Here is a 63,429-nt window from a genome sequence, read left to right as displayed (position 1 = left end):
CCCTCGGAAAGGCGTCCATGTCTCCCTCCTGTCGGCTGCCGACCGTAGCGCCCGTACCGCGGTTTCCGGCCCTGGCGATAGCAAGAGGGGCTCGGAGGCGGCAACGCCGGGTTGCGCTGCTCTAGTTACGTTCTGACACACCCACCGAGACGAACCATACCGGCGGAAACCCTCGGAAAGGCGTCCATGTCTCCCTCCTGTCGGCTGCCGACCGTAGCGCCCGTACCGCGGTTTCCGGCCCTGGCGATAGCAAGACGGGCTCGGAGGCGGCAACGCCGGGTTGCACTGCTCTAGTTACGTTCTGACACACCCACCGAGACGAACCATACCGGTGGAAACCCTCGGAAAGGCCTCCATGTCTCCCTCCTGTCGGCTGCCGACCGTAGCGCCCGTACCGCGGTTTCCGGCCCTGGCGATAGCAAGACGGGCTCGGAGGCGGCAACGCCGGGTTGCACTGCTCTAGTTACGTTCTGACACACCCACCGAGACGAACCATACCGGCGGAAACCCTCGGAAAGGCGTCCATGTCTCCCTCCTGTCGGCTGCCGACCGTAGCGCCCGTACCGCGGTTTCCGGCCCTGGCGATAGCAAGACGGGCTCGGAGGCGGCAACGCCGGGTTGCACTGCTCTAGTTACGTTCTGACACACCCACCGAGACGAACCATACCGGCGGAAACCCTCGGAAAGGCGTCCATGTCTCCCTCCTGTCGGCTGCCGACCGTAGCGCCCGTACCGCGGTTTCCGGCCCTGGCGATAGCAAGACGGGCTCGGAGGCGGCAACGCCGGGTTGCACTGCTCTAGTTACGTTCTGACACACCCACCGAGACGAACCATACCGGCGGAAACCCTCGGAAAGGCGTCCATGTCTCCCTCCTGTCGGCTGCCGACCGTAGCGCCCGTACCGCGGTTTCCGGCCCTGGCGATAGCAAGACGGGCTCGGAGACGGCAACGCCGGGTTGCACTGCTCTAGTTACGTTCTGACACACCCACCGAGACGAACCATACCGGCGGAAACCCTCGGAAAGGCGTCCATGTCTCCCTCCTGTCGGCTGCCGACCGTAGCGCCCGTACCGCGGTTTCCGGCCCTGGCGATAGCAAGACGGGCTCGGAGACGGCAACGCCGGGTTGCACTGCTCTAGTTACGTTCTGACACACCCACCGAGACGAACCATACCGGTGGAAACCTTCGGAAAGGCGTCCATGTCTCTCTCCTGTCGGCTGCCGACCGTAGCGCCCGTACCGCGGTTTCCGGCCCTGGCGATAGCAAGACGGGCTCGGAGGCGGCAACGCCGGGTTGCACTGCTCTAGTTACGTTCTGACACACCCACCGAGACGAACCATACCGGCGGAAACCCTCGGAAAGGCGTCCATGTCTCCCTCCTGTCGGCTGCCGACCGTAGCGCCCGTACCGCGGTTTCCGGCCCTGGCGATAGCAAGACGGGCTCGGAGACGGCAACGCCGGGTTGCACTGCTCTAGTTACGTTCTGACACACCCACCGAGACGAACCATACCGGTGGAAACCCTCGGAAAGGCGTCCATGTCTCCCTCCTGTCGGCTGCCGACCGTAGCGCCCGTACCGCGGTTTCCGGCCCTGGCGATAGCAAGAGGGGCTCGGAGGCGGCAACGCCGGGTTGCACTGCTCTAGTTACGTTCTGACACACCCACCGAGACGAACCATACCGGTGGAAACCCTCGGAAAGGCGTCCATGTCTCCCTCCTGTCGGCTGCCGACCGTAGCGCCCGTACCGCGGTTTCCGGCCCTGGCGATAGCAAGACGGGCTCGGAGGCGGCAACGCCGGGTTGCGCTGCTCTAGTTACGTTCTGACACACCCACCGAGACGAACCATACCAGCGGAAACCCTCGGAAAGGCGTCCATGTCTCCCTCCTGTCGGCTGCCGACCGTAGCGCCCGTACCGCGGTTTCCGGCCCTGGCGATAGCAAGACGGGCTCGGAGGCGGCAACGCCGGGTTGCGCTGCTCTAGTTACGTTCTGACACACCCACCGAGACGAACCATACCGGCGGAAACCCTCGGAAAGGCGTCCATGTCTCCCTCCTGTCGGCTGCCGACCGTAGCGCCCGTACCGCGGTTTCCGGCCCTGGCGATAGCAAGACGGGCTCGGAGGCGGCAACGCCGGGTTGCGCTGCTCTAGTTACGTTCTGACACACCCACCGAGACGAACCATACCGGTGGAAACCCTCGGAAAGGCGTCCATGTCTCCCTCCTGTCGGCTGCCGACCGTAGCGCCCGTACCGCGGTTTCCGGCCCTGGCGATAGCAAGACGGCCTCGGAGGCGGCAACGCCGGGTTGCACTGCTCTAGTTACGTTCTGACACACCCACCGGCGGAAACCCTCGGAAAGGCGTCCATGTCTCCCTCCTGTCGGCTGCCGACCGTAGCGCCCGTACCGCGGTTTCCGGCCCTGGCGATAGCAAGACGGGCTCGGAGGCGGCAACGCCGGGTTGCGCTGCTCTAGTTACGTTCTGACACACCCACCGAGACGAACCATACCGGCGGAAACCCTCGGAAAGGCGTCCATGTCTCCCTCCTGTCGGCTGCCGACCGTAGCGCCCGTACCGCGGTTTCCGGCCCTGGCGATAGCAAGACGGGCTCGGAGGCGGCAACGCCGGGTTGCGCTGCTCTAGTTACGTTCTGACACACCCACCGAGACGAACCATACCGGCGGAAACCCTCGGAAAGGCGTCCATGTCTCCCTCCTGTCGGCTGGCGACCGTAGCGCCCGTACCGCGGTTTCCGGCCCTGGCGATAGCAAGACGGGCTCGGAGGCGGCAACGCCGGGTTGCGCTGCTCTAGTTACGTTCTGACACACCCACCGAGACGAACCATACCGGTGGAAACCCTCGGAAAGGCGTCCATGTCTCCCTCCTGTCGGCTGCCGACCGTAGCGCCCGTACCGCGGTTTCCGGCCCTGGCGATAGCAAGACGGGCTCGGAGGCGGCAACGCCGGGTTGCGCTGCTCTAGTTACGTTCTGAACACCCACCGAGACGAACCATACCGGCGGAAACCCTCGGAAAGGCGTCCATGTCTCCCTCCTGTCGGCTGCCGACCGTAGCGCCCGTACCGCGGTTTCCGGCCCTGGCGATAGCAAGACGGGCTCGGAGGCGGCAACGCCGGGTTGCGCTGCTCTAGTTTCGTTCTGAACACCCACCGAGACGAACCATACCGGCGGAAACCCTCGGAAAGGCGTCCATGTCTCCCTCCTGTCGGCTGCCGACCGTAGCGCCCGTACCGCGGTTTCCGGCCCTGGCGATAGCAAGACGGGCTCGGAGGCGGCAACGCCGGGTTGCGCTGCTCTAGTTACGTTCTGACACACCCACCGAGACGAACCATACCGGCGGAAACCCTCGGAAAGGCGTCCATGTCTCCCTCCTGTCGGCTGCCGACCGTAGCGCCCGTACCGCGGTTTCCGGCCCTGGCGATAACAAGACGGGCTCGGAGGCGGCAACGCCGGGTTGCGCTGCTCTAGTTACGTTCTGACACACCCACCGAGACGAACCATACCGGCGGAAACCCTCGGAAAGGCGTCCATGTCTCCCTCCTGTCGGCTGCCGACCGTAGCGCCCGTACCGCGGTTTCCGGCCCTGGCGATAGCAAGACGGGCTCGGAGGCGGCAACGCCGGGTTGCTCTGCTCTAGTTACGTTCTGACACACCCACCGAGACGAACCATACCGGTGGAAACCCTCGGAAAGGCGTCCATGTCTCCCTCCTGTCGGCTGCCGACCGTAGCGCCCGTACCGCGGTTTCCGGCCCTGGCGATAGCAAGACGGGCTCGGAGGCGGCAACGCCGGGTTGCGCTGCTCTAGTTACATTCTGACACACCCACCGAGACGAACCATACCGGCGGAAACCCTCGGAAAGGCGTCCATGTCTCCCTCCTGTCGGCTGGCGACCGTAGCGCCCGTACCGCGGTTTCCGGCCCTGGCGATAGCAAGACGGGCTCGGAGGCGGCAACGCCGGGTTGCACTGCTCTAGTTACGTTCTGACACACCCACCGAGACGAACCATACCGGCGGAAACCCTCGGAAAGGCGTCCATGTCTCCCTCCTGTCGGCTGCCGACCGTAGCGCCCGTACCGCGGTTTCCGGCCCTGGCGATAGCAAGAGGGGCTCGGAGGCGGCAACGCCGGGTTGCGCTGCTCTAGTTACGTTCTGACACACCCACCGAGACGAACCATACCGGCGGAAACCCTCGGAAAGGCGTCCATGTCTCCCTCCTGTCGGCTGCCGACCGTAGCGCCCGTACCGCGGTTTCCGGCCCTGGCGATAGCAAGACGGGCTCGGAGGCGGCAACGCCGGGTTGCACTGCTCTAGTTACGTTCTGACACACCCACCGAGACGAACCATACCGGCGGAAACCCTCGGAAAGGCGTCCATGTCTCCCTCCTGTCGGCTGCCGACCGTAGCGCCCGTACCGCGGTTTCCGGCCCTGGCGATAGCAAGACGGGCTCGGAGGCGGCAACGCCGGGTTGCACTGCTCTAGTTACGTTCTGACACACCCACCGAGACGAACCATACCGGCGGAAACCCTCGGAAAGGCGTCCATGTCTCCCTCCTGTCGGCTGCCGACCGTAGCGCCCGTACCGCGGTTTCCGGCCCTGGCGATAGCAAGACGGGCTCGGAGGCGGCAACGCCGGGTTGCACTGCTCTAGTTACGTTCTGACACACCCACCGAGACGAACCATACCGGCGGAAACCCTCGGAAAGGCGTCCATGTCTCCCTCCTGTCGGCTGCCGACCGTAGCGCCCGTACCGCGGTTTCCGGCCCTGGCGATAGCAAGACGGGCTCGGAGACGGCAACGCCGGGTTGCACTGCTCTAGTTACGTTCTGACACACCCACCGAGACGAACCATACCGGCGGAAACCCTAGGAAAGGCGTCCATGTCTCTCTCCTGTCGGCTGCCGACCGTAGCGCCCGTACCGCGGTTTCCGGCCCTGGCGATAGCAAGACGGGCTCGGAGACGGCAACGCCGGGTTGCGCTGCTCTAGTTACGTTCTGACACACCCACCGAGACGAACCATACCGGCGGAAACCCTCGGAAAGGCGTCCATGTCTCCCTCCTGTCGGCTGCCGACCGTAGCGCCCGTACCGCGGTTTCCGGCCCTAGCGATAGCAAGACGGGCTCGGAGGCGGCAACGCCGGGTTGCACTGCTCTAGTTACGTTCTGACACACCCACCGAGACGAACCATACCGGCGGAAACCCTCGGAAAGGCGTCCATGTCTCCCTCCTGTCGGCTGCCGACCGTAGCGCCCGTACCGCGGTTTCCGGCCCTGGCGATAGCAAGACGGGCTCGGAGACGGCAACGCCGGGTTGCGCTGCTCTAGTTACGTTCTGACACACCCACCGAGACGAACCATACCGGCGGAAACCCTCGGAAAGGCGTCCATGTCTCCCTCCTGTCGGCTGCCGACCGTAGCGCCCGTACCGCGGTTTCCGGCCCTGGCGATAGCAAGACGGGCTCGGAGGCGGCAACGCCGGGTTGCACTGCTCTAGTTACGTTCTGACACACCCACCGAGACGAACCATACCGGCGGAAACCCTCGGAAAGGCGTCCATGTCTCCCTCCTGTCGGCTGCCGACCGTAGCGCCCGTACCGCGGTTTCCGGCCCTGGCGATAGCAAGACGGGCTCGGAGGCGGCAACGCCGGGTTGCGCTGCTCTAGTTACGTTCTGACACACCCACCGAGACGAACCATACCGGCGGAAACCCTCGGAAAGGCGTCCATGTCTCCCTCCTGTCGGCTGCCGACCGTAGCGCCCGTACCGCGGTTTCCGGCCCTGGCGATAGCAAGACGGGCTCGGAGGCGGCAACGCCGGGTTGCACTGCTCTAGTTACGTTCTGACACACCCACCGAGACGAACCATACCGGCGGAAACCCTCAGAAAGGCGTCCATGTCTCCCTCCTGTCGGCTGCCGACCGTAGCGCCCGTACCGCGGTTTCCGGCCCTGGCGATAGCAAGACGGGCTCGGAGGCGGCAACGCCGGGTTGCGCTGCTCTAGTTACGTTCTGACACACCCACCGAGACGAACCATACCGGCGGAAACCCTCGGAAAGGCGTCCATGTCTCCCTCCTGTCGGCTGCCGACCGTAGCGCCCGTACCGCGGTTTCCGGCCCTGGCGATAGCAAGACGGGCTCGGAGGCGGCAACGCCGGGTTGCGCTGCTCTAGTTACGTTCTGACACACCCACCGAGACGAACCATACCGGCGGAAACCCTCAGAAAGGCGTCCATGTCTCCCTCCTGTCGGCTGCCGACCGTAGCGCCCGTACCGCGGTTTCCGGCCCTGGCGATAACAAGACGGCCTCGGAGGCGGCAACGCCGGGTTGCGCTGCTCTAGTTACGTTCTGACACACCCACCGAGACGAACCATACCGGCGGAAACCCTCGGAAAGGCGTCCATGTCTCCCTCCTGTCGGCTGCCGACCGTAGCGCCCGTACCGCGGTTTCCGGCCCTGGCGATAGCAAGACGGGCTCGGAGGCGGCAACGCCGGGTTGCGCTGCTCTAGTTACGTTCTGACACACCCACCGAGACGAACCATACCGGTGGAAACCCTCGGAAAGGCGTCCATGTCTCCCTCCTGTCGGCTGCCGACCGTAGCGCCCGTACCGCGGTTTCCGGCCCTGGCGATAACAAGACGGGCTCGGAGGCGGCAACGCCGGGTTGCGCTGCTCTAGTTACGTTCTGACACACCCACCGAGACGAACCATACCGGCGGAAACCCTCGGAAAGGCGTCCATGTCTCCCTCCTGTCGGCTGCCGACCGTAGCGCCCGTACCGCGGTTTCCGGCCCTGGCGATAGCAAGACGGGCTCGGAGGCGGCAACGCCGGGTTGCGCTGCTCTAGTTACGTTCTGACACACCCACCGAGACGAACCATACCGGTGGAAACCCTCGGAAAGGCGTCCATGTCTCCCTCCTGTCGGCTGCCGACCGTAGCGCCCGTACCGCGGTTTCCGGCCCTGGCGATAGCAAGACGGGCTCGGAGGCGGCAACGCCGGGTTGCACTGCTCTAGTTACGTTCTGACACACCCACCGAGACGAACCATACCGGCGGAAACCCTCGGAAAGGCGTCCATGTCTCCCTCCTGTCGGCTGCCGACCGTAGCGCCCGTACCGCGGTTTCCGGCCCTGGCGATAGCAAGACGGGCTCGGAGGCGGCAACGCCGGGTTGCGCTGCTCTAGTTACGTTCTGACACACCCACCGAGACGAACCATACCGGCGGAAACCCTCGGAAAGGCGTCCATGTCTCCCTCCTGTCGGCTGCCGACCGTAGCGCCCGTACCGCGGTTTCCGGCCCTGGCGATAGCAAGACGGGCTCGGAGGCGGCAACGCCGGGTTGCGCTGCTCTAGTTACGTTCTGACACACCCACCGAGACGAACCATACCGGCGGAAACCCTCGGAAAGGCGTCCATGTCTCCCTCCTGTCGGCTGCCGACCGTAGTGCCCGTACCGCGGTTTCCGGCCCTGGCGATAGCAAGACGGGCTCGGAGGCGGCAACGCCGGGTTGCGCTGCTCTAGTTACGTTCTGACACACCCACCGAGACGAACCATACCGGCGGAAACCCTCGGAAAGGCGTCCATGTCTCCCTCCTGTCGGCTGCCGACCGTAGCGCCCGTACCGCGGTTTCCGGCCCTGGCGATAGCAAGACGGGCTCGGAGGCGGCAACGCCGGGTTGCACTGCTCTAGTTACGTTCTGACACACCCACCGAGACGAACCATACCGGCGGAAACCCTCGGAAAGGCGTCCATGTCTCCCTCCTGTCGGCTGCCGACCGTAGCGCCCGTACCGCGGTTTCCGGCCCTGGCGATAACAAGACGGGCTCGGAGGCGGCAACGCCGGGTTGCGCTGCTCTAGTTACGTTCTGACACACCCACCGAGACGAACCATACCGGCGGAAACCCTCGGAAAGGCGTCCATGTCTCCCTCCTGTCGGCTGCCGACCGTAGCGCCCGTACCGCGGTTTCCGGCCCTGGCGATAGCAAGACGGGCTCGGAGGCGGCAACGCCGGGTTGCACTGCTCTAGTTACGTTCTGACACACCCACCGAGACGAACCATACCGGCGGAAACCCTCGGAAAGGCGTCCATGTCTCCCTCCTGTCGGCTGCCGACCGTAGCGCCCGTACCGCGGTTTCCGGCCCTGGCGATAGCAAGACGGGCTCGGAGGCGGCAACGCCGGGTTGCACTGCTCTAGTTACGTTCTGACACACCCACCGAGACGAACCATACCGGCGGAAACCCTCGGAAAGGCGTCCATGTCTCCCTCCTGTCGGCTGCCGACCGTAGCGCCCGTACCGCGGTTTCCGGCCCTGGCGATAGCAAGACGGGCTCGGAGGCGGCAACGCCGGGTTGCACTGCTCTAGTTACGTTCTGACACACCCACCGAGACGAACCATACCGGCGGAAACCCTCGGAAAGGCGTCCATGTCTCCCTCCTGTCGGCTGCCGACCGTAGCGCCCGTACCGCGGTTTCCGGCCCTGGCGATAGCAAGACGGGCTCGGAGGCGGCAACGCCGGGTTGCACTGCTCTAGTTACGTTCTGACACACCCACCGAGACGAACCATACCGGCGGAAACCCTCGGAAAGGCGTCCATGTCTCCCTCCTGTCGGCTGCCGACCGTAGCGCCCGTACCGCGGTTTCCGGCCCTGGCGATAGCAAGACGGGCTCGGAGGCGGCAACGCCGGGTTGCACTGCTCTAGTTACGTTCTGACACACCCACCGAGACGAACCATACCGGCGGAAACCCTCGGAAAGGCGTCCATGTCTCCCTCCTGTCGGCTGCCGACCGTAGCGCCCGTACCGCGGTTTCCGGCCCTGGCGATAGCAAGAGGGGCTCGGAGGCGGCAACGCCGGGTTGCACTGCTCTAGTTACGTTCTGACACACCCACCGAGACGAACCATACCGGCGGAGACCCTCGGAAAGGCGTCCATGTCTCCCTCCTGTCGGCTGCCGACCGTAGCGCCCGTACCGCGGTTTCCGGCCCTGGCGATAGCAAGAGGGGCTCGGAGGCGGCAACGCCGGGTTGCACTGCTCTAGTTACGTTCTGACACACCCACCGAGACGAACCATACCGGCGGAAACCCTCGGAAAGGCGTCCATGTCTCCCTCCTGTCGGCTGCCGACCGTAGCGCCCGTACCGCGGTTTCCGGCCCTGGCGATAGCAAGAGGGGCTCGGAGGCGGCAACGCCGGGTTGCACTGCTCTAGTTACGTTCTGACACACCCACCGAGACGAACCATACCGGCGGAAACCCTCGGAAAGGCGTCCATGTCTCCCTCCTGTCGGCTGCCGACCGTAGCGCCCGTACCGCGGTTTCCGGCCCTGGCGATAGCAAGAGGGGCTCGGAGGCGGCAACGCCGGGTTGCACTGCTCTAGTTACGTTCTGACACACCCACCGAGACGAACCATACCGGCGGAAACCCTCGGAAAGGCGTCCATGTCTCCCTCCTGTCGGCTGCCGACCGTAGCGCCCGTACCGCGGTTTCCGGCCCTGGCGATAGCAAGAGGGGCTCGGAGGCGGCAACGCCGGGTTGCGCTGCTCTAGTTACGTTCTGACACACCCACCGAGACGAACCATACCGGCGGAGACCCTCGGAAAGGCGTCCATGTCTCCCTCCTGTCGGCTGCCGACCGTAGCGCCCGTACCGCGGTTTCCGGCCCTGGCGATAGCAAGAGGGGCTCGGAGGCGGCAACGCCGGGTTGCACTGCTCTAGTTACGTTCTGACACACCCACCGAGACGAACCATACCGGCGGAAACCCTCGGAAAGGCGTCCATGTCTCCCTCCTGTCGGCTGCCGACCGTAGCGCCCGTACCGCGGTTTCCGGCCCTGGCGATAGCAAGACGGGCTCGGAGGCGGCAACGCCGGGTTGCACTGCTCTAGTTACGTTCTGACACACCCACCGAGACGAACCATACCGGCGGAAACCCTCGGAAAGGCGTCCATGTCTCCCTCCTGTCGGCTGCCGACCGTAGCGCCCGTACCGCGGTTTCCGGCCCTGGCGATAGCAAGAGGGGCTCGGAGGCGGCAACGCCGGGTTGCACTGCTCTAGTTACGTTCTGACACACCCACCGAGACGAACCATACCGGCGGAAACCCTCAGAAAGGCGTCCATGTCTCCCTCCTGTCGGCTGCCGACCGTAGCGCCCGTACCGCGGTTTCCGGCCCTAGCGATAGCAAGACGGGCTCGGAGGCGGCAACGCCGGGTTGCGCTGCTCTAGTTACGTTCTGACACACCCACCGAGACGAACCATACCGGTGGAAACCCTCGGAAAGGCGTCCATGTCTCCCTCCTGTCGGCTGCCGACCGTAGCGCCCGTACCGCGGTTTCCGGCCCTGGCGATAGCAAGACGGGCTCGGAGGCGGCAACGCCGGGTTGCACTGCTCTAGTTACGTTCTGACACACCCACCGAGACGAACCATACCGGCGGAAACCCTCGGAAAGGCGTCCATGTCTCCCTCCTGTCGGCTGCCGACCGTAGCGCCCGTACCGCGGTTTCCGGCCCTAGCGATAGCAGGACGGGCTCGGAGGCGGTAACGCCGGGTTGCACTGCTCTAGTTACGTTCTGACACACCCACCGAGACGAACCATACCGGTGGAAACCCTCGGAAAGGCGTCCATGTCTCCCTCCTGTCGGCTGCCGACCGTAGCGCCCGTACCGCGGTTTCCGGCCCTGGCGATAGCAAGACGGGCTCGGAGGCGGCAACGCCGGGTTGCACTGCTCTAGTTACGTTCTGACACACCCACCGAGACGAACCATACCGGTGGAAACCCTCGGAAAGGCGTCCATGTCTCCCTCCTGTCGGCTGCCGACCGTAGCGCCCGTACCGCGGTTTCCGGCCCTGGCGATAGCAAGACGGGCTCGGAGGCGGCAACGCCGGGTTGCACTGCTCTAGTTACGTTCTGACACACCCACCGAGACGAACCATACCGGCGGAAACCCTCGGAAAGGCGTCCATGTCTCCCTCCTGTCGGCTGCCGACCGTAGCGCCCGTACCGCGGTTTCCGGCCCTGGCGATAGCAAGACGGGCTCGGAGGCGGCAACGCCGGGTTGCACTGCTCTAGTTACGTTCTGACACACCCACCGAGACGAACCATACCGGCGGAAACCCTCGGAAAGGCGTCCATGTCTCCCTCCTGTCGGCTGCCGACCGTAGCGCCCGTACCGCGGTTTCCGGCCCTGGCGATAGCAAGACGGGCTCGGAGGCGGCAACGCCGGGTTGCACTGCTCTAGTTACGTTCTGACACACCCACCGAGACGAACCATACCGGCGGAAACCCTCGGAAAGGCGTCCATGTCTCCCTCCTGTCGGCTGCCGACCGTAGCGCCCGTACCGCGGTTTCCGGCCCTGGCGATAGCAAGACGGGCTCGGAGGCGGCAACGCCGGGTTGCACTGCTCTAGTTACGTTCTGACACACCCACCGAGACGAACCATACCGGCGGAAACCCTCGGAAAGGCGTCCATGTCTCCCTCCTGTCGGCTGCCGACCGTAGCGCCCGTACCGCGGTTTCCGGCCCTGGCGATAGCAAGACGGGCTCGGAGGCGGCAACGCCGGGTTGCACTGCTCTAGTTACGTTCTGACACACCCACCGAGACGAACCATACCGGCGGAAACCCTCGGAAAGGCGTCCATGTCTCCCTCCTGTCGGCTGCCGACCGTAGCGCCCGTACCGCGGTTTCCGGCCCTGGCGATAGCAAGACGGGCTCGGAGGCGGCAACGCCGGGTTGCACTGCTCTAGTTACGTTCTGACACACCCACCGAGACGAACCATACCGGTGGAAACCCTCGGAAAGGCGTCCATGTCTCCCTCCTGTCGGCTGCCGACCGTAGCGCCCGTACCGCGGTTTCCGGCCCTGGCGATAGCAAGACGGGCTCGGAGGCGGCAACGCCGGGTTGCACTGCTCTAGTTACGTTCTGACACACCCACCGAGACGAACCATACCGGTGGAAACCCTCGGAAAGGCGTCCATGTCTCCCTCCTGTCGGCTGCCGACCGTAGCGCCCGTACCGCGGTTTCCGGCCCTGGCGATAGCAAGAGGGGCTCGGAGGCGGCAACGCCGGGTTGCACTGCTCTAGTTACGTTCTGACACACCCACCGAGACGAACCATACCGGCGGAAACCCTCGGAAAGGCGTCCATGTCTCCCTCCTGTCGGCTGCCGACCGTAGCGCCCGTACCGCGGTTTCCGGCCCTGGCGATAGCAAGACGGGCTCGGAGGCGGCAACGCCGGGTTGCACTGCTCTAGTTACGTTCTGACACACCCACCGAGACGAACCATACCGGCGGAAACCCTCGGAAAGGCGTCCATGTCTCCCTCCTGTCGGCTGCCGACCGTAGCGCCCGTACCGCGGTTTCCGGCCCTAGCGATAGCAAGACGGGCTCGGAGACGGCAACGCCGGGTTGCACTGCTCTAGTTACGTTCTGACACACCCACCGAGACGAACCATACCGGTGGAAACCCTCGGAAAGGCGTCCATGTCTCCCTCCTGTCGGCTGCCGACCGTAGCGCCCGTACCGCGGTTTCCGGCCCTGGCGATAGCAAGACGGGCTCGGAGACGGCAACGCCGGGTTGCACTGCTCTAGTTACGTTCTGACACACCCACCGAGACGAACCATACCGGCGGAAACCCTCGGAAAGGCGTCCATGTCTCCCTCCTGTCGGCTGCCGACCGTAGCGCCCGTACCGCGGTTTCCGGCCCTAGCGATAGCAAGACGGGCTCGGAGGCGGCAACGCCGGGTTGCACTGCTCTAGTTACGTTCTGACACACCCACCGAGACGAACCATACCGGCGGAAACCCTCGGAAAGGCCTCCATGTCTCCCTCCTGTCGGCTGCCGACCGTAGCGCCCGTACCGCGGTTTCCGGCCCTGGCGATAGCAAGAGGGGCTCGGAGACAGCAACGCCGGGTTGCACTGCTCTAGTTACGTTCTGACACACCCACCGAGACGAACCATACCGGCGGAAACCCTCGGAAAGGCGTCCATGTCTCCCTCCTGTCGGCTGCCGACCGTAGCGCCCGTACCGCGGTTTCCGGCCCTGGCGATAGCAAGAGGGGCTCGGAGGCGGCAACGCCGGGTTGCGCTGCTCTAGTTACGTTCTGACACACCCACCGAGACGAACCATACCGGCGGAAACCCTCGGAAAGGCGTCCATGTCTCCCTCCTGTCGGCTGCCGACCGTAGCGCCCGTACCGCGGTTTCCGGCCCTGGCGATAGCAAGACGGGCTCGGAGGCGGCAACGCCGGGTTGCACTGCTCTAGTTACGTTCTGACACACCCACCGAGACGAACCATACCGGCGGAAACCCTCGGAAAGGCGTCCATGTCTCCCTCCTGTCGGCTGCCGACCGTAGCGCCCGTACCGCGGTTTCCGGCCCTGGCGATAGCAAGACGGGCTCGGAGGCGGCAACGCCGGGTTGCACTGCTCTAGTTACGTTCTGACACACCCACCGAGACGAACCATACCGGCGGAAACCCTCGGAAAGGCGTCCATGTCTCCCTCCTGTCGGCTGCCGACCGTAGCGCCCGTACCGCGGTTTCCGGCCCTGGCGATAGCAAGACGGGCTCGGAGACGGCAACGCCGGGTTGCACTGCTCTAGTTACGTTCTGACACACCCACCGAGACGAACCATACCGGTGGAAACCCTCGGAAAGGCGTCCATGTCTCCCTCCTGTCGGCTGCCGACCGTAGCGCCCGTACCGCGGTTTCCGGCCCTGGCGATAGCAAGAGGGGCTCGGAGGCGGCAACGCCGGGTTGCACTGCTCTAGTTACGTTCTGACACACCCACCGAGACGAACCATACCGGTGGAAACCCTCGGAAAGGCGTCCATGTCTCCCTCCTGTCGGCTGCCGACCGTAGCGCCCGTACCGCGGTTTCCGGCCCTGGCGATAGCAAGACGGGCTCGGAGGCGGCAACGCCGGGTTGCGCTGCTCTAGTTACGTTCTGACACACCCACCGAGACGAACCATACCGGCGGAAACCCTCGGAAAGGCGTCCATGTCTCCCTCCTGTCGGCTGCCGACCGTAGCGCCCGTACCGCGGTTTCCGGCCCTGGCGATAGCAAGAGGGGCTCGGAGGCGGCAACGCCGGGTTGCGCTGCTCTAGTTACGTTCTGACACACCCACCGAGACGAACCATACCGGCGGAAACCCTCGGAAAGGCGTCCATGTCTCCCTCCTGTCGGCTGCCGACCGTAGCGCCCGTACCGCGGTTTCCGGCCCTGGCGATAGCAAGAGGGGCTCGGAGGCGGCAACGCCGGGTTGCGCTGCTCTAGTTACGTTCTGACACACCCACCGAGACGAACCATACCGGCGGAAACCCTCGGAAAGGCGTCCATGTCTCCCTCCTGTCGGCTGCCGACCGTAGCGCCCGTACCGCGGTTTCCGGCCCTGGCGATAGCAAGACGGGCTCGGAGGCGGCAACGCCGGGTTGCGCTGCTCTAGTTACGTTCTGACACACCCACCGAGACGAACCATACCGGCGGAAACCCTCGGAAAGGCGTCCATGTCTCCCTCCTGTCGGCTGCCGACCGTAGCGCCCGTACCGCGGTTTCCGGCCCTGGCGATAGCAAGAGGGGCTCGGAGGCGGCAACGCCGGGTTGCGCTGCTCTAGTTACGTTCTGACACACCCACCGAGACGAACCATACCGGCGGAAACCCTCGGAAAGGCGTCCATGTCTCCCTCCTGTCGGCTGCCGACCGTAGCGCCCGTACCGCGGTTTCCGGCCCTGGCGATAGCAAGAGGGGCTCGGAGGCGGCAATGCCGGGTTGCGCTGCTCTAGTTACGTTCTGACACACCCACCGAGACGAACCATACCGGCGGAAACCCTCGGAAAGGCGTCCATGTCTCCCTCCTGTCGGCTGCCGACCGTAGCGCCCGTACCGCGGTTTCCGGCCCTGGCGATAGCAAGACGGGCTCGGAGGCGGCAACGCCGGGTTGCGCTGCTCTAGTTTCGTTCTGAACACCCACCGAGACGAACCATACCGGCGGAAACCCTCGGAAAGGCGTCCATGTCTCCCTCCTGTCGGCTGGCGACCGTAGCGCCCGTACCGCGGTTTCCGGCCCTGGCGATAGCAAGACGGGCTCGGAGGCGGCAACGCCGGGTTGCGCTGCTCTAGTTACGTTCTGACACACCCACCGAGACGAACCATACCGGTGGAAACCCTCGGAAAGGCCTCCATGTCTCCCTCCTGTCGGCTGCCGACCGTAGCGCCCGTACCGCGGTTTCCGGCCCTGGCGATAGCAAGACGGGCTCGGAGGCGGCAACGCCGGGTTGCGCTGCTCTAGTTACGTTCTGAACACCCACCGAGACGAACCATACCGGTGGAAACCCTCGGAAAGGCGTCCATGTCTCCCTCCTGTCGGCTGCCGACCGTAGCGCCCGTACCGCGGTTTCCGGCCCTGGCGATAGCAAGACGGGCTCGGAGGCGGCAACGCCGGGTTGCGCTGCTCTAGTTTCGTTCTGAACACCCACCGAGACGAACCATACCGGCGGAAACCCTCGGAAAGGCGTCCATGTCTCCCTCCTGTCGGCTGGCGACCGTAGCGCCCGTACCGCGGTTTCCGGCCCTGGCGATAGCAAGACGGGCTCGGAGGCGGCAACGCCGGGTTGCGCTGCTCTAGTTACGTTCTGACACACCCACCGAGACGAACCATACCGGTGGAAACCCTCGGAAAGGCGTCCATGTCTCCCTCCTGTCGGCTGCCGACCGTAGCGCCCGTACCGCGGTTTCCGGCCCTGGCGATAACAAGACGGGCTCGGAGGCGGCAACGCCGGGTTGCGCTGCTCTAGTTACGTTCTGACACACCCACCGAGACGAACCATACCGGCGGAAACCCTCGGAAAGGCGTCCATGTCTCCCTCCTGTCGGCTGCCGACCGTAGCGCCCGTACCGCGGTTTCCGGCCCTGGCGATAGCAAGACGGGCTCGGAGGCGGCAACGCCGGGTTGCTCTGCTCTAGTTACGTTCTGACACACCCACCGAGACGAACCATACCGGTGGAAACCCTCGGAAAGGCGTCCATGTCTCCCTCCTGTCGGCTGCCGACCGTAGCGCCCGTACCGCGGTTTCCGGCCCTGGCGATAGCAAGAGGGGCTCGGAGACGGCAACGCCGGGTTGCACTGCTCTAGTTACGTTCTGACACACCCACCGAGACGAACCATACCGGTGGAAACCCTCGGAAAGGCGTCCATGTCTCCCTCCTGTCGGCTGCCGACCGTAGCGCCCGTACCGCGGTTTCCGGCCCTGGCGATAGCAAGACGGGCTCGGAGACGGCAACGCCGGGTTGCACTGCTCTAGTTACGTTCTGACACACCCACCGAGACGAACCATACCGGCGGAAACCCTCGGAAAGGCGTCCATGTCTCCCTCCTGTCGGCTGCCGACCGTAGCGCCCGTACCGCGGTTTCCGGCCCTGGCGATAGCAAGACGGGCTCGGAGACGGCAACGCCGGGTTGCACTGCTCTAGTTACGTTCTGACACACCCACCGAGACGAACCATACCGGCGGAAACCCTCGGAAAGGCGTCCATGTCTCCCTCCTGTCGGCTGCCGACCGTAGCGCCCGTACCGCGGTTTCCGGCCCTGGCGATAGCAAGACGGGCTCGGAGACGGCAACGCCGGGTTGCACTGCTCTAGTTACGTTCTGACACACCCACCGAGACGAACCATACCGGCGGAAACCCTCGGAAAGGCGTCCATGTCTCCCTCCTGTCGGCTGCCGACCGTAGCGCCCGTACCGCGGTTTCCGGCCCTGGCGATAGCAAGACGGGCTCGGAGACGGCAACGCCGGGTTGCACTGCTCTAGTTACGTTCTGACACACCCACCGAGACGAACCATACCGGCGGAAACCCTCGGAAAGGCGTCCATGTCTCCCTCCTGTCGGCTGCCGACCGTAGCGCCCGTACCGCGGTTTCCGGCCCTGGCGATAGCAAGACGGACTCGGAGACGGCAACGCCGGGTTGCACTGCTCTAGTTACGTTCTGACACACCCACCGAGACGAACCATACCGGCGGAAACCCTCGGAAAGGCGTCCATGTCTCCCTCCTGTCGGCTGCCGACCGTAGCGCCCGTACCGCGGTTTCCGGCCCTGGCGATAGCAAGAGGGGCTCGGAGGCGGCAACGCCGGGTTGCACTGCTCTAGTTACGTTCTGACACACCCACCGAGACGAACCATACCGGCGGAAACCCTCGGAAAGGCGTCCATGTCTCCCTCCTGTCGGCTGCCGACCGTAGCGCCCGTACCGCGGTTTCCGGCCCTGGCGATAGCAAGAGGGGCTCGGAGGCGGCAACGCCGGGTTGCACTGCTCTAGTTACGTTCTGACACACCCACCGAGACGAACCATACCGGCGGAAACCCTCGGAAAGGCGTCCATGTCTCCCTCCTGTCGGCTGCCGACCGTAGCGCCCGTACCGCGGTTTCCGGCCCTGGCGATAGCAAGACGGGCTCGGAGGCGGCAACGCCGGGTTGCACTGCTCTAGTTACGTTCTGACACACCCACCGAGACGAACCATACCGGTGGAAACCCTCGGAAAGGCGTCCATGTCTCCCTCCTGTCGGCTGCCGACCGTAGCGCCCGTACCGCGGTTTCCGGCCCTGGCGATAGCAAGACGGGCTCGGAGGCGGCAACGCCGGGTTGCACTGCTCTAGTTACGTTCTGACACACCCACCGAGACGAACCATACCGGCGGAAACCCTCGGAAAGGCGTCCATGTCTCCCTCCTGTCGGCTGCCGACCGTAGCGCCCGTACCGCGGTTTCCGGCCCTGGCGATAGCAAGACGGGCTCGGAGGCGGCAACGCCGGGTTGCACTGCTCTAGTTACGTTCTGACACACCCACCGAGACGAACCATACCGGCGGAAACCCTCGGAAAGGCGTCCATGTCTCCCTCCTGTCGGCTGCCGACCGTAGCGCCCGTACCGCGGTTTCCGGCCCTGGCGATAGCAAGACGGGCTCGGAGGCGGCAACGCCGGGTTGCACTGCTCTAGTTACGTTCTGACACACCCACCGAGACGAACCATACCGGCGGAAACCCTCGGAAAGGCGTCCATGTCTCCCTCCTGTCGGCTGCCGACCGTAGCGCCCGTACCGCGGTTTCCGGCCCTGGCGATAGCAAGACGGGCTCGGAGACGGCAACGCCGGGTTGCACTGCTCTAGTTACGTTCTGACACACCCACCGAGACGAACCATACCGGCGGAAACCCTCGGAAAGGCGTCCATGTCTCCCTCCTGTCGGCTGCCGACCGTAGCGCCCGTACCGCGGTTTCCGGCCCTGGCGATAGCAAGACGGGCTCGGAGGCGGCAACGCCGGGTTGCGCTGCTCTAGTTACGTTCTGACACACCCACCGAGACGAACCATACCGGCGGAAACCCTCGGAAAGGCCTCCATGTCTCCCTCCTGTCGGCTGCCGACCGTAGCGCCCGTACCGCGGTTTCCGGCCCTGGCGATAGCAAGACGGGCTCGGAGGCGGCAACGCCGGGTTGCGCTGCTCTAGTTACGTTCTGACACACCCACCGAGACGAACCATACCGGCGGAAACCCTCGGAAAGGCGTCCATGTCTCCCTCCTGTCGGCTGCCGACCGTAGCGCCCGTACCGCGGTTTCCGGCCCTGGCGATAGCAAGACGGGCTCGGAGGCGGCAACGCCGGGTTGCGCTGCTCTAGTTACGTTCTGACACACCCACCGAGACGAACCATACCGGCGGAAACCCTCGGAAAGGCGTCCATGTCTCCCTCCTGTCGGCTGCCGACCGTAGCGCCCGTACCGCGGTTTCCGGCCCTGGCGATAGCAAGACGGGCTCGGAGGCGGCAACGCCGGGTTGCGCTGCTCTAGTTACGTTCTGACACACCCACCGAGACGAACCATACCGGCGGAAACCCTCGGAAAGGCGTCCATGTCTCCCTCCTGTCGGCTGCCGACCGTAGCGCCCGTACCGCGGTTTCCGGCCCTGGCGATAGCAAGACGGGCTCGGAGGCGGCAACGCCGGGTTGCACTGCTCTAGTTACGTTCTGACACACCCACCGAGACGAACCATACCGGCGGAAACCCTCGGAAAGGCGTCCATGTCTCCCTCCTGTCGGCTGCCGACCGTAGCGCCCGTACCGCGGTTTCCGGCCCTGGCGATAGCAAGAGGGGCTCGGAGGCGGCAACGCCGGGTTGCACTGCTCTAGTTACGTTCTGACACACCCACCGAGACGAACCATACCGGCGGAAACCCTCGGAAAGGCGTCCATGTCTCCCTCCTGTCGGCTGCCGACCGTAGCGCCCGTACCGCGGTTTCCGGCCCTAGCGATAGCAAGACGGGCTCGGAGGCGGTAACGCCGGGTTGCACTGCTCTAGTTACGTTCTGACACACCCACCGAGACGAACCATACCGGTGGAAACCCTCGGAAAGGCGTCCATGTCTCCCTCCTGTCGGCTGCCGACCGTAGCGCCCGTACCGCGGTTTCCGGCCCTGGCGATAGCAAGACGGGCTCGGAGGCGGCAACGCCGGGTTGCACTGCTCTAGTTACGTTCTGACACACCCACCGAGACGAACCATACCGGCGGAAACCCTCGGAAAGGCGTCCATGTCTCCCTCCTGTCGGCTGCCGACCGTAGCGCCCGTACCGCGGTTTCCGGCCCTGGCGATAGCAAGACGGGCTCGGAGGCGGCAACGCCGGGTTGCACTGCTCTAGTTACGTTCTGACACACCCACCGAGACGAACCATACCGGCGGAAACCCTCGGAAAGGCGTCCATGTCTCCCTCCTGTCGGCTGCCGACCGTAGCGCCCGTACCGCGGTTTCCGGCCCTGGCGATAGCAAGACGGGCTCGGAGGCGGCAACGCCGGGTTGCGCTGCTCTAGTTACGTTCTGACACACCCACCGAGACGAACCATACCGGCGGAAACCCTCGGAAAGGCGTCCATGTCTCCCTCCTGTCGGCTGCCGACCGTAGCGCCCGTACCGCGGTTTCCGGCCCTGGCGATAGCAAGACGGGCTCGGAGGCGGCAACGCCGGGTTGCACTGCTCTAGTTACGTTCTGACACACCCACCGAGACGAACCATACCGGCGGAAACCCTCGGAAAGGCGTCCATGTCTCCCTCCTGTCGGCTGCCGACCGTAGCGCCCGTACCGCGGTTTCCGGCCCTGGCGATAGCAAGAGGGGCTCGGAGGCGGCAACGCCGGGTTGCACTGCTCTAGTTACGTTCTGACACACCCACCGAGACGAACCATACCGGCGGAAACCCTCGGAAAGGCGTCCATGTCTCCCTCCTGTCGGCTGCCGACCGTAGCGCCCGTACCGCGGTTTCCGGCCCTGGCGATAGCAAGACGGGCTCGGAGACGGCAACGCCGGGTTGCACTGCTCTAGTTACGTTCTGACACACCCACCGAGACGAACCATACCGGCGGAAACCCTCGGAAAGGCGTCCATGTCTCCCTCCTGTCGGCTGCCGACCGTAGCGCCCGTACCGCGGTTTCCGGCCCTGGCGATAGCAAGACGGGCTCGGAGACGGCAACGCCGGGTTGCACTGCTCTAGTTACGTTCTGACACACCCACCGAGACGAACCATACCGGCGGAAACCCTCGGAAAGGCGTCCATGTCTCCCTCCTGTCGGCTGCCGACCGTAGCGCCCGTACCGCGGTTTCCGGCCCTGGCGATAGCAAGACGGGCTCGGAGGCGGCAACGCCGGGTTGCACTGCTCTAGTTACGTTCTGACACACCCACCGAGACGAACCATACCGGCGGAAACCCTCGGAAAGGCGTCCATGTCTCCCTCCTGTCGGCTGCCGACCGTAGCGCCCGTACCGCGGTTTCCGGCCCTGGCGATAGCAAGACGGGCTCGGAGGCGGCAACGCCGGGTTGCACTGCTCTAGTTACGTTCTGACACACCCACCGAGACGAACCATACCGGCGGAAACCCTCGGAAAGGCGTCCATGTCTCCCTCCTGTCGGCTGCCGACCGTAGCGCCCGTACCGCGGTTTCCGGCCCTGGCGATAGCAAGACGGGCTCGGAGGCGGCAACGCCGGGTTGCACTGCTCTAGTTACGTTCTGACACACCCACCGAGACGAACCATACCGGCGGAAACCCTCGGAAAGGCGTCCATGTCTCCCTCCTGTCGGCTGCCGACCGTAGCGCCCGTACCGCGGTTTCCGGCCCTGGCGATAGCAAGACGGGCTCGGAGGCGGCAACGCCGGGTTGCACTGCTCTAGTTACGTTCTGACACACCCACCGAGACGAACCATACCGGTGGAAACCCTCGGAAAGGCGTCCATGTCTCCCTCCTGTCGGCTGCCGACCGTAGCGCCCGTACCGCGGTTTCCGGCCCTGGCGATAGCAAGACGGGCTCGGAGGCGGCAACGCCGGGTTGCACTGCTCTAGTTACGTTCTGACACACCCACCGAGACGAACCATACCGGCGGAAACCCTCGGAAAGGCGTCCATGTCTCCCTCCTGTCGGCTGCCGACCGTAGCGCCCGTACCGCGGTTTCCGGCCCTGGCGATAGCAAGAGGGGCTCGGAGGCGGCAACGCCGGGTTGCACTGCTCTAGTTACGTTCTGACACACCCACCGAGACGAACCATACCGGTGGAAACCCTCGGAAAGGCGTCCATGTCTCCCTCCTGTCGGCTGCCGACCGTAGCGCCCGTACCGCGGTTTCCGGCCCTGGCGATAGCAAGACGGGCTCGGAGGCGGCAACGCCGGGTTGCGCTGCTCTAGTTACGTTCTGACACACCCACCGAGACGAACCATACCGGCGGAAACCCTCGGAAAGGCGTCCATGTCTCCCTCCTGTCGGCTGCCGACCGTAGCGCCCGTACCGCGGTTTCCGGCCCTAGCGATAGCAAGACGGGCTCGGAGGCGGCAACGCCGGGTTGCACTGCTCTAGTTACGTTCTGACACACCCACCGAGACGAACCATACCGGCGGAAACCCTCGGAAAGGCGTCCATGTCTCCCTCCTGTCGGCTGCCGACCGTAGCGCCCGTACCGCGGTTTCCGGCCCTGGCGATAGCAAGAGGGGCTCGGAGGCGGCAACGCCGGGTTGCACTGCTCTAGTTACGTTCTGACACACCCACCGAGACGAACCATACCGGCGGAAACCCTCGGAAAGGCGTCCATGTCTCCCTCCTGTCGGCTGCCGACCGTAGCGCCCGTACCGCGGTTTCCGGCCCTGGCGATAGCAAGACGGGCTCGGAGGCGGCAACGCCGGGTTGCACTGCTCTAGTTACGTTCTGACACACCCACCGAGACGAACCATACCGGCGGAAACCCTCGGAAAGGCGTCCATGTCTCCCTCCTGTCGGCTGCCGACCGTAGCGCCCGTACCGCGGTTTCCGGCCCTGGCGATAGCAAGAGGGGCTCGGAGGCGGCAACGCCGGGTTGCACTGCTCTAGTTACGTTCTGACACACCCACCGAGACGAACCATACCGGCGGAAACCCTCGGAAAGGCGTCCATGTCTCCCTCCTGTCGGCTGCCGACCGTAGCGCCCGTACCGCGGTTTCCGGCCCTGGCGATAGCAAGAGGGGCTCGGAGGCGGCAACGCCGGGTTGCACTGCTCTAGTTACGTTCTGACACACCCACCGAGACGAACCATACCGGCGGAAACCCTCGGAAAGGCGTCCATGTCTCCCTCCTGTCGGCTGCCGACCGTAGCGCCCGTACCGCGGTTTCCGGCCCTGGCGATAGCAAGACGGGCTCGGAGGCGGCAACGCCGGGTTGCACTGCTCTAGTTACGTTCTGACACACCCACCGAGACGAACCATACCGGCGGAAACCCTCGGAAAGGCGTCCATGTCTCCCTCCTGTCGGCTGCCGACCGTAGCGCCCGTACCGCGGTTTCCGGCCCTGGCGATAGCAAGAGGGGCTCGGAGGCGGCAACGCCGGGTTGCACTGCTCTAGTTACGTTCTGACACACCCACCGAGACGAACCATACCGGCGGAAACCCTCGGAAAGGCGTCCATGTCTCCCTCCTGTCGGCTGCCGACCGTAGCGCCCGTACCACGGTTTCCGGCCCTGGCGATAGCAAGAGGGGCTCGGAGGCGGCAACGCCGGGTTGCACTGCTCTAGTTACGTTCTGACACACCCACCGAGACGAACCATACCGGCGGAAACCCTCGGAAAGGCCTCCATGTCTCCCTCCTGTCGGCTGTCGACCGTAGCGTCCGTACCGCGGTTTCCGGCCCTGGCGATAGCAAGACGGGCTCGGAGGCGGCAACGCCGGGTTGCGCTGCTCTAGTTACGTTCTGACACACCCACCGAGACGAACCATACCGGCGGAAACCCTCGGAAAGGCGTCCATGTCTCCCTCCTGTCGGCTGCCGACCGTAGCGCCCGTACCACGGTTTCCGGCCCTGGCGATAGCAAGAGGGGCTCGGAGGCGGCAACGCCGGGTTGCACTGCTCTAGTTACGTTCTGACACACCCACCGAGACGAACCATACCGGCGGAAACCCTCGGAAAGGCCTCCATGTCTCCCTCCTGTCGGCTGTCGACCGTAGCGTCCGTACCGCGGTTTCCGGCCCTGGCGATAGCAAGACGGCCTCGGAGGCGGCAACGCCGGGTTGCGCTGCTCTAGTTACGTTCTGACACACCCACCGAGACGAACCATACCGGCGGAAACCCTCGGAAAGGCGTCCATGTCTCCCTCCTGTCGGCTGCCGACCGTAGCGCCCGTACCGCGGTTTCCGGCCCTGGCGATAGCAAGAGGGGCTCGGAGGCGGCAACGCCGGGTTGCACTGCTCTAGTTACGTTCTGACACACCCACCGAGACGAACCATACCGGCGGAAACCCTCGGAAAGGCGTCCATGTCTCCCTCCTGTCGGCTGCCGACCGTAGCGCCCGTACCGCGGTTTCCGGCCCTGGCGATAGCAAGAGGGGCTCGGAGGCGGCAACGCCGGGTTGCGCTGCTCTAGTTACGTTCTGACACACCCACCGAGACGAACCATACCGGCGGAAACCCTCGGAAAGGCGTCCATGTCTCCCTCCTGTCGGCTGCCGACCGTAGCGCCCGTACCGCGGTTTCCGGCCCTGGCGATAGCAAGAGGGGCTCGGAGGCGGCAACGCCGGGTTGCGCTGCTCTAGTTACGTTCTGACACACCCACCGAGACGAACCATACCGGCGGAAACCCTCGGAAAGGCGTCCATGTCTCCCTCCTGTCGGCTGCCGACCGTAGCGCCCGTACCGCGGTTTCCGGCCCTGGCGATAGCAAGACGGGCTCGGAGGCGGCAACGCCGGGTTGCGCTGCTCTAGTTACGTTCTGACACACCCACCGAGACGAACCATACCGGCGGAAACCCTCGGAAAGGCGTCCATGTCTCCCTCCTGTCGGCTGCCGACCGTAGCGCCCGTACCGCGGTTTCCGGCCCTGGCGATAGCAAGAGGGGCTCGGAGGCGGCAACGCCGGGTTGCGCTGCTCTAGTTACGTTCTGACACACCCACCGAGACGAACCATACCGGCGGAAACCCTCGGAAAGGCGTCCATGTCTCCCTCCTGTCGGCTGCCGACCGTAGCGCCCGTACCGCGGTTTCCGGCCCTGGCGATAGCAAGAGGGGCTCGGAGGCGGCAACGCCGGGTTGCGCTGCTCTAGTTACGTTCTGACACACCCACCGAGACGAACCATACCGGCGGAAACCCTCGGAAAGGCGTCCATGTCTCCCTCCTGTCGGCTGCCGACCGTAGCGCCCGTACCGCGGTTTCCGGCCCTGGCGATAGCAAGAGGGGCTCGGAGGCGGCAACGCCGGGTTGCGCTGCTCTAGTTACGTTCTGACACACCCACCGAGACGAACCATACCGGCGGAAACCCTCGGAAAGGCGTCCATGTCTCCCTCCTGTCGGCTGCCGACCGTAGCGCCCGTACCGCGGTTTCCGGCCCTGGCGATAGCAAGAGGGGCTCGGAGGCGGCAACGCCGGGTTGCACTGCTCTAGTTACGTTCTGACACACCCACCGAGACGAACCATACCGGCGGAAACCCTCGGAAAGGCGTCCATGTCTCCCTCCTGTCGGCTGCCGACCGTAGCGCCCGTACCGCGGTTTCCGGCCCTGGCGATAGCAAGAGGGGCTCGGAGGCGGCAACGCCGGGTTGCACTGCTCTAGTTACGTTCTGACACACCCACCGAGACGAACCATACCGCGGAAACCCTCGGAAAGGCGTCCATGTCTCCCTCCTGTCGGCTGTCGACCGTAGCGTCCGTACCGCGGTTTCCGGCCCTGGCGATAGCAAGAGGGGCTCGGAGGCGGCAACGCCGGGTTGCACTGCTCTAGTTACGTTCTGACACACCCACCGAGACGAACCATACCGCGGAAACCCTCGGAAAGGCCTCCATGTCTCCCTCCTGTCGGCTGTCGACCGTAGCGCCCGTACCACGGTTTCCGGCCCTGGCGATAGCAAGAGGGGCTCGGAGGCGGCAACGCCGGGTTGCACTGCTCTAGTTACGTTCTGACACACCCACCGAGACGAACCATACCGGCGGAAACCCTCGGAAAGGCGTCCATGTCTCCCTCCTGTCGGCTGCCGACCGTAGCGCCCGTACCGCGGTTTCCGGCCCTGGCGATAGCAAGAGGGGCTCGGAGGCGGCAACGCCGGGTTGCACTGCTCTAGTTACGTTCTGACACACCCACCGAGACGAACCATACCGCGGAAACCCTCGGAAAGGCGTCCATGTCTCCCTCCTGTCGGCTGTCGACCGTAGCGTCCGTACCGCGGTTTCCGGCCCTGGCGATAGCAAGAGGGGCTCGGAGGCGGCAACGCCGGGTTGCACTGCTCTAGTTACGTTCTGACACACCCACCGAGACGAACCATACCGCGGAAACCCTCGGAAAGGCCTCCATGTCTCCCTCCTGTCGGCTGTCGACCGTAGCGCCCGTACCACGGTTTCCGGCCCTGGCGATAGCAAGAGGGGCTCGGAGGCGGCAACGCCGGGTTGCACTGCTCTAGTTACGTTCTGACACACCCACCGAGACGAACCATACCGGCGGAAACCCTCGGAAAGGCGTCCATGTCTCCCTCCTGTCGGCTGCCGACCGTAGCGCCCGTACCGCGGTTTCCGGCCCTGGCGATAGCAAGAGGGGCTCGGAGGCGGCTCGGCATGGGTATGGCCGGGAAAATGGTAGAGCTGTTGAGCTGGCGATAGTCGCGCACAATACGCCAACCCACGGGTTTCTTGACACAAAAAGTTGGGGCACTGAATGCCGAGGTGCTAGGACGAATGATTCCAGCCTGTACTATCTCCTTCGTCCAATCTTGAATGACCTTGCGCTGCTCTTGGCTTTGGCACCACTGTTTCACCGAAATCGGTTGCGTTCCCGGCTGAAGCTGAATTTCGTGCTCAATCCCTTCGCGGACAGGAGGTGTGGTACTCGGCAGCTCAGTGCGAAACACAGTATCGCGGTACTTGAGCAAAACTTCATATGCCGGATTGTCCACTCGTTGTTGCTTAAAACGTTCAGCCTTTTCTGAGTCGTGCGGGCTCACAACAAAAACAGCTTCAATACCCTTCCCTTTGCGAAGTTCTTTCATAAATTGCTTCGTTGAGATCAGCTTCGTTTCTCCGAACGCACCGGTGTGGCCATGCTGCCGGTAGTAATGGAATATTTCACGGTTCTGGTTTGCATTCTTGAAACGACGGCCTCCAATCATACGTGCGGGAGGTCGGTTAGGTACCACCAACTGATGGGCCGGGGGTTCCTCGGTCCTATTACGTGGACGCAGTAGTAAGCGTTCCCAGTCGATGTCAGGGTTATTCTCCCGAAGCCACTTCATTCCGAGGAGCACGTCCTTGTCTTCTGGAACAGGCATGACCGTAAAAGTCTCGCACGTCACGGGGAAATTCGGAATCTGTAGCATCATTTCGACGGTACGTCTTGGTCTTTGCACGGTTTGGTTATATCCCAGACGAACTGTCATCATGTCGTCGGGATGCTCCGTGATTTCCAATTGTAGTCGCTCGGCTAACGCTTCCGTGACACCGTTGAGGCTGCTGCCATTGTCGACGAAGATCGAAACTTCTGCGGGGGTCTCATCCTGCTTGAAGGCTAAAGCGCTTACTTGCAAAATAGCATAGAATGATCCGCCAACATAGTGGTTCATCTCCTTGGTGGACGTACATTGTGGCTTGATATGGCCGAATTGTCCACAGTTGTTACAAGTGGCTGACTTTCGCCAATCCTCTTTCGGCCCACGCTTCGAAGGTGGCTTTCGTTCCTGTGGCTTGGCCGTACTGTTAGCCGCAGGTTTCACAGACGAAACTGCTTTCGACGAAGGCTGATGACTCACTGCAGGTTTTACCGATAGCCCTCCATAGTGAGCAAACTAAAAGTTCGTTGCAATCTCAATGACATCATGTAAGAACCTTGGACTGAGTTCCTTCACCTTCTTAGCCGTCTCCGCACGAAGCCCATTCTGGAAGTAGAAACGCTTCTCCATTTCCGAAATGCCCAACTCGGATTGAGACATCAAATCCTGAAACGACGACACGTATTCATGGATAGTTCCGTGTTCTTTCAGTTGAAACAACCGCTCACGCAGGTTGTATTCAAAGTCTTTCGGGCGAAAGCGCTCGCGCAACTTTGCCTTAAACAGTTGCCATGATTTCGGCATCCCCGCCGCATCACAATCCGACGAAAAGGCACGATACCAGTTCAGCACAGACTTGCCTGAACTGCTTGATATCATGGTCACAATATCGGACGTATCGGCCTCCATTATTCCTCGTTTGTTAGCGTAGTACTCCTCCGTAGCAAAGATCCAAAGTTCCAGGTCTTCGCCAAATTTCCCTTCATACGTGGGAGGATCCTTCTTCCGTCGTTCGCCTTGCGAGGCCAGTAGTTGCTCAAAACGACTGTTGGCCTGTTGCATGTGCATCTGCAACTGGGTCTGCATCTGATTCTGATACATTTGCTGGTGCTGTGCAATCCACAACATCAACTGCTGCATCGACATTGACTCAAGCGCAGGGGTTGTCGTCCCCGCTGATGGGGCTTCACTTTGCGCTTCTTGTGGCGTTGCCGCCTCCGTTTGAGCCGTCCGCGGCACTTGACGCTGCCGCGGGTTAGGCGATTCACTCTCACCCGCCCTACTCCTTGTCACAGGCATTAGGTCTCGAGCAGATGGACTTTTCGGTGAGTGATCCGTAAAACGGTACAATAAAACGCGTCGGGATAGTGGTCGCGCCAAGCAAATTATTCCCGGTTGTTGGAGTAGCGTATCTTCGAAATACAGGCTCAAGTCTTCGCAGGCTTCGGAGTTGGGGGTTCTTATGTTGACGCTTTTTCCTTGACGTAGGGCGTCGAGCCTTGGGCGTGCGGCGTTATCGGGCCGGCGTTTCCTCGGCGTTCCCATCGGGCGTGCGGCGTTATCGGGCCGGCGTTTCTTGGGGCTTGTGTGGCGTTATCGGGCCTACACGGGGGGTCTTGTGCACGGCGGTTATCAGGCCGGTGCGGTCCTTCGCCTAGGCAGCGCGTTATCGGGCGCCCACCTAAACGGTATACGTTTAACGTGCCTTTGTTCCAGCACGGGTCTGTGGGGGGTGAGCACCCGAACCAGCAAACGACGGGGGGCCGCGATATCGAGGCGGCTCTACTTGCCGGCGCTTGGTGGTTCCCCTGGAACCTCGGAGAAGACGGGAGGCCTTTGTGGTTCAGAGAAATTTCGGGACTGAGTCCTTACCCTATCCTATGCCCTAGCTACTGGCTACTCCGTACTACTGCTTGCTAAGCCTATCGTTGTGTGCCTATCCCTACTTCTGTCGTGCTTGCACTACTGTCCTTCAACCTGATTTGCGTGGCGCAATCAAGATCTTACCTCGGCGCGTTTTGCTCGGCGGGGTTTAGGGTCGGCGCGTTTTGCAGAACCGGGTGCGCTGGTCGACCCGTCGGATGATTACGCGTCGCACTGGATTCTGGCACCGTGTCTCACGGCCCATCACTCACGCCGACTTTCCCGTCGAGCTTGGCCCTGCATCGCGCCCATCAATCCGCGTCGCGTTCCATCAGCCGCGTCGAAGTCCATCACTCGCGTCCCGGCGCCTTCTTCCTCCGGCGCCCGGCGCGCCCACTTCTTCCGCGGGGTACTACACCACATTACCCTCAACGCTGTCGTCCTTGATACCCCAGACCTCTTTGCGGAACTTAACCAGGACCCTCTTAGCGGTTTTGACCTGCTTGAGAAGATACGATTGCAATTTCGCAATTTTCTCCGCCTCGACCGGCGAGAAGAAGAGATCGGTGTCAATAGCCGTAACAGGAGGAGGAGCTGGCGTAGACGTTGATGATACTTTAACGTCACGCGCTTTTTGGTGCTTCCTCTTACTGCTGTGGTTATGACCCTTTTAGTACCGGGCCATGGGCCGACTCCAAAGATCGAAAAAGGCAAGGGACTACTACCGGGTAACCAGGGACCGTTATACTTCTACAATGTTCCGCGTTAGCAGACACAAAGCAGGCGCCCTGTTACTGAACCGACTTCTAGTAAGAGTCCAACACAACCCCGAAGGTTAGGTACTATCCGGTCTAGGCGTGGGCCAAGCCCCAATGTGGTATTTCCACCTGCCCACGGCGTGATGTACCCACTTCTTCGAAGTGTGCTCCCACAGAAAACTGCACGTTCGCAACCTAGAGCGTCCCCACTATGTGGCTAGCTCCAATAGTCACAGGTAAACTCGCTTCAGAAGGTATCCCCACGAGCAACCTAGTCTTGAACTTGAACCGAAACTTGACACGACAAGTGCTACTATGTCACACAAGCCGATGCGAAGACCCGAAGCTTGATGAGCGCAGTGGCGAGCGCTCGAAGAACACTTGAGAGGAAGTTGGAAAGTTGAAAAGTGATTGATTGATCCGTTAGTTTAGCGTCGGCGCGCCGCCGCCGCGCAACCAGTAGTTCTTGGCGACCAGGACACGCCAACAAGTATCCAGGTCCCATCCTAAAGTCTATCAATCTCAAATCCTAGATCAATCCTTATCTACCAATGAAAAACTACTAATCCTATTCGTAGCTTTGCAAAATTTGTGACTTGCGTCCCATAACCAAAAGTCCGGCTGGAAAACTTGATTGTTGCACATCTCAAGGATTTACAGCCAATGCGCGAATGTCCATGTTTACGCATCCCATAATCAAGTTTACTTTTGGCACCAGCCAATAGGATAGCATATAATGAATATAAACCATGCATCCCCGTATTACGCTGTCCAGCGTAAACTCAAGTGCTATGCAGCAGCACTTGACGTGGGAGTCCTCTGCCATCTCATTGGCAGACGGACGTCCACGTCACATCACGCGCCACTGTCACAGTAGAAGCAGGCACACTCGTTTCCCCAGCTGAGTTCTGTACAGCGGAGTTCCAGCACTTGCTCGTCATCAATGCAAGAGGCCACACCTCCTCTTGGCATTTCTTCAGACCAGTGCCAAACTCGCCATGGTAGCAGCGCACGAGCGTCTTGACGATATCCACCAAGTGCCTCAGCACCAAAGGATCCAATGGGGACTTCAACCACGCACGAGGACTCAGCTTTGAGCTAAAGGCGTCCACTTCCAGCCCCAGTTTTGCAGCTGACGAGCCGAAATGGGACGAAATCTGAGTGAGACTCGCATGGGCCACGGTCGGGTCCACCCGGTTTTGGTACAGCAGCTGAAGATCAACACAGTTCTCGAGCGCGACGCTGTTGCTGAGCCCGTAGCCATAGCGCTGCAGCCAGCGAGCCACTCACCCCACGTCGAACATGATCTTGATTGTCTCGGCGTCTTCCAGCAAGGTCTTCAAGCCTGCCACCACCTGCTGTGGCTCTAAGTCCACGAGTTGCAGCACAACCGCCATCCCATCGGGCGAGTTGCTACCAGCGACGAAGGCGACGACGCGGTCGGAATACGGTGAGTCATTTTCGGGGCTGGCGAACTGGAAGTGCATACCCACCACCTTCGCCTTGGAGACGACGGGCTTGCCCCCGTAGGTGGCCAGCAGAGATTGCAGCTCATCCGTGGAGGTGACGTACTGCCGGGGAATCGGAACCGACATTGGAGATCTGCGAATAGTAACGTATAACATATTAATAACAAGCACGCGCGCCACGAAGACTGCGGGCCTGCTGGCATTGGTGCTGAGATAGCAAGTTGCCGCTACGCTGCAGACACAGCATAAATTCTTTACCTCTGGTCGTGACATTCATAGCAGCTCAAAGACATATACAATGTCATGGCAGCAATATTATTAGAGGTTTTGTTTTAGTACATTGTACAGCAAATGGCAGGCTGCCCAACGTGGTGGTAGACCAGCACATGTCAGCCTTTCAGACACTCATTGCGATTACTCCAATAATGAGCTTCATGATGAAGCGAATGACGCCATACGAGTACTGCTGCTAACATTTGTGCAAACTCTGGTACAGTTTAACCCCAGCCGGACACTTTGCTAAGACAAACAGGAAAAATGGTAGGACAAACCGAAGTTCACTGGAGTGAAGTATATTGCACCACAATTTTTGTCCTAGCCGTCCGTCTAGGATATTGCGGTACACTGGCCCTCTTCAGCAAACGCTTGGAACCTGAAACCTGGAAGATAGTTCGCGGTTCCAGGGAAAATTGCCTTCAGCATGCTCATTTTTTACCTGGAACCGCGAAAAATGTTCCAAGATTACCTCGTTTTAGTGACAAAGTTGGCTCCCTGAAGCTTGGAACTTTTTAATCGAATAGAAGGTCGTGTGGGCCATACCACCAAGGATGAAGGAGCCTGCCGGCAGGACTTACGTACACAGTCTACATGTATTTTCGGTGATATCTTGGAGTTTGTATAGGCAGCCCATCACCCCACAATGTGACGACCTTCCCGCAGGACGGATGTCATCCGCGGGAAATGGCTTTGCTCCGCTGCGCTCCGCAAAGGCAGTCGCTGCGCTCCTGCGATAAAAGATTCTCTCACCTGGCGAGAACAGTCCTCGGCTCGCTGGAATGCTCGTCGCTGGGCCTGCTTCCGCAAATACCGCGCGGGTTTGCTGCGGCTACGCTCCTCGCAACCGTGAGCCTCCGTTGACCCTCTTCTGTATCACATTCACCCCCCCTCGACCCCCATAAAAAACAAACTGTGTACGTAAGCACTCCCGGAACCTGCCATGCCGTGCATGCAGCGGAGACAGCTCAGCTCGACTGAGGACGCGCTCTGCTGCAATAACAGCACCACGAACTCTGCGTGCGCGCACAGGGGCTTAAGCACCCGCGTGCCATCGAGAGCTCTTGAGCACGGCCACCACACGCTCTGTTGAGCCCCCTCCCGCCGCCGCGCGATCTCTCGCGTGCATGCCGTCGTGCGCACGCGATCAGACAGCCCGCCACGTGCGCTGCTTGGCGCTGCTTGTCGTAGGCAATCCTTGAGAGGGGCTGAAAGTCGTGTACTTGCTGTCTGCAGAGCTGTAGGCGTAGCAGAGTTGATCTCAGCACGAAGGTGCGGGCAGAAGATGAACGGAAGGTAGGAGACTGAGGTTGCCTTGGCAGAATGCCGTGGCGGGAACAACCAAGGCGGCGGAGCTGGTTGTGCTCCTGCTGGAGAATGCGGAAGTGAGTACCGAGCTGCGCAGCAGCTCGGCGCCGCCGCCTTGGGACCCTTGCTCGAGTTGAAGGAGTTTCCTAACCGACCTATGCTTTGCTATGCTGGTAGGTGTTGTGCTGCTGCTGAAGCTGCTATGTGCTGCGTCTGTCGGTTGCCAACCGCTGCCGCGCGGGGCAACGAGAGGTAGCGACCTCCCACAGTCGCAGCGGTTTCTGTGCTGGCGAGCTTCGCCTGCGACCGCGTGCCGTCTTTCCGCGCTGCGGAGCACTGCCTGGTGGCGCTGGTACCTCACAATCCTTACTTGGCAGTGACCACTAGGCAGTGGGAACGTCTCACTCCCTCTCTCCTCTCTCGCTGCTGGCGTTCATGCCGCACGCCGGCGCTCGCGTGGCCAACGAACGCGTGGGAAAGTGGAAATGAGGGAGGGCACTGCAAACTTTTATGTACAGAATGAATGTTGTAAAAGTGTGCGGTTCCAGGTGAATTTACCTGAAGTGCTTCGAAAAACTGCATCTTGGAACTTTTTTTTCCAGGTTTCAGGTTCCAAATTTGCTGAAATCACGTACCAAAAAATCGATGTTGTCCTCCCGTTTGCCCTAGCAAGAGGGGCGACGTACCAAAATGCGAAACGATATTTTCGCATACCGGTACATAGCACTGTATCCTATTTATGCTTCTGCTCATCAAAATTGCCGTTATATTACAATATCGTGATTCGGAGGCTGCTGAAAAAGGGCCACAATTCCCACTTTGATGCTTCTGGATCTTATCATCAAAATCTTGTCGAGCAAATCTAATGCAAACACCTATCTGCGCTCGCTCGCTTTCTAACAAGAAAATAGTAGCGTCCATCCAATTGTTTGTGATTAAGAATATTTAACACGTACTTAGTGCACCTACTGACGACTTAGCCCAAAATTGGCTGATTTTCTGAGTCACACTAAGAGCATCTCCAACGGTAGTGCAAATAGCAAAAGTGATAAGGCAAAGAGAATGGCCGATTAGCAACATAAACAAGACGATCACGCTTGATTTTTTTTGCAATAGTTCAGCTTCCCCAACGGTATTGCAAAATTGCGTAGTGAAAGCGGGTAGCCCTCCCTCCGCAATGGCCGATAAAGGGTAGCGTAGCTGAAGTTATCCGCGGCAAAGGCACCACAATAGGCAGCTGTAGGCAACTATAGAGCACTTCAGGTCGATAACGGCCCCCCGTTGTTTGCAGCATGCATTTGGGACAGCAAGTCATTTGCCCTACATACTGTAGCAACTGCCGGTAAGCCCGGGAGCTTCTATTCATCCGGTGTACCTATGAAACTAGTAGTATATGTATTGTGAGAGCGTTGTGTACCTCTTTCGGACGGGTGCACGCGCTGAAGGCGTCCATAAATGCGTATTCTCGCCTTGCACTTTGCGTGCAATAGCTGGCAGGTCGTAGTGGATAGCAGGCCGATAATCACTACGCCATCCGGGAATTGCACTATCGATTTCAACGTGTTACTTCAGCACTACTTCTGAACCCCTATCACTTCCCGTTGGGGATGATTTTTTTGCAATTTTGCAAATATCGTGCAATTCCTTGAGTTTTGCACTACCGTTGGAGATGCTCTAAGGTTAAGCAAGATTGTGAAGCTCTCAAGAACCCGTGAACGTAACGTTGCGGCTTGCGGGGGGGGGTTGCCCTCTCATTAACAACTATATATCGGACCCCGATTCATAAATCGGAGATGGAGGAGTCTGAAATAGGGATACAGACAATTTCATGTTCAATGCTTAACTACTCCAACTAGAAGAAGCGGAGATGGCTTAGGTGGCACCGCAGCGAGCAGGTTGTTCACTAGCTCGTTCTGGATGTTAACTAAAGGAATTGACACACTGTATGCTGCCGTAGTTGCCGAATGAAGTGTGCGGAGTGAATTTCTGTTGTGCGGCGTTTGGACGGCCGGTAGAGGGCGTATCGCGTACATACGCACGCACACGGTGTGGATAGTTGGGAATGGTGGACTACAAAGAGCGATACATACAGACTAGAGCGTGAGAACGAGACGGGTAACAACTAATACCCGTTTTTACCGATGATATCAAGTATTAGAGTCAATGTAAAATACATAAAGTGGTGTCTGCCACATATGATTCCCTTTTAAATCCGGATATATCAGGCGTCTCGTTCTCACGCTCTAGTCTGTACATGTATATGTAGCGGTCGCTCGCAAAGTTGCTTTGTCCATGCCAGTTGCGACGATGAATTCAGATAAATCTTACGTTACCCTTTCGCGAGTATCCTCAATAAATTATAGTACCGTATACAACTCATTGATATTTCCTTCTAAAAGGGCACTCTAGGCCTTTTACAAAGTTACGGAGCCTTTTCGGTGTGTCTCATGGGACATACCATCTACGGTGATTTGCAGGATACATAGAATGTATGCGTATGACTTCGAATTTGTAAAGACAATGATTACATGATGATTACTCTGCGTACCGATTACGATTTGTTTTAAAAGAAGGTTGATTACTAGCTTGAACTTGTGCAAAAGGGCACAGGATGCGCCCTTTAAGAGGGGGTACACTCTACCGTGTTTTGGAAAATCATCTAAAGGGCGCTTTCTGTACAGAATTGTGCCCGAATAAGGAACGGGTGTACAACTAATAGCCTCACATATTTAATATTATTTTCCAGTCGATGTGGCGATAGGGGGATGTGCAAGGTACTGCAAGGTACTGAGGTACTAAGGTGAAAAATCCAGTGCCAATCATCAGCTCTCCAGCCTCGTTTGAAAAATGGCGCGCATTTAGCGATCTTACTAGACTTCAAACTACATGTACCGTAGTGGTAGACTCGCACGTTTGCTTTTGCACCTCGCCCCACAAGCCCACCTCCTCCCCCACTCCACCCATGAAGTCCACACCGTCCAAGCGTCTCCGCCTCACTTGTCTGAGAAAGTGGGCATCCTCGACAAGGCAGCCCGCACACCTGCTCTCTCCTACAGGGGCCTGGCTGAGTGGGCTGTGACTCCCGGCCGCCCCAGGCAAGACAACGATATACCGCATAATCAAGTCAAGTGCAGTCCTGCTGGGGCGGCCGCTGGAGAAGGACCAAGGAATCATTCATTGTATTAAGCGACACATTCTATCCCGCAAGATGATGCAGCCTCTAGACCGGCTTGGTGAAGGGCTAGGTAATCCCTACGAGGTCGACCAGTTGACAGCGCTGTTATGGTGCGAGGATGCCTGGTCAAAGGTTAGTGCTTCGACCATACGCCACTGTTGGAATCATTCCGGACTCGTAGGTAAAGCTGCTCTTCAGTTCATTTTGAAATAACTAAATCAGTATATTGGAAAAGTATACTCAACTTAACATCAATTTATATAATCTGCGTCTTTATATATATCAGGCGCTCCTTACTCGGGCAGATTACTGTATCCTTTTACCGCGAAAGGGTTAAGTAATGTTTTGCTTATGCATGCCATCACAGATTGCGGTACATGTATTATTCGGGACTGGCTAACGAGGGCCATTTCCAGGGAAGGCCATTTTCATAAACAATGCATTTGATCATGATCTGTTGAGGAATGGGCGAGGGCGAGCGGATGCGAGCGCGAGTCTGTCTCACTCAGTGCATTCACTCGTTCCAACGACCGCCGATTAGGCGGGGCTGGTCTGCGCGAGCGAGCACAGCGAGCGCTGCAACCCGATATTTTTTTTCTAGACACCGCGCCTGGCCGAGTCGAGGACTTCGACTAAGGGGGTGGGGCAGACCGCGTAGCGGTGCCCCCCGTGTCGAAGTCCGCAGACGAGAGCCAACGCGCGAGTATCCGCCCCCCCCCCCCCCCCTTCAACATGAAAATATGCCCATTTTTTGAAAATGGCCCTCCCTCGTTAGACTCTCCGTTGTGAGCACCGGTGCCATATCCGAGACGGACATGACTGTGGTCAGGACATATAAGTGGTCAGTGCCTGGTATACAAGTGAAGGTCAATAAGGAAGATGGGTACCCGGCCGTAGATCCCATAATATTGCTCGCTACAAAGCCTAGCGCACATGGTTCAAAAGAGGAGCTTCTCCCCAGCAATTTGAGCCTATTCACAATCGCGAGCGACTCATTCTGCACAAGCGCCGACCGTTCGAAGGCAAGCCGATACAAAGCCTATTTGAGCGCTGGAAGCCTCTTATGCACAAAAGCGGGGCATTGTACCAAATTCCATAGTTTAACCAAGTGTGTTTCAGGTGACCACCAATCTGTCCGTGTGAATACTTGAAGAAAGTAATGGGACAACATGTGACCATTTATATGTCCGGCGCAGATCGGTTATCAAAGCTGGCTACATGTAGCAGACCGTCCCAGGTGTACAGACAACGACGGAAAAATCCGGCAACGCAATACCCGGCATTCCATAGGCATGTCCATACAAAACAAGCGATGATTTTGTCCAATCAAATTTATTTTATTCATAAAAATAAGCCAATCACCGCGATTTAATTTTTGAATGGATCTGGTAAATCCCCGTGTGCCATTGCCTAATTTGGAGCTGGTCGACTGAGCCGCTCAAACTGTTTTTCGAGCCATGGAGGGCACGCCGCCGCCCAAGAAGAAGCAGAAGAGCTACACCGTCCGCGAGAAGCGCGAAGCGGTCCGCCTCGTCGAAGATGAAGGGGTGGAGGAGGCAGCCCGCGAGCTCCAACTTGCTCGGGGCACTGTCCATGGCTGGTGGAAGCAAGTTGAAAAGCTTTTTAGCTTCACTGGCCACTCCACCTCTAAGTCCCTGAAGGGCCAGGGCCGCAGGGAAGTATTTCCCGACATTCCTGCGGTCGTCACCTTCATGAAGGACGTGCGGCGCGAAGAGAAGGTAAGTTTGTTTTTTTAGAATCTCATAATTTGTAGCGTTTAACCGTTAAACTTTATGCTATAATGTACAGGCCCTCACTACACGTGGCATTATGTCCTTCATGTGGGCAATCGAGACCGAGTGGGTCGAGGACTACCTGCAAAGGAAGCGGAGCGGCATCCTGGCGCTTGAGCGCATGGTCGAGAGACTCGCAATTCGGTAAATAATTTTGTTTTTGCTAAAACTCCATCAGTTTCCTAACATTTACCTTTATTTGCGTGTTTAGGCATGGTTTTACCTCCCAGAAGCCACAAACGGCAAAGAAAAGCACCGAGGAGCTAGATCAAACGCGCGCCGAGTTCGCGCTGGACTTCTGGAAGACGCACGCCGTGTACGGGCCGGAGGGCATGTACAACGTGGACGAGACTGCCATCAATTTTGACATGCCTCCGGCTCGGATGTGGGCGGGTAGAGGTCGGCGGGACGCTGCGAGGATTGCGAACACGTCCAAGCACACCGGCCGCATGACGGCTGTGCTCACGATTCGAGCTGATGGTAAGTTTTCCTTTTTGTTGTTCTCTTCATTTTTTATTTTTTAAGGCTAATTTGTATTTGTTATACTATTTTTAGGGGAAAAGCTGCCGATTCTGTTTGTTCTGCGTGGTAAGCTGGGCGGTCGAATCGACACAAGCGAGTTCGAAGAGTATCCGGAAGGACACTTCTACACCGTCCAAGATAACGCTTGGATGGACGCTGTTACGTGGCGTTTTTACGTAGAAAAGTTGTTAAAATATGAAGTTGATGGACCCGCTGTCCTCCTTCTTGACAACTTTGAGTGTCATGGGTCGGAAGAGGGGCAGCGGGTCGTTGCCGAAGTTGCTAATGCTACTGTGGTCCCTCTACCCGCAAACAGCACGGCTGCTTGCCAGCCGCTGGATGTCGGTGTAATGGGGCCACTAAATGCAAAGTTGCGCTCGAACTGGTCTGGCATCACGGGTGGCAGTGCTAAGGAAAAGCGGCTCCGTGCCGTTCGCGCTACGATTGCTGCTTGGGATGCCATCCCCGAAAGCACTGTAATTAGGAGCTTTAAGGCAGCTATTCCTCAGTATCCTGAGATTAGCATTTGAATAAAATGCAGCTTTTTTGCAGAACATTCTGATTTGTGCTTTGTTTTGAACAGTTACGCAACCTTTTAGCCAATCATGTTTTTCTTTTTTATCTGTGCCGTATTTTGTGTTACACTCCTTAGATATGGAGGATGGCAGTCAGTCACGCCGGATTTTTCCGTCGTTGTCTGTAGGCGTGTCAGTTCGCTATCCGTTCACTCCGTCACAACCGTTGCTCTCCGGTTTCCAGCATGCGTACCCAGTTGGTTCCAGCTGCACGGCTCCATCGTATCACCCTGGTAGCAGTCGTGACACTATTGGCTAGTGCCTTGGTGGTGGCTACGGACTGCAGGAGGATCATCATCGTCAACTCTGGGACGTCGGAGAGTGTTCTTGGGGTCACCGGATCCAAGCGGCAGTTGAGGGCCCGTAAGCACCAGGGCGACGAGTTTCCCGAAAACCGAGGCCTTAATTTCAATAAAGTCCCGGGCGTTGCGAATGTCCTCCAGAAACTCTCAAAGAACCCGGCCAAAGAACTCGAAGCCGAACAACTCTTCCTCAAGCTGAATCTCGCCAACGCAAAGTCCACGTTGTTCGAGAACCCGCAGTTTCAAGCGTGGAGTGCCCGAGTTGTAAAAGGGCATCAAACGAAGCCAGAGGCTGCTCAAACGGCGATTGCAGCGACTTTGACCAAGCAACTCGGCGATGAAGCTCTGGCGAAGATGATCGCGGCAGCGAAGGAAGTGGAGGGTACTAAGAGTATGGCTGCCCAATTGGAGCAGGCGCAGTTGAAGAGCAATGAACGCAACGCTAATTACGTGTTCCAGGTGCTTAAGCTTCATAAGGAGACGTGCAGTCTTCTGTGGAACCCGCTGCTGAATACCTGGGCGTCCTACGCGAAGATGCTGAAGGCGGACCCACCAATGCTGCTGTTCGACAAGATGAAGGCGCACTATAGTGACGCAACGATCGCGAACTTACTGGCCTCAGCGAAGCGGGAGAATGCCGCGCCGTTTATTGTGGACGACGTGGAAAATTTACTGTTTGATACGTGGATGGCCAAAGACAGACTAGGGACGAGATTTTCACGCTTCTGGGACTGAACCATCACCGCGATCACCTCTTTAACGTCCCCGAGGTCAGCACTTGGGTCTCATACGTGACGAAACTCGATCGGGAGGGAGCAGACGAGCAAATTTACAAGACACTCACGAAATATTACAGCGACCATGACGTCACGGTGATGCTTGCTGGGTCTAAGAAATATCTCAGTGCCGATGTTGCTAACAACTGGAGGAAATGCTGCACAGCTCTTGGCTGGAAGAGGCGACGACTGCGAACACGATGTTCGCCAAGTTGAAACTGGACAACCAGGGGGAGAACCTGTTCGAGAGCCCCGCGTTTAGTACGTGGGTGCCCTATGTGACCAAGTTGGACGCGCAGAACGCCGGTGACTTGATGCTAGCCGCCTTAAAGACGAGCTACACGGATGACGCTCTGGCGAATCTACTGGTAGCAACGACAACACGAAGGTCCTTGCCGACAAACTCGCGGGAGCTCAACGCAAAGATTGGCTTAACGATGAGAAGTCCGCAGATGACGTTTTCAAGCTACTAAAGCTGGATGACGACACAGTGGGTGATCTTATGAAGAGCCCGTTGTTGGGCCACTGGGAGGCGTATGTGAGTCAACAGCTGAGAGAAAGCCCGTACGAGATACTGCTAGTGAAGCTGAAGGCCGAATTCCCCGACTCTGAGGGCAAGTTCGCCGATATGCTCATGAATGCTAAGCAAGACGCCAGTACAAGTGTAATCGCGGGTAAAATCGAAGCAGCACAACTCCAGAAATGGTCTGGCGACGGGAAAACCGCGGGTGACGTCTTCAAACTTTTAGGTTTGGACCGGGAAGGGACTACCCTTTTGTGGTATCGTAGAGTGCGGATGTGGGCGGCGTACGTGAGTAAGGTGGAGGCAAGGAATTCAGACGAAACCATGGCGTCGGTGCTGAAGGCGCACTACGACGACTACGACCTTGGAATGATGATAGCCCACGGACGGAGCCACGATGAAGAGATGACCGTGAAGTTTGAGGAGCTGGTGCAAAAGATGTGGCTGAGCGAAGGGAAATCCGCGGACGACGTGTTTAACTACGTGCTAAAGAGGCACCGACAGTTCATTTTCGAAATTCCAAGGGATTTGAACACTTGGGTCTGATACGTGACCAAACTCGACGAGGAGGGCGCGTACAAGGCAATGTTTGCTGTTCTAAATCGACGCTACGACGAGAAAACACTCGCCAAGATGCTTGATAAGGCTGAAGACGCCAGTGACACGAAGCGACTTGCCGAGAAACTGGAGCAGGAGCTGTGGCTGAGCAAGGGGCAAACTGCCAAAAACGTTTTCCATGACCTAAACCTGCACCGGAAGGGGGAATATCTGTTCGAGAGCTCGGTGCTTTACAAGTGGGTCTCCTACGTAGCCAGAGTGGACAAGAAGAATGCGGATCAGACGATGCTCTCGGTGCTGGAGAGCAACTACGGCAAGAAAGACCTAGTGAAGTTGCTTGTGACCGCAAAGAGTGACAGTCAATGGAAGGATCTTGCTGCTAGACTTGAGCAACTGCTGGCTGGTCAATGAAGGTAAGCCGCTTAAGCCAAGAAGTTGGTAGCAATTCGTTCTTCATGGAGCACCTGGAAGATTCGAACAGAAAATCATGCTGTCAAAGCTATTGTACTTCAGTACCTGAAAACTTTTACCGTCCACTACTTAGTCAGGAAGCAGGACAGTTGACCGATCGGTAGCCGCGTCCCATAGCATCACATTTCGTCATTGCTTTTCATTTGTCACTTGAGCACTACGACAACGACAACGATGAGCTCCTCCATATCGCTCGACTTCGACGACAAGCAGGAGTTCGCCGAGTTCGTGGCCGCTAAAGCTCGCGCTAACTGCGTTCACTTGGTCTTGTGCCATGGAGACGGCAAGGAGTACCGCGAGTATCTGCTCAAGTGTGTGGGTCGATGGCCTTCAGGTCAGTTGGGCAAGATCGACAAAAGTCACGCGGTGGACGTGAGCGACGCCCTCCAGCACACGCAAGACGACGTGAACGAGCGCATCGGCAGTCTTCGCTTACAGCTCGCGTCGATCGCCGACGCGCTGTTCTCCGTCAATGCCCAGTCCAAACCAGGCAGGCGCTTTGCAGCCGTGCAGACGCTGCGAGCGTACGTCGAGGAGCTGCAGCAGGACGAGCAACTCTGGAACAAACTCGAGTCGCCGACCAGGTTCGCGTTGTCGTTCCCGCTCCGCAAGAAGCGGGAGATGCAGCAGCTTCTTCATTTACTCGGCCAAGACGTCCGAACGGTTTGGGGTGATGCAGTGGAGCGCGTGTTCCAGGTGATGCAAGTCGTCCACCAAGACGCAAAGCTTCGAGACTATGGTCTGGTTGCAGCCAATGACTCGCGTGACAAGGCCCGCGATCGAGCGCTGTCGAAGGCCTTTCGCTCGCTGCTTGAGCACTGGAGCTGCCGCCGGTCGCCTCGCCAACTCACGCTCACTCCGAGCCAGGATGGAGGTCGGATCCGCTGCCGAGTTGAAGAGACCGCGTCGATGCAGTGGCAGAACTCGCAGCGCTGGCCACGCGAGCGACCCGCGCTCGGTGGTGGCTACGCAGCTTCGACGCGAGAGGACTGGTTCTCGTCGCCTCCGAGCTCGCCCGAGAATTAACGCCCCCGTCCTGGCCCAACGCTGCTCGACTTCATGGACGGCCACTCGTCGCTGTCGGATAGCGACGAGCTGTGGTGAAGCGCGGCTACTTTCCTGCTCGGTAGCTTTATATTATCTTGCATGTTCGAGATTATCTCCATGTTGTTGGATCCTTGGTAGTATCTGCGGCGTGCTCAACGTTTGCGTGCGAAGGAAGCTAAGGGGAAATGGCACGAGTTCTCTCCATATTCATCCACACCTGTAGATCTGCTGCCCTCTGTTGTCGCGCTTTTTTAGGCGGGGCTGGCTGGTCAAGCAGACCATGAAGAGACACCTGGGCTCGATCCAAGAACGCAATGGCCAAGCGCCACGCACTCGACCTGCAGGTGCTGCATGACCGCCCCAGCAAGAGGAAGTCCAAGCCGACCCCCACTCCACACGCACCACGACAAGCGGTGACTACCAGGCATTCTCGACGCGAAGTCTCCGATCGAAACCATGGAGGGGACCAAGTTCTGTACGACGATGAAAAGGACGACGACGACGACGATAGTAGAGAGCAGATTCAATCGAGTCCTCCCGCGATAAAGAGAAGCTCAGTGAGCGACACTCGACTGCATGGCGAGCAGCTGCAGCAGTTCGAGTCGTGGCTCAAAGCTCCGGTCGAGAAGCCTGCGGTCCCGGGCGCTGGGGCCGCCAAGCGCGTCCCCGACGGAGACCTGCTCATGTTTCGCGACAAGCGCGTGCTCGCCCACCCTCCGATTTTCCCTGCCGAGGAGAGGGCAGCAACAAGAGCGCATCGAAGCTCAACGCGTCGGCCTCGATCCTCAGACGAGAGTCCGCCACGAAAGACTGCGCGGTATGTGGACTCGATGATTAAAGAGGCGCTGACGGTGTCGCTGCCTCCGATCATGAGCCCGACAAGCAAGGACAAAGCTGTCGTGGAGCAACTGCTGGCCGATTGCAAGAGGTACGTGCGAGCTACGAGGAACGAGTCGGCAAGTGGCTAACTGTTTGGTGGTTTGAACGGTAGGAAGGCTGATGCCACGCCTGAGCAGCAAGACAACCAGAACTCTGGTAGATCAACGACCCCCAGTGTCGGCATCGTGCTGCCAGACCAGCTCTTCTACGAGCAGCACTCATTCCAGCCGCTCGCGAAGGTTGATCTGAGTGACTGGGCCTCCTTCTGTACTGAGGACAGCGCAGTACACGGTCAGATGGCCGCGAAACTCTCTCAACGATGCTCGGATCTGGATCTGAGCGGGCTTCTGACTCTCACACGAGCCAAAGGTACGATACCGAAGCGCGCCGATGGTCTTTGAATTGATGCAGACTGATGCCACTTTGCAGACTTTACAGCGCTACTTGAGAACTGCCCAAAGCTGCAGCGTCTTGTGCTGACCAAGTCGGAAAACATACCGGTGAGTTCGATTGATCGTTCTTGTAGCCGACTACCGAATTCCTCGCACTAATTGATGCCGTCGCTGTCTTTGGTCGAGGCTGACCTTCTTGTAGAAAGCAGCGTTCCATGCCGTAGCGCGCAGGTGTCCGTCAATAAGCGACCTGGCTCTAGCGGAGAGTGACTCCGTGACAGACAACCTCGTTGGAGCCATTGTGGAGGTCTTCACTCGACTATCAGGCCTGACTTTGGACGGATGCGAGCACTTGACGGACGCGGGAGTGCTGCAGATGCTGAGGAAGCCCAAGCGCCTCGACAGACTGCGAGTTGATCGCTGCTTCTTCATCTCGGATGCAGCGATGGTGCCATTGGTGAAGGCACGCGCAGCACAGCTGAAGACTCTGTCGGTCCGCCACTGTCGTAAAGTCACCGACTTGACCGTCAAAGAGCTCTTCTCGAACCAGCCTCGACTACTGGAGGAGCTGAACGTGAGCTACTGCATGGACGTCACGGACTCCTCCTTCGAGTGTCTGTGCTCCGTGCCCAGCTTCTTCGGTAACCGCGCCGTCAGCTCGTACCCCAAACTGACCAAGTTGGACGTCTCTGGCTGCCCCTCATTAACCAATCTGACCTGTTCTTGGGTTGCTGCTGCGTGTCCGCTGATCCAGAGTCTCAAGGCTTCCTGCTGCGTTGGTCTCACCGACAAGGGACTTCTAGCTTTAGCAGGGTTACTGAAGCTGGAAGAGCTCGATCTCTCTGGGTGCGTGGGCTTTACCGATTCAGGGTTCGACAAGTTTTTCCGAACCGATGGCATCAACGCCCACACCACTAGGCCACCAGAAGAAGCGTCCAACTGCTTCAAGACCCTCCAACGCTTGAATCTCTCTAACTGCCCCAATGCCAGTGAGAAGACGATGCTTGCGGTCATCGGCACGTGCTCAAAATCGCTGACGTCACTGGACATGTCCAGAATTGCTGCAGTCCCTGCTTCAGTCCTCGTTCGGCTGGTGAAGGCCAGTCGCTCACTATCCGAGCTTCGACTTGCCGGTCAGTCGGGAGTCACGCGGGCGATGCTCACGAATCTAGCAAGCCACAACAAGGTTTTGCGAGTGCTGGACCTGCGGAACTGCGTGAATGTCGACGACCTGGCGCTCTACCCGCTCATAGTCATGCAGACCATCGAGGAGCTCTACCTCTCGAGGTGTGATCAGCTCACCAGCCGCGGATTCCAGAGTCTGCCGGGGAATCTCACGCGCTTTGAGCTGCATGGCCACCCGACCGACAAGCTGGACGACGCGTGCTGTCGTGTTCTAAGCGACAGGTTGCGGCTGCTCGAAGTGCTGGAGCTTTCTCACAGCGCAGGCGTGTCTGCTGCAGGGATCGCTACAATCTGGAGCAAGTGCCGCTTCCTGCGTCACCTCAACGTGTTCCAATGTCCGCTCGTCCAAGTATCCGACCTCGCCAAACTTCTTCGCAGCCGAGCCGAGAACCCGTACGGTCTTGAAGTCATCGTCGACCAAGAAGAGTCCTTCAAGGGGATCGCAGCACCCGATCCCGACGAGGCCGCCAAAGCTCGACGACGAGAGAAGATATTGGGCCATTCGGTCAAAAGTTCCCAGCTCGCGACGCTGCTCCAAGCTCGCTTTCGTGTCCGACACCGCGCGCGTGAGAAGCAGGCGGAGCTGGATGACCGGGAATGGGAGCAGTTCTGCGCTGCTCTGGACATCCAGCGTGTGTTCCGAGGCTACCGCTGCCGAGTGAAGTACAGCTACACGAGACGGAAGGTTACGAGGGCTGTTGTGTTGATCCAGTACAGGTGGAGGAAGCGACGACATGAGCGCCGTGTTCGACGCGCTCAGAGCTACTGGACGAACCGCTCGGAGCTAAAAGTGTTTACGGCGTGGAAGTCGCTGTACCTGGAAGCCAAGCGCGAGCGGAAGCGTGCTCTTGTGGCGATGAAGGCTGCGAAGGCGCTCAACTTCTGGGGGGAGCGCAGACTGCCAGCCATCTTCTCTGCCTGGAAGGAACACGTCCAGCAGAAGCGCGTGAAAGCCAAGAAAGCGCTGGTGTTCTGGAAGTGCCAGTCGCTGCCTCGCGTAGTTGAGGCCTGGCGCGCGCTCACAGCGCAGGAGAAATGGCGTCGGCAGTTGGTCATCAAAATCTTCTTGACTACGGTGTCACTGGAGGCGCATAACTCCACGCCGCAGCTGGAAGGCAGAGTAAGTCTTTGAAGCGGCGAAACTTGCGGCATTCAGTCGACTAAACTAACAACTCCATCGAAATGTTCCTTAGGCACGGGCCAACATGGCCGCGAAGCGCTTGGTCTGGCGTCTGTGGCTCGAGTTTGTGCGGGACCAGAAGCTCTTCTTGCTCAAAGCGACCATGTCCATCGTCTGCGGCGTACGAACCTTGCTTTACTCCTCCTCCCCGTCGTCAGCTAATAGTTGTTTTGTGTTCTTTTACAGAGCTTGACCCATTGGGCGTTCCGCCAGTGGCACCAGAACGCGCAGCGAGAGCGACAGCTTCGAGATAAGTACCGGCGGCTAGCAGGCAAGATCTTCCACCGCGACAAGCTGCTGGTCTGGAATGCCTGGATGGACTTCGTGCGGGAACAGCGCGCCAAACGACGAGCGTTCGCCAAGTTCTCGAGCAACATCGTGACCAAGTGCTGGCTGCGCTGGCGCAAGCACCACGACGACCTCGTGGCTCTCCGCGCTGTGTCTGGCCGCGTTGCAGCTCGACTCCGGATGATGAACGCCGCGAAAGCCGTCAATACTTGGTACGAGTTCACGCAAGAGCAGATCGAGATGCGCAACCGCCAACGTCGCGCGTTGGCCTTCTTCATGAACGGCACTCAGGTCCGCGTCTTTGCAGCTTGGGCGGCTCACACGGAGTACGCCAAGCACTGTCGTGAACGGGTTCGGGCGATGCTTGCGAACGCTCAGCTGGCCTTCACCTTCACGGTCTGGGTCACGCACGTCCGCGAGGTGCAGCGCGCTTATCGCATGGCAACGACCCTGCAGGCGTGCTGGCGAGGCGTGGTTATTCGGCGTCAGCTCGAGAACCACTACTTGTATATGGTTTGGGCCACCGTCATGATCCAGAACGCCTGGCGTGGTCGTCTCGGCAGAGCTCTGCTGCTCGCTGCAACGCGAAAGGCGCGGCTTCGTGAATACCTGCGCGCGGAGCGTGAGAGAGACGCCATGGCAGCCGAGGAGGCTCACACGCGCCAAGTAGAACGCGAGCTGAGCATGGTCATCGTACTCCAGCGTCGGTGGCGCGGGGTGGCAGCTCGTCATCTCTTCGAGGAGGTTCGACGCGCACGATTCCTGCTTCGCAAGCAGCAAGAAGCGGAGATGCAGGAGCTCGTCCGAGTGCAGGCAAGGCGTAGACAACTAGAGCGTGAACGCCTTGAGCGCACCAAGAACCTGGCTGCCATAACCATTCAGCGGCACATTCGCGGATACTTGTTTCGACGTTGGTTCGCCTCACAGAAAGAGCTGCTGGTGAAGATCCGCTGCGCCTCACACGTGCAGGCCGTGTATCGCGGCCGTATTGCGCGCAGACGTACCGCCGCTCTCAGACGGAGCTACATCTCGCGGATGGAAGTGCTGACTCGACGTGCAGTCGAAGGCAAGATGCTGCGCACTCTCGGCGCACCCACGCGTCCGACTCAGCGTGGACTGCGCAGCTTCCTCGCGTTCTTTGGTCTCGACCCAGCCACCTTCCTGACCGATATCCGCTCTGTCTTCCGCGAGGTGCGAGAGGACTTCGACGAGCTGCGAACCTTCTTCCATGTCGTCAAGAAGAAGGTGGACGCCAACGCCGCTAAGCAGATTGAAGCGCAGGCCAAAGTCCTGGCTGCGGCGCCTCCGACTCTAGTGCCGGAGAAGGCTCGACGGCGGACGTTCGGCTTCATGCGTCTGCAGAGCAAGTCCCAAGCTGCGCAGCGATTCCTCGGTGACTTCGAGCAAATGGTAACCAGCGCGGCAGACGAGAAGCGGCTCGATGAGGAGCGCGTGGACCGCGGCAGCGCCGTCCGAGTTGTTTTGCCTGGGCACCCGCGCTGCGGCGAGACTGCGTTCGTATTGAGCGTGGCCGACGGCGTGGCTCAAGTCAAGATGGATCTGGACGGCGAGCTCGAGTTCTTCCCTCTCTTGATCCCAGCAACGAAGCTCGAGCCTGCCAAGCGCGTTCTGCACCGCGTGCCGGAGTTGGCGTTCTCGGCTGCATACGCGATCAGCGTCGCTGGTCCTGGCGGTAAGATCAGCGCCAAGTGGAGACAGGAGCTTGAGGCCTACGCCGCGTCCATCGCTGACGAGTCCAAGCGCTACTGCGCAGCTCGCGTGATCCAATGCATGGCGCGCGTGTACTTCGCGCGCATGCAGTACCAGCGTGAGCTGGAGCTTCAAGGAGTGAATGCTGCGAGACGGCAGCAAGCCCTACTGCAGGTATTGAAGACGCTGCGCTGCGCCAACACGCGAGTGGCTCGGATGCTTGTGATGTTGCAGCTCGTGCGCCCCATGGACGTGCCGCCCGGACTTCCAGACAAACCGTTGGGCATCCAGAAGGTGATCAACCGCATGCAGCGCTTCGTAGCTCGACGACGGGAATTGGAGCAAGTGCTGGTGAGACTCACGCCCGTGGAGTACAAGGGTGCTTTGGTGAATGATCGGCAAGGACCTGTATACTTGCCAGCGCCTTACACCCGCCTGATCGATCGACTGCTCCTTTATCCGCTGCGCTGGGTCGAGCGCGCCACGACTGTGGCCGTCGCTAAGCGGCTCGCCAAGCGCGGACAGGCGGAGCTGGCGGCATTCATCGGCGGCGCTGAGTTCGCCAAGAGCTTCGAGGAGGAACACGCCAAAGCTCGCGAGTACTTCTTCCCTCAGCTGGCAAACTGCTCGTTCTGTGCCTCCGAAGGCTGGGCGCTTGTGCATGGCGTCTTCCAGGAGCGGCGAGTAGCAGTCTGGGGGGCAGAGGATCAGGATCCCGACAAGCCCCAAAAGTTCCGCAGTGCCTTGGTACCTCACGGCTGGGGCGTTGCCCACTTCCTGACCGGCCAGGTCCATCCAGGGAAGGCGGCAGGAAAGGCAGGAGCTGAGGCCATCGCCAGCGTAGTCACCAAGTGGAATTGGCTGGAGCGCAACTCCGTCGAGGCGCGCTTCAAGAGTTTGCAGATCGTCAAGGCGCTCAAAGCCCAAGAACGTGAAGAGCGGCTGGAGGCGCAATTGCTTGAACGTCAGGGTGTTTGGAACGCCGAGCGTTCGCGCGAAGGCCCGCGCGGGTACGCAAAGCGACACGCAGAGCTCAGTGTGCTCGAGGAGAAGACGATCGTCTTCTTGGAGCGGTTCGAGCGCGAAATCGCGTGGCGAGATCGTGAGGAAGCTCGGCTGCTGCAGGAAGAAGCGCGTGGGAATGCGCAGGCCGACAAGGAGCGCGCTGAGCTCATAGCGCAGGGCCGAGCGTTGCACGTGCTGCAGCAACAGAAGCCGGAGGGTGTAGTCGAAGTGCAAATCATGGCCACGCCCAAGTCTCCGCTCGAGTTCTTGTGCGTCGGCTGCTTCGTGGAGGTCGAGCTGGACGACGAAAACTGGTACGAGGCGCGCGTCGACGCGATTGACCCGTACGACACCTGTACAGCCGAGATGTTCTACATGGAGGACGGCAAGCGAGAGACCATCAAGCTCATCGAAGCCACTGAGACGGAGGCCAAGCAAGTGGCACCACAGGATCGCAGCAAACTCACTCTCGCAGAGGTAACCGCTGCAGCTAAGCAAAAGGCTGCGGCAGACGCTATTCCGTTCCGTCGATGGCGAGCCGGTAAAGCTGCAGACGTGCTCTGGGAGGCACCACCCGACAATGGTGCACCGATCACGCAGTACGTGGTGGAGTGGAAGGACGAAAGCGGGGACGAGTCCCTAGCAGGTAAAGCCATTGTGTCTGACGGGGAATCGGTGGCTTGTCAACGGCTCTCAGCAGCACCTCCACAAGCGGGTAATGACGCAACAAAGCCCAACGAGATCCCATCGACACAAAAGGCAGGAGATGACAGTCAGCGTGGCTCCACCGGGCAGGTACCGACGAAGACGACGCTGTGGCCTATCCTTCCACAGAGCGAGCACTCGATGCGCGTTCGTATTGCAGCTGAAAACGCTCAGGGCGTGGGTCTTGCCAGCGTTTACTTGGAGATGCCAGAAGAGCTCACAGATGTGAGCTACCAAACCGCAGTGAGACTCACGCGACCTCCGATCGACACGACGCCACTCGAAGCGCGCGAGACAGCGGAGATGGAGTTAGAAGACGCAGCAGATCACCAGCTTCGAGTCAAGTTGACATGCACTGTGTGCCAAGCCTCCGGGTTTCGTTCGATTGAAGAGGTCGGCGAGCACATCTGCCGAACGCACGCAGTTCCTCTCATTTGCCCCTTCCGGTCCTGTGCCCACGTCTGCGCCTCAGAGCGCGCGCTGCGTTATCATCTCTGGAACTCGACGATCAACCGCCTCACGCCGGAGGAGAAGGCCAGCGACTTCTTCGTGGAGATCTTCGAGAGCTCACGCCAGTACTGCTTCCGGAAGTCTCGACGGCACGTGGTGCCCGGACGCGGCTTGGTTCGTCGCCAGTCATCCAAGAAGATAGCGCCACCACGAGACGAATACGAGCGAGCGGAAGCCGAGCAAGCCAAGATCGAGGAGGAAGTCTACTTGGAAGGCAAGCTCCAGGACGCCGTGAAGGTCTGGCTGGCTCGCGGTCGAAGTCTCCAGGAGCGCAACTTGGCCAAGCGCGCGATGCTGGAACGTCGTGACCGTGAGAATCGGCTCGAGACTCCTGCTCCACTGTTCGGAGTGGACTTTGAGTCTCCTGAGGTGAACGTGGGTCGACGCAACGCCGTCCTCGAGACGATTCGCCTGCTGGAGCAGGATCTGGAGGACTTCCGGGTCGAGACGAACACGCAGCTGGACACCTTGCGCCATGACGAGGGCGAGTTGCAGGACTACATCGCTCTCAAGATCAAGCGCATCAAGGCTAGCGGGGGCGAAGAGTGGCAGAAGCAGTCGCTCAAGCGCGAGAAGAAGAAGGCGGAGGTCTCGCTGGCGCAGGTTCAGGAGAAACTCGCGGCGCTGATCGCGTCGTCGGAGGAGCGTATCGCCATGATGGAGAAGGAGCTCGCGCGCTTGGGCGCGATCGAAAAGGCCTTCGTGCCGTTCACTCACCAGCTCATCCGGACGCTGCGAATGCGCGCGTTAGTGCAGCAGACCCACAAACAAGGCTCCGACATTCTGGAAAGCCACCGCATACTCCTCGCTCAGTACCAAGACGACCTACGCAAACTGCTGGAGCGCATGGACCACGAAGTCGAGCTGCTCAATGCCTGGGACGACATGATATCCGCGCGACAGAGGCAACTTGAAGCGCTTCAAGAAGAGCTGCGACGCCTCCAGCTGCTGCATGTAGCAGAGCGACAAAAGCTGCGGCAGCAACGCGACGAAGGCGACGAGACCTTCCTCCTGGGGAAGCTGCGGCAGGAGCAGGCACGCATCGTGCACCGCAGGGAGAGAGCGGAGAAGGATGCGATGGCGCGCTCCAAGATGACGCGCGTGCAGCTCGCGATGGTGGATGCGAAGGCTGCCCGGGAAGCCGCTGAAGCTGCTGCTGCAGGCGAAGAACCCAAGATGCCTCTGCACTCGCTCCAGATATCAAACCACGACCTCGCACTGCACGAACGCTTCTTGAATGGCAAGGCCGCTGACGCCGAGTACCTCCGCGACGACACTGCAAAGCAACTTGATGTTGTGCCTGCTGAGGGAACAGCTCCGGCCGCGAGTGGAAGTGGCAATGCTACGGCACCTGGTCAGGAGTCTGAGTCGAAAACTAGCGCGATCGTAGGAGCAGCAGCGGCGACCTTAAGTGTATCTGCCTCTGTTGAGGTTGGAAATGGAGTTGTTAGTGGCAACAACGAGGCTGCTGGCGTGCTCTCGAAGCCGAAAGCTGCACGGATAACGCGCAAGGACAGCAAGCCGAAACTCCGCGAGCTACCACACACGTACGTGCGCTTGGAGTGCTCCTTCCAAGACGGACGTATCCAAGGTCATGTGGTGATCGAATACAACGACGGCTCCATCTACGAAGGTCCGTGGGTCGAGGACGCAAGCGCCAGCGCGACCAAACCTTTAATCTCCAGCGCTGGAGCAGACCCGGATCCGCCTCGGAAAACTCGAAAGCCTGCGCACAGACACTGGGGCAAGTTCACGTGTCGAGACGGCACCGTTTGGGAGGGTGAGGGCGTCGACAACTTCTTCTCTCCGTTCACAGCCAGCGGTGCGTACTTCCGCGTGACGTCCTGCCCAGCAACGCATATCTACGAAGGCTCTATACGACGTGGCAAGTTCCACGGCCTTGGCACGCTGCACATTCGCATGGCTTTCACGCGCGGTGAGTACGTGGGCGAGTGGAAGGAAGGACAGCGTCACGGGTACGGCATCGAGCGGCTGGACAACGGCGAGCTCTTCGCAGGCTACTGGGCTCACGATCGCCACAACGGCCCGGGCGAGTTGGTGCTGGCCGACGGGTCTCGGTACGATGGCTTCTTCCGTCGTGGACTCTGGCACGGACACGGCGTTCGCACTCTAGCAAACGGTGACCGCATCTCGGGCGAGTTCCACGACGGCTTCTTGGACGGTCCTGGAGCAGTCGATTTCGCTGACGGGAAGCACTACGCGGGGGCCATGAAGCGCACAAGACGTCATGGCCATGGCATCCTCGTGTTCCCGAACGGCGACAGGTACGAAGGTCCGTTCGAAGACGACGAAATGCATGGCGAGGGCGTGTTTATCTCTCGGAGCGCGGGTGGGGAAGGCACTTTGGGCGGGAAGAACGAGCCGCTAGAGCGCCTTGGTCGCTGGGAACACGGCGAGCGCATGATGTGGCTGAGCAGGCCCAGCTCTCAGCTGGCGACGGCCACTTTCGTGCAGTACTTTGGGGTGCTGCATCGCGAAAACGGCACCGGCGAGCTGGAGCTGGACCTGCTGCCCACCAAGTTCCGCACCCCATACGCTGTCATGATAGCGCGGCAGTTGCCTATCTTGCCGGAAGGTGTCGACCCCGAGGACGCCTTCGTCAAGGCTGTCGTCCACCTGCTCGCGAAGACGCAGAACGTCATGGTTGGTGCCGAAGTGCTGGAGAAGGCAACCACTGAGCACGCGGCTGTGCTGAAACAGATCGAGGAGCACGAACCAGAGCTCGAGAAGCTGCGCAACGAGCAGGAGCTGTGCGCGCGCACCATGCGAGAGGCCGAAGCGCGGGTGGCAGCGATGGCTGCTGAACTGAGCGAAGCTGAAGCTCAGGAGGAGGTCATGCAGGTCAAAGTGGAGCAGTTCTGGAAGCAGGATCGGCAGCAGCTCGAGCGCAAGTACCGCGAAGCTGTTGACGGTCTGCATGCCCTCGACCCCATGGACTGGTACAGGCTCCGATCGGCAAAGCTGGACGACACGTTCATGTCAGTGTTGAAAGCCTTTTGTGTACTGCTCACCTTCACCTCCAACTTCCAGCTCGAACTGGACGAAAAGGACCGTCTGGATCAACTGGCCAAGTACGAGAAGCAGAAGCAGCAGCTCGGAGACAAAGCCACACTAAAACCTCCGCCGGAACCTCAAGAGTTCCCGTCACGAGACGACATTCTGCGATTGCTCTCCAACAGCGACGAGAACGTCATCCTCGGAGACCGCGAAGGGCTCATCCACAAGTACGCGGTCAAGGCGCTCTACATCCTGCCGCTCTTCGACGCTTACTCGTTCGCTGAAGGAACTCGGCGTGCTCGGCTACTCTCGCTCACCAACGTCATTCACCACCCGCGTCTCCGTCCAGGTAACTTCCAGCTGCACACAGTCTCTCCAGCTCTGGCCGCGACCTGCGTCTGGGTGCGTGCAGCGTACCAATATGCCTCCAAGGCTGCCGAGATCGCCCCCACAGTGCAGCGCGTGCACGCGCAACGCTTGATGCTGCTCCGGATGCGCGAAGAGCTGGCTGCAGAGCGCGCAACCGAGCAGCAAGCGATCCAAGCCGCTGAGGATGTTCGAGCCAAGCTGGACGCTGCGCAGAGTACCATGACGACGCTGCAGGAGTCTCGAGCCAAGCTTTGCAAGGTGCTGGACGACCTCGACGCGCTGGATCGAGCCGAAAGCGAGCCGATGGCCAAGCAAAACATCACGCGCCCGCGAACGGGACTCAAGCTTGCTGAGACTCAACGTGCTGGGACGCCTAGTGACAAGAGCGGTGGGCTTGGCAAGCTTGACGAGGGCTCTACCGGTACTGGTGACACGGAACCAGAGGTGGCCGAGCCGAGTCACGAGCCGAAAGAGGCCGTTCTTGAGCGGATCCTGTCGGACGCAGCTCTGGCCCAGGAGTTCTCCATCCTCAAGCTCGAGGTGCACAAGGTCGTGAGTCGCTACGACGGCGGAGCGTCCGGTAAAGTGCCGCTGAGCGAGTTCCCGGCCGCGTACGAGAATTCGATGCACAAGCCCATCGTGCCCAGTACCTTCGGCGTCAAGAAGCTGCGCACGCTGCTTGGTCTGCTGGAAGACGTCGTCGTCGTGGTTCCGCCTCAGCGCGAGGGCGAAGTGGAGACCGTGCAGCTCTGCCCCGAGCCGTCGAGCAGCGAGGACGAGGGGGAGAACGACGACGGCACGCCCAAACCCAAGCGCGTCCATTATCCAGCCCCACCTCGGCTGTTCTACTTCTGCCGGTCGTGTCCGGGCTTGAGCTTCGCCAAGGAGGGCGAGCTGCGCATTCACGAGGCCACTAAGTGGCACTTCTGGAACGTGTCGGCTAAGCGCGAAGGCCGGAAGCCGCGTAAGTGGACGGTGGCGTCTTCGTGCTGGAGCGAGGTGTACGACGCGGAATCGGGCGAGGTCTGCTACTACAACCGCATGACCAAGGAGGTGGTCGCGGCCGCCGACGGCCCTCCCCCGGAGATGCAGGTGGACGATATTCTGCTCGAGCTGCTGGTGGACGAAGCTCCGGCCGTCCAAGACGACACCCAGCAGCAGCCTGAGGATCCGTGGGAGGAGGTGGCCGACGAGGCCGGCAGCGTTTACTTCTACAACCGCAGCACGGGCGAGACGAGCTGGACGCATCCGGGACTGGCAGCAGGAGAGCTTCAAGACGCTTGGACGGAGTGGCCGACGGCTGTAGCTGAAGGGGACCAAGGCGCGGGGGCTCCGTGAGAGCCCCATAGAGAGTGTACAGGGAACAAAGTCCATTAGATTGGTGCTTACTACTACTAGATAGGAACTCGGTTAATAACAAGGCCTCGCCGCGTACTCCACCAGCGGTAGGGGGTGGTGATACAACAAGGGAAGCGAGGCGACATGCACTTAAATATGGCAGGAGCAGAAGGAAACGAAGCCGGCAGGGGCTGGCCCGCACCTTTCTGCGCCGTACCGCCCGGGCCTGGCCTCCGTTGCTTGAGACGCTTGAAACGAGGAACACGGCCAGCCGGTCAGTCCCATTGGACTCATCTAGTAGTTCAACTAGTTGAGGAGGGACGCGATGGCGTACGCGCTCTTGCTGCCTGAAGACGACGACGTGGGTGACGCGGAGCTCGTCTCGACAGGGACGGGCTCCGTCTTGACGGCGCTGCTGGACTGGTCCTTGGCCAGCGACAGCAGCGTCTCCACGACGTTCGGGTGCACTATCTCCTCCGCCGCGGCAGAAGAGGAAGAAGACGAGGAGGATGAAGTGGACGACGGGGAACTCTCAGTCGCGCCGTCAGCAGCGGCGGGCGGCGGCTGCGTGCGGTCGCCCGTGAGGTGCACGGCGCAGAAGCCGCCCTTCTTGGCGCGCGCCGAGCACCACGAGAGGCTGCAGCGGCGGCCGCCTCCGTGGCTGTAGCACAGGCCGCCGCTCTCGCTGCTGCTCTTGCAGCCGGCGATGCGGCAGCGGCGGCCGCCCCCGTGGCGCTTGCACAGGTCGCGGCTCACGGCGCCGTTGTTGCAGCCGTCCACGCTGCAGCGGCGCCCGCCGCCGTGGCTGTAGCAGAAGCCGCGGCTGCGCGAGCTGTTCTTGCACATGGGGAAGTCGCACTTCTTGGGGAAGCACGCGCGCTTGCCGACGGAGCGCGGCGACGCCGCCGTGGCTTTAGTGCTCCCGGAGGTACTGCGGTCACTCAACCGCGGGAGTGACAGCAAGCTCGTGCTGGGCTGCGGCGTCCACGACTTGTCCTGGCTGGAGAGCACCATGGCCGACGCGCCGGGCGCCGGCGGGGGCAGCAGCAGCCCGCGCGCGGGCAGCGTGGGGGCCGAGGCCGCCTCTCCGAAGAGCGCGGCGTCATGGGCGCCCCCGGGCGCGGCGGCGTCCAGCGGGGGCAGCGCGAGCGAGGCCTCGGCCGAGAGCCTGGTCTGCGGCGGCGCCTGCTGGTGCAGCAGGTAGATCCACGTGCTCTCCTGCTTCTCGAACTCGGCCGACTGCTTGGTGCGCATGCTGTAATGGGCGACGGCGGCGACGGACCTGCGGACGAGTGCGCCGGTTGGCAAATGATGGCCAAGTGTGTCGGGGGGGGGCTGCTGTCGCGAGGAGGATGAGTGTGTGGGGGCCGGGCGAGTGACTTGCCCCCAGTATGCGCTCGTTTACAGATAGAAGGGCCGCCGCAGAAACTTTCTTTGCACGCACGCAGCGGAGCCTTTGTCTGCCTGCGGTGCGTTGGACGACGGCAGGCAGGCCGACAAGGCGAGCGCCGACGGCGAAGAAGAAGGTCGAGGAGGGTGAGCGGCAGCATCAGCTTCCCAACAGAGAAGCCCATGCTCGGCACTGCCGATGGAGTCGGCATCGATGCTGGTCGGTCGGTGGGCGCCTCGACACTTGGCCCCAGTATGAGCAAGCCCTCGCGGCGAAGGATCGGGCAGGAGCAGGCGGCGGTGATGGGTCTGTAGATGAGCGAGCACAGCCGGGACGATTCGATTAGGGCGCGAGCCGTATGCACGGACGAAGGTTTCGCACCATGCATACAGGTCTCGTCAGTCGCCGCCTTGACCGGGGAGACAACTGCAGCAGCAGCGCTGTACGGCGCAGACAGGAAGTTAGACCGATAAGGTAAGGAGAATACTACAGCGCCAAGAGCGGTCTTGTACGGGCCACCGCGCTGCGCAGCGGAGGTGTATGCATTGGTGCCGCTAAACATGATGATTAGCGCCTGCTGGGCTGCGTCAACAGGTTGGACTGTATACGAGCGGAGACCTGGACTGTGCATGTCTGTGAAGAGCGCGTGGGCCACAGCCCGCGACCCAGCCTCGCAGCGGGGCGGGCCCGCTAACACCACTCCACGACGCTGTCCTGTCGCTGGAGTACATCGAGTCAAATCAAGGGGAATCTCGCTCGCTACAGCGTCCCTCCTGCCGCTGAGTCACACGTGGAATCTGCAGGTGCTGCCTGCCTGCCTGCCTGTCGGCCGGTCGGCGGCGGCCGAGCATACGGGTCGCGGCAGCGGGAAGGTTTGCGCATTTAACTTCAGCTTTCCATAGTGAAACCAAGTGAGCGCGCTTCAAGCAAATCTTGGGATCGACGCTTGCCCTGTCGACGGCGCCGTCGTCTACAGTTGCGGCCGGCGGATTTGCCTTCCATCCACCGCCGAAAAAGCCCGCGCCGGCTCCCTCCGGCCTGCAGGCCGAGTGCGTACACGACGTCGTCCAGCGTGCGACGGCGCCGGTGGCCGTGGTGGCGCCGCTGCTGCCGGCGAGCCCGCCGCAGCGGAGCCCGAGCGAGCGAGTGCTGGCCCCGATAAATGAGCTTTCGAACGTGTGATGGGGCGGGGCAGTCTTTCTCTGTCGCGCGGTGAGCAGAGACGGGGGCAGTGACGAGACCCGGGATCGAGCCCGCGAGCCGAACACGGCGATTTCCTCCTGCAGGAAGCTCGGTGCCAGCTGGGCCTGGCGCTCGTCCGGGTTGTCGAGCTGGCTGCTTCAGCTGCCTGCCGCGGCCAGCGTGGAGGTCCTCCACTGGAGGAAGACCAACGGCGTCAAAATGCGTGTAAGCTTAGCCGTAGCGGAGACCGCGGCCGGCCGCCCCGGGACCGCAGTGACGCAGTGAGTCGTCAAGAATTGAGGGATGGAGCTGCGTGCGCCAGCAACTCTGCGTTCGCACGTGCGATCTCGAATACCGTCGGAAGGAGGAGGGGCGAGCTTCTTCTCGCGGACGAGGAGCCTGCAGCTCGGGGGGCGTTGCCGCACACTATGTGATAGTTGTTGTACATGTAGCAGGCCCTGCTACCGAAGCAGTGCTTCGACGGTGGTATCGATCACCCCTTTGGCCCGCACGCGGCGGCCGGAACACTCATACAGGCGAGGGCGTGCTGCGTGATCAAGCGTCCGCCGCCACGCGACTTCCGGTTCGACGGTGTGTTTAGCGCCTTGACTTGATTTGCCAATTCGCCTTCATGCTCCATCGCTGCGCTGTACGATACACGCTACAACCGCGGTAGGCCATCCCCGACGGCACCGGTGGCGACAGCAGGATCGCCCGATGACAGTGCCAAGACCAGCGGTAACTTGCTGATACCGGGCCGCCGGGATGAGCCGACATCCCTACGGACAGCTCGAGCCTGTAATTCGAAACCGCGCTCAGCTCCGTTTCCGAATCGCGGGCTTCGCGCGCAAGTAAGTACGTGGTGCTGGCAGCGCTTCTGCGCGATGACGCAGCGCTGCTTCAGCGGGATGCGAGGTCGCGCGGCCGTCATCAGAAAGCAGCCCGTGGTCCCGCGGATAGCACTGCGTCGTCGATCTTGTGGGGCGTCGTCGCTACAGGGGGTAACCTTTAACAGGTTAAACTTTAATGATGGTTAATTCTCTTAGCTCTTAAGCTGAGAGCACAGGGTGTTCGCAGAGTCGGTTCGCCAAATTTGTGAATGTTTTTTTATGAAAGAAACACTGCGTTTCAATATGGTCGCGATCGGAGCGCTTCATTTAGCTTCACTATGCTTTTCGCAATTTCTAACGTAAAAAACACCTGTGTGCAAGCACACCACATCGCGCTCACTTGCCCCCGCTATACTTGGCGACTCGCATGGGACAGCGAAAAAAAAATCTGCGACAGAATTTAGAAACGTAGACTTGTGTCAACATTTCCCAGGTTAGGTACTCGATACTTTTGCCTACTTGAGCAGGCAACAACGGTACTCTCCCGCTCAAGTTCATGCGCTCCGCACTCAACATAGCGTCGCACCACCGAAATTAAACTTGAGCGGTGACGTGCGGTCGCGGAAACTTCCTTACTTAAGTTGCGTTGCCGACCCGTCAGCGGCCAATCAAAGGGGCGCGCAAATATGGATTCCGGGCTCACTTGAGCTAAGTATGGTTTAGAAAGGTGATCCCATCCAAATAGAAATAAAAGCCATGCGACTGCGCGGAAAGCCAGCAGGTTTCCCTACTTTTGTTACGGCGACCCCTTAGAGCTGTCACCGGGTGACAGTTTCAGGGCGCCCCTTCGAGTAAAACACATCCGCATCTTGGTTTTTGTATGCGCGGGTGGTGTTTTTACTCGGCCAATCAAAGGCTTTGATTGATTCATCCGCCGAGAGCCGCCACTCAGAGCGGATGCTTCCAAGGCTACGCCGGCCACAAGTGCTTGCAGAGGACTTGCAGAGGATCGGACAGAGGATCGGATCTCTTGAGTAACTGATACTGTCGTGTTCAAAGCAGAGCTTCGGCGTCTGGTACTCTGTATCGAATCGGCCGCGATACATTCTGGTAAAGTTAAAATGCGTCGTGGCGCCGTACTTGAGATGAACTCAGGTATCGTGTTGTCGTGGCGACGAGCTCGGAGCGAGGTTTGCTCTCGGACGAGGACCCAGTATGCTTCCGATTTACGTGCCCGCCGTGTTTCCTCAGATAACCGCGTCTTTGGTTTCCGCGGCATCGTAAGCTAAGCTAAATCAGAAGTGATTCCCGTCTACCCATGCTTCTCCAAACCAGACTTGCTGGCCAATTAGGCTAATACTGGAATGTGTGTAACTAACTGACTTTTAAAAAAGGAACGACGCTAGTCGCTCGAACATAAACCTCTGAGCTGTTAGTTTCGTACAGGTGCACAACTACTGTATTCATTTCTTGGTAGTTTGCATGTCGAGAGGAAATACAAGTGCTCTCGCATTCCGCGACGCAGACTGTTGGCCACGCCCAGCAGTCTGTCCATCTACGTGAGCTATGGAGCATAGTCAGCATGGTCTCTGGTTGCTGCACTTGCTCCTTGAACATGCGAGGCGGCAACAGCAATTGTATCACACCGCAGCTGCAAGCAGCCCAGAGTGCTCTTTAGAGAGTCTTCACACACGAATATACTCTCGCCAAAGTTGAAAAAGATCGTTTCTGCCGCGTATAGCACGACGTCACATTCAATACCGCTAAGTCCTTGCAAATGACTTTAATTTTCCTGCTACCGAAGCCTACCACAATGACGGCACGATGCAGAATTCACATTATCACGCGTGAGACCGAGGTGAGTAAACATGCTTCTGTCAGACTCAACATTTGCTATGGGAGTGTGGTCGGTGTGGCGACAGCTTTCGCTGGACGTCCGTACACGTACACTCAAGTATAGATTGGATAGATTTATCGAGTGCTGTAGCAGCCAACCAATCGAACTTACACACTACTCTCGGATCGCGCTGCAGATCTGACACTGGCACATAAACTGCGATTGGTTGCCCTCACTGTACCTAAACGTAAGTTCACGTAACGGAGGGATGTCAGTCTTAGCAAAGATGGCCAAACGGGAAGTGTTGGTCCACTCAAGCTCAGACAGCTCGCAGTTGGGGCGGCAGGAGTGGTTGATGAAGCGGCTCTCATTACCGCACTCTGCAGCATCGATGTACACAGCTGTAGGTCCGTTCCAGCTCGCCTTCGCCTTCATTTCAACCTGAAAGCGCCTATTGGAGCGCGTCAGAGCCGCAGGACCGAGCAACACCTCGCCGACATACTCCACGATGAATGCGTCTTTAGCGATTGCCGAGCCGCACACGACACCAAGACCGACTCGCGTTGAGACTAAGTCGAGCTGGTAGTGCTGAAGCAGGCGATTGCCGCAGCAGTTGCCGGTGGAGCAGTTTGTGTCGTCGCAGACCATGGACAGGTTGGTATTGATGCACGAATTTGTAAATCGGGTTTCCTAGTCAGCGATGCAGTATGGCACATCGCAATCACACTCGTATTGGTACGGTGAATATCGTTTGGAGACAGGGTACGGCTGCGTAGCTGAAAACACGTTGTTCTCAATGTGGATGATGTCGGCAGGCCATGGTTGTGGTTCCACGAAGTCGTAGTCGCCTCCAATACCGGGGATTGAGCCAGGGTACGTGAAAGTCGTCGGGGGAGTGATTTGAGGGTGGACGGAGTTGAATCGCCGAGATTGCTCGAAAAGACGGAGCCACGCTTGCTGTTCCTGGGCCGGTCTAGCGATCGCAGGGGCGACGGGGACTATGCGTGCGTTGGCGACATTGTCGATATGCCCCGTGGAAGCGAAGGTGCTGCAAGCATCTGTCGGATGTTGCTGCGGCCGATACTTGGCGAAACTCGAAGTGCCTAGAGGAGAGGCGGGAATCTAAGAGAGAGAGGGGGGGCTAGAAAGAATTTAAACGTAAGATGATGCAACGCACATATATATTATCTAACCGACCACAATGGGTCTAACGGACCTTGCTTGTACTGCTAGAAGCTGCGGCCCGCTGATAACACCTCGATAAGAGTGTGTAAGAGTGTGTACAGCCCTTGATCAAGGTAGAAGTGCCAGTGAAAATCAAGCAGAGCAACTGATGTGCTCATGCACCGGTGGGATGCGCTGATGTAATATATGGTGCAACAAAACTATGTCTTATCTAACCGAAACAAGAACCGCCTAGTTTGTAGCAGTGGCAAGCAGGTCCCGCCAAACTGGATAGGGCAAACAGCGGGCTCACATGCGTTGAGAACTAGAAGGGTGAAAACCACCGCCATATGACCAGTAAACCAACGTCACAAAGCTGTATCTAGCGGTTCAACGATGTTTGTACTGCCTGGCCTCATAACAGCGACTACCTGGTCGTGCGCCGATTATACCAAACTAGTAGTGGGCGAATATTATGATACTATACTGCATGTAGCAACACGCGCAGAGCAGCATCTAGTACAATGACCGTGTATTCCGAATGAAACGAGATGTAGAAGAGGTAATGGGATGAAGGGAGTATGACTGGCACTTCATGCGGGTACGCATGCGGTAGGAGATATGATATCCGTTTACCGGTTCGGCGGGAAAACGAAGATTGCGCGGAATGTGTGTGATTGCACACATTAAACGGTCGATAGGACCGCTTCTCTGCTTGTCATTCGGCATTTTCGAAGATGTCGACAACACTGGAGCGACTACGAGCTGAACGGCAGGAACAAGTGGCTGAAGAAGCCCGCCCCCCCCCCCCTTCGAAGTGTCGACAGCGCGCGCTCCCGCATCACCAACGAGAACCCTGCTCCAAGCGTTAACAATTCTCTAGAAATGTGCGTCCTTAGAATGGAGAACTACGAGAAGTGCTGGCGGCTGGAGCTAATCGACCTCGTCGACGAGCCGCAATTCGCTGAGTTGCGTGAGGAGTACGACGGACTGAATTACGCAAGGCGCAGCAAGTACGTGTTCCAACTCACCATCTGGAAGAGCCGCAACGACGCCATGAACCAAATCGACTATCGCCAAGGCTTCAGCTACCGCTTCGACATGGCGCACTCCCTACGTCTCCTGTACGGCAACCCGGTTGGCTCCATGCAGCTTCGTACTCCTATTCACGCACAGCCTCTAGGCATTGGCCTTCCTGCCAATGTGGGCCAAGCACGCCTTGAATCCGCCCCTCTAACTTCTAACGGCGAGCTGGTTCTGGTTCGCCATGCTGTTCTTCAGGCCGTATCCGAGACAGAAGAGCAGTCGGAACACGGTTCTCCGCAAACGAGTGGGGCTGCTGTCGACACGCCACCGCGGGCATTAAGCGCAGCAGAAGAGGATGTGGTGAATGCAACACCAGCGTCGAAAACGGCAAAGCGCAAGGCACACAAGGGCGAAGGTGACGGTGCGCCTCCAAAGAAACAACGGAAATAGACTTCCAAGGTGCTGGCCTTCGAACCCCCGAAAACGACTCGAACGACGGACGAGTGAAGCAGACAGAGTGAATGTGCAAGAGATCTGAACTACATTTAACCCAGTCGTACTGAGAGGTAAATAAAAATAAAGCGAGGAATGACAAACTGCATTTTTTATGAAATGGACACAAATTTTGTTAAAAGGGTCAACTCTAGTAAAAAAACCGCCCGGTGTTAAAGATAACAATACTACCCGCTCCATTAGATTTATTCGGAGTAGGAATATAGTAAAGCGTGGAAGTAGGCAAGTTAGATCAACTTTGTACATCATATTATCTTGTACTTGGCTGTATACATAAATATATAGAGCCAAAAACCTCTAAATCGTTTTGAACATTATGTCAACATTACCAACAGAACGCGTATGAGCTCGTTCCTGTTCGTGTTGGGTTTATATTTAAGCTAGGGGACCTAAACCAATGCAAATCATCTTATTATGGTTGTATGTGTAATCGATTGATGTGCACATTATCAGGTATGGGAGGGAATGAACCCTTCCGCGCATTTGGCATATAGATATATATTGGCAGCACGGCAACCGAAAGTGAGTTGAACGTTCCTTAGTTCCCCCGACCTCGCACACGAAAGCGTGTCGCTGAAAGCCCAGTCATAAATGCTCTTACGAGGGGACCTCTCCAAAATATCCCCATGCTATCACTTAACCTGGCTCACTTAAGAAATGCAGAAAGGGTGTGAACACG

General features: G+C 59.6%; 13 protein-coding genes across 13 annotated transcripts; 7 read left to right on the top strand and 6 right to left on the bottom strand.

Moving 5' to 3' along the window:
• Positions 1-2,983: 2,983 nt before the first annotated feature.
• On the bottom strand, positions 2,984-5,344 carry PHYSODRAFT_529183 (hypothetical protein; the record flags this gene model as incomplete). Its single annotated transcript, XM_009539039.1, has 3 exons — positions 2,984-3,315; positions 3,688-3,791; positions 5,199-5,344. Coding segments are annotated over 3 exons (582 nt in total), but the record flags the coding sequence as incomplete, so codon positions are not given.
• Positions 5,345-26,711: 21,367 nt separating this feature from the next.
• Positions 26,712-27,110, bottom strand: PHYSODRAFT_527939 (hypothetical protein; the record flags this gene model as incomplete). Its single annotated transcript, XM_009539038.1, has 2 exons — positions 26,712-26,831; positions 26,877-27,110. Coding segments are annotated over 2 exons (354 nt in total), but the record flags the coding sequence as incomplete, so codon positions are not given.
• A 15-nt stretch (positions 27,111-27,125) lies between these two features.
• Positions 27,126-27,620, bottom strand: PHYSODRAFT_528769 (hypothetical protein; the record flags this gene model as incomplete). The annotated part of the gene is made up of 2 exons (XM_009539037.1): positions 27,126-27,240; positions 27,334-27,620. Coding segments are annotated over 2 exons (402 nt in total), but the record flags the coding sequence as incomplete, so codon positions are not given.
• Positions 27,621-30,264: 2,644 nt separating this feature from the next.
• PHYSODRAFT_340809 (hypothetical protein) lies at positions 30,265-31,032 on the bottom strand (the record flags this gene model as incomplete). The annotated part of the gene is made up of 2 exons (XM_009539036.1): positions 30,265-30,705; positions 30,733-31,032. 2 exons carry the CDS (start codon positions 31,030-31,032, stop codon positions 30,265-30,267), a joined length of 741 nt encoding a protein of 246 aa, XP_009537331.1.
• Positions 31,033-35,647: 4,615 nt separating this feature from the next.
• On the top strand, positions 35,648-35,875 carry PHYSODRAFT_528657 (hypothetical protein; the record flags this gene model as incomplete). The annotated part of the gene is made up of 1 exon (XM_009539035.1): positions 35,648-35,875. A coding segment is annotated over one exon (228 nt), but the record flags the coding sequence as incomplete, so codon positions are not given.
• A 1,307-nt stretch (positions 35,876-37,182) lies between these two features.
• Positions 37,183-38,108, top strand: PHYSODRAFT_437613 (hypothetical protein; the record flags this gene model as incomplete). The annotated part of the gene is made up of 4 exons (XM_009539034.1): positions 37,183-37,401; positions 37,472-37,599; positions 37,667-37,935; positions 38,011-38,108. Coding segments are annotated over 4 exons (714 nt in total), but the record flags the coding sequence as incomplete, so codon positions are not given.
• An 18-nt stretch (positions 38,109-38,126) lies between these two features.
• Positions 38,127-38,507, top strand: PHYSODRAFT_528807 (hypothetical protein; the record flags this gene model as incomplete). Its single annotated transcript, XM_009539033.1, has 1 exon — positions 38,127-38,507. One exon carries the CDS (start codon positions 38,127-38,129, stop codon positions 38,505-38,507), a length of 381 nt encoding a protein of 126 aa, XP_009537328.1.
• Positions 38,508-38,737: 230 nt separating this feature from the next.
• Positions 38,738-39,589, top strand: PHYSODRAFT_288950 (hypothetical protein; the record flags this gene model as incomplete). The annotated part of the gene is made up of 1 exon (XM_009539032.1): positions 38,738-39,589. One exon carries the CDS (start codon positions 38,738-38,740, stop codon positions 39,587-39,589), a length of 852 nt encoding a protein of 283 aa, XP_009537327.1.
• Positions 39,590-41,356: 1,767 nt separating this feature from the next.
• Positions 41,357-42,208, top strand: PHYSODRAFT_340807 (hypothetical protein; the record flags this gene model as incomplete). The annotated part of the gene is made up of 1 exon (XM_009539031.1): positions 41,357-42,208. One exon carries the CDS (start codon positions 41,357-41,359, stop codon positions 42,206-42,208), a length of 852 nt encoding a protein of 283 aa, XP_009537326.1.
• Positions 42,209-44,026: 1,818 nt separating this feature from the next.
• PHYSODRAFT_365371 (hypothetical protein) lies at positions 44,027-54,721 on the top strand (the record flags this gene model as incomplete). The annotated part of the gene is made up of 3 exons (XM_009539030.1): positions 44,027-45,805; positions 45,879-45,986; positions 46,052-54,721. Coding segments are annotated over 3 exons (10,557 nt in total), but the record flags the coding sequence as incomplete, so codon positions are not given.
• A 194-nt stretch (positions 54,722-54,915) lies between these two features.
• On the bottom strand, positions 54,916-56,062 carry PHYSODRAFT_565604 (hypothetical protein; the record flags this gene model as incomplete). The annotated part of the gene is made up of 1 exon (XM_009539029.1): positions 54,916-56,062. The coding sequence occupies one exon, from the start codon at positions 56,060-56,062 to the stop codon at positions 55,115-55,117; it is 948 nt and encodes a 315-aa protein (XP_009537324.1). The 3' UTR covers positions 54,916-55,114.
• Positions 56,063-60,221: 4,159 nt separating this feature from the next.
• PHYSODRAFT_529417 (hypothetical protein) lies at positions 60,222-60,695 on the bottom strand (the record flags this gene model as incomplete). Its single annotated transcript, XM_009539028.1, has 1 exon — positions 60,222-60,695. The coding sequence occupies one exon, from the start codon at positions 60,693-60,695 to the stop codon at positions 60,222-60,224; it is 474 nt and encodes a 157-aa protein (XP_009537323.1).
• Positions 60,696-62,096: 1,401 nt separating this feature from the next.
• Positions 62,097-62,687, top strand: PHYSODRAFT_306814 (hypothetical protein; the record flags this gene model as incomplete). The annotated part of the gene is made up of 1 exon (XM_009539027.1): positions 62,097-62,687. One exon carries the CDS (start codon positions 62,097-62,099, stop codon positions 62,685-62,687), a length of 591 nt encoding a protein of 196 aa, XP_009537322.1.
• Between the last annotated feature and the right edge of the window lie 742 nt (positions 62,688-63,429).

Source organism: Phytophthora sojae (genome assembly GCF_000149755.1).
Source record: "Phytophthora sojae unplaced genomic scaffold PHYSOscaffold_12, whole genome shotgun sequence".
Taxonomy (NCBI): Eukaryota; Oomycota; class Peronosporomycetes; order Peronosporales; family Peronosporaceae; genus Phytophthora; species Phytophthora sojae.
The sequence above is the reverse complement of the archived record's forward strand: the minus strand, read 5'-3'. Positions and strand labels throughout refer to the sequence as shown.